Genomic DNA, 72089 nt, shown 5'->3' with positions numbered 1-72089 from the left:
TGAAAGCACATATGCCTTTGTAAAGAGGGAGCAATGCCCACTAGTTACAGCACCAAAGCAAATGTGGGGCAACCCAGGGACAGAGAAAGACCCTTTGCTTTTTCAGAAGTCACAAGTGCAAGATGCACATGTGTGACAGAAAAATGAGGACACAAGCCAGCCAAAACAATGCTTTAATGCATTTATTATCATTTGAATCATGTTTTGTCTATGATTTGTAAGTTGCCTTGAGTGCCATTTATCTTGCTGGAAAGGCAGGATACAAAACAAATAAGTCAATGCTTAGTCTCACTGAGAGCAATGGCATGGGCCTGAATTACAACCAAAAACGCTTCCATTGATTTCATTGGGTGCGTCATAAGCAACCTTTGCTGGATTGCTAGAAGGGTGGCTGTTTGCTAGTCTGCTGCAGCAAAAGCAAAAAAAATAAAAAAATAAAAATAAAACAAAATTCTGGCACCTTCAGGACCATCAAATCCATGGCACAAGTGCACCATGTCCTTGAAAGCTTAAGCCATAATTAGTCAGTCTTCAAGATGACACAGGACTCTGAGCTGTTTTTATCAGGTTCTGACCAAGCAACACACACATTTCCCACAAACATGATAGATGAGAAGGCAGCTGTATGACTAATAGGATAAACATCTAATACATAATACATATGGTGATCATGGCTGCATGCACTTCAGTGCATGTACAGATGGATTATGGTTTCCTGGTTGTGAGTACACAGCCATACATATGCAATTGCCATTGGCCCATACGGCAACCTAGGCGTGGGTTGCACACCATTCTTCTGCAAAAATGCTTCTTGAGGAGCAATTGTGTCATGGTTGCTGCATCTGAGTCCCATATTTTGGCTTGTAGTTTTACTAGCATATAATGCCCACACCTCCACCACCTGCTCTTTATGCTTAAAATGTTTCTATCTAACCACTGGGTGTGATCCAGCTTCATTAAATGATACTTGATGCTGGCTATTGATTTCAGTTTTCTCTGCGCTCATCAGTGAACAAATTCTTCTGGATCAAGAATACTGTGATCCAGTCCACCTGAGCTGGGCTACAGTGCAATACCAATGGAGCAGTCTGATTACATCACCTCTCTTTGCTTGCAGAAGATCTGGAAAGATAAAGCAGGTTATCTTCCTCAACCGCCCAAGTGGTGGGATTTAAACCATGAGAGTTAGACACACAGCTCTCTCAGATGTCATAAAACAGATCCTGTGATGTTGTGTTCCAACTCAGGGTGTGTCTCACTCAGGCACATTTTGGCACATGGGAATGTGCTTCTAACTCTTGCTGTGAATGTGTTTTTAATTCTGTAACAGTTTTAATGGAGTGGGGTGTCAAAAGAAATTTGTATACTTACCAATTCATCTTCAGCCTGGTATATTTAAAAAAATGGGTGTTTAGACACAAATAGCTGTAGGAGATCTCATCTGTAGCTGGAACAGAAAAATACTGTCTCTTCAAATAAAGTATAGTGCACTTACTTAGCATGGATAAATAATCTTGGATTATTGAAGTAATCTGCATTCAGCTTCAGAGTGTACCTGGACGCTCAAAGTTCTCTCTAGCCTAGAAGAGAGACTTTTATTCTACAACTGGTCTTATGAATTGCTCTTTTCCCTTTCTTGCTAACAATCTTTGCTTTCAGAAAGAAAAGAGCTTATTTCCCCATACCTAGGAAATCAATGAAGTCTTAAGAGAATCAGTGTCACACAAGCCACCTCACACTACAAAGTGAAAAGAAAACATTTGCTTTGTCAATTTTGCTTCAAATTGATTTCATGTGACTGCTTTCTGCCCTCCGATAGGGAAAAAAAGAGTTGGGAGAAGGATCTGTATATTACTGCAATGCAGGTAAGAACTGCGAAGAACAGAATGAACTTACTTAGGACATGGCTTACTCAGGGTTCTGCCACACCTTAATAAAACATAGACAGGAAATGGGCATTATACTATGAAAAAGCTTGGTTGGGAATTGTGCTAATGAAGAGATATATTCTTGGATTATATGGTTATTACATTTTTGGTGTATAGCAGACAGTATGATCAACATTTTTAAGGAGGGTTTTTAAACACTTGTTTCTGTGGCAGCATGTCATGCTCCTCATGCATTAGTCCCTTTATCATTTCAGCTCTAAATATATTTACTTGGAAAGAACATTATTTAGGGAAGAGATGGAGGCGGAGCACAGTGAATCCTTCAGTATTTAATACCATATCATTTCTTTTCTCAGGTAAATAGAAGCAGCTGACTATTAAGATGTGCAGAAGTTTAAGAAAATCCAGTTGTAACTCTAAGAGACTGCATTTTTGCTTTAGTGCTGAAACGTGGTACCATCATGTCTATAGTAATTGCAAACTCTTTCTCCATCCCTGTGTAGCTAAAATGGCACAATCTGCACACAAGGAGGAAAGCTGGCAAAACACCAAGTTTTGCAGAAGTGCAATGTGCATTTTTCGTTGAGGGAAAAAACCTAAGGGGAACCCCAAAACAGCTGACTGACGAGTACCACACATTGCAATACTTGTGACCATGGTCCTATTTCCATGTACTAAAAGCCTTCCTTAGTACTGAATTTTAGTGGGTCTATAGCCAAAACAGGGTTACTGAGAAACAAGAGGGGATGATGTAAAGAAAAAGCACCTAAGTTGGTGATCCACACGCAACAAAAACAGCCTGATAAGACCCACGTGCGCTCCATGGTGTGTCTGTTGCTGGGAGGGGGATCATGCACAAAAACCTGGAGGGGAAACAGAGCATGCTGGCAGTGGGCATGACTGCTCTGAGCACTGAGCAGAGCACTTTTCATTGTGAGGGTCTGTTGCAAGTCCCAGTTGGGTATGATACTTGAACTTGTGTCCTAGCCCCACCTGTTCACCTTTTGAAAACACTCTTTGGAAATATGCCTTCAGTCGTGAGTAGAAGGCTTCCACCTTGCTCTTGAGTAATCTCAATAGCCTCATTCATTCTGGAATTAGGAGAACATGCCTACGTTGTGCCTTGCACAAATATTCATCCCACTCTGACTCTTCCACAGAGTGGGATGTTGTATTATAACATTGTGATCACTTGACATACACAAGATACTCAACACTGGGAAGATGTTTTTATTGTGGCACAAAAGTAAAGTATACAAAAACAAGTTGGCACTTGGAGGTTGCATAAATATTTGCCCCCTTTGGTGCAAGCCACTGCCTCCAGAAGTCACCTGGCTGAACAGAGTCCACCTATGTGCAATTCCAGTGCAAATAATCTTGTTTCTAAGGCCCTAGAGTTTGCTGGAGAGCATAGGTAAACCACAAGATCATGAAGACTAAGGAGCTATCAAAGCATGTCTGAGATAAAGCTTTGCAGAAGCACCAATCAGGATTGAGTTTTTTAAAAAATAAGCTAGTGTGGCTTAGCTGCAACACTGCCTAAAGAAAGCAGTCTGCTAAACTCAAGTGACCAATAAAGAGGGCATTTAATACTCAGAGAAACAATTAGGAGGGTACTGGTCACTCTGAAGGAGCTGGAGAGATCTCAAGCTGGGGTGGGAGAAACCATCCATTGAGCAACTGTCATGCAGACACTCTACAAAGCTGGGCTTTTTGGAGGAGTGGTGAGAAGAAAGCTCGCTCATATGAAAGCCCGTATTTATTTTTATCTATTTATTTATTAAAACATTTTTATGCCGCCCCATTCGCCGAAGCCTCGGGGCGGCTTACAACAATAAATAAAGTTTGCAGGAGTTTGCAAAAAAAAAGCATGTGGAAAACACAGCAAAGACAGTGAAAAAGGTACTCTGGTGTGATGAGACTGAAATTAATCTTTTGGGCCTTGCTGCAAAATGCTCTGTGGGGTTCAAAGCCAGCAGTGCTCCTTGCCCTGAGAAGTGAAGCCTGGCAGTATGAGCATCAGGTTGTAGGGATGCTTTTCCTTAGCAGAGACTGGGCAGCTGGTCAGAATTGAGAAGATGTATGGAGCCAAATACAGGGCATTTCTAGTGGCAAACCGGTTTCACTTTGCAAGCAACCTGGGACTGGGGAGGAAGTTCACATCCCAGTAGGACAATAACCCCAAACAAACAGCCTCTGGAGTGCTTTTGTAAGAAGAGCCTGGATGTCTTAGCATGGTCCAGTCCAAGTCCACACCTCAATCTGTGCCATCTCCATCCAACTGGACACAGCTGCAGCAGGAAAAATGGTAAACTTGACTGAGGCTTACATAAGGCGCTTGCAGCTGCCAAAGATGCTCCTAACAGTGTTGACTCAGGGAAGCAAATCCCTATGCAATCAACAAGTGCCAGATTGTTTTAGCTTTTGTGCCACAATAAAAATATTGTGCACTTTACAGTGTTCACTATCTAGTGCAGGTCAAGTGGTAACAGTGCCAGTTCAATCCATTTCAATCCCAACTTGTAATACAATGAAATGTAGAAAGTCAAAGGGTTGGGGGTGAATACTTCTCCAAGGCAGTGTAACTTTTATGTCAGACGATGCTGGCAGACCCCTCTCCATCATATTGGAGATATGAATTGTATAAACAGGTCTGTTTTTTGAAGTTTTTAAAAAAACGTTTACCAACATCCAACATTTCCCTATTAACTGCATTGGGACTTTTGTGATCTCACTCAGCCCCCCTCACAGGCAAAGCGAACTGAGGCGAAGAAGTGATCACAAGCGACTGGATGGAATAGCTGGTAGTTACCAAAGCTGACCTCCCGAGGGAGCTCAATACCTCTTACAATTGCTAAATCTCATTCCCTTCCAGGGAGTGAGCGCTGCTTTGGAGGGCTCCCCCTCTCTTTCCTTCCCAAATTCGTTGCAACTATCCTCATCTCACAAGTCATCCCACCATCCAGATGCAGCTTCTTTAGGTCTGCAGCTTTTCCTTTAACAGCACGTCCTTGCTTTTTCTCCAGTTTGAACTTTGCCCCCCCCCAACTCTACAGCAGGGAACACCCCTTCAAACAGGCATCCTCACAAGGGATGTTAACTAAATAATGAATGATAATAATTAGTAATTCTCATTAAATTGTTTACATTTAATTATTGAATAGTCCAACAGATCTTTATTGATGATTGCACCTTCAGCATTTATTTATTCATGACTGCACTGTACATTTAGAATATAATGAATTGTTTTAATTTCCACATCCTTCTTTCAAGACCCACAGAAGAAAAAATATGGCCAGAGTCCAACAGAGTTCTTGTCTCCTTGGGTGACAGTCCCCTTTGCCTCACCTGGAAAAAGAACATGTGGTACAATGAAGCAGCTGAGTTGGGGTATCATGAAAGGGCATCAGGTTGTCATTGTGGTTTTTGCTATTGCCAGGGAGGGAAGGAAGTTTGGCTGAGTGATTTAGGTAACTTCACTGGCCTTGTATAATGGCCTCATATACTCAGGGGCTGGGGATTTATTTCTTTTCCACCTCAAGCTGCCCCATTGTGTGTTCACAAACTGTGTTTCCTGCAGACTGTTTCAGACTCTTTTTTTTTTTTTCTGAAAAGGCATATATGAAAAATGTCCAAGCAACGGTCGCAGATTCATGTCCCAGGACTGCCTTTTTTGAGTTAAAGAAATGAAATTGTATGCTACTATTTATACTTGACTTACTGAATCAAGGCAAGAAAAATGAGTTACATGTTTAGAGAAATGTAAATATACAATGTATACATACAATAGGCCACTCTTTCCCAACCCAGTGCGCTTGAGAGGTTTTGAACCAGAACTCCCAGCATTCCTGAACAAGGACTCTGCTGTCTGGGACTGAAGCCCAACGTATCTGGAGGGTATCAGGTTGGGTAAAGCTGCAAGAGGCTGCAATAGGAATCATATCTAGAAGAGGATTGTGATCTATGGCAAGTCTGCACACAGCTCCAATCCTCCTTCCTCACAGGGACCCAAAGGAGCTTGAAAAATAAATGTTAGGATGCAAACATGTCTGTGTTATAGAACTACTTTTACAACCCTTCGTATTCTCCTGATGCTTAGACTATCTTGTAAGTGCAGTTCTTCTTAAGTGACTTGGTTGACAGATCCATTTAATGCTGGAAACACTTGTAATGCTACAATGGTGGCCAACCCATGTTCAGAAGTATCTAGAAAGGAAGACTTACGAATCTGCAGGAACATGTTGATGCCACAGGTCGAACTAATAACATCCTGCACAGCCTGTAATCCCAAAATAAAAACATGGTAATGTTGGGTGGCCTGTTTGATAAAATTTGCTACCTGCAAACGCAGGAGATCATAGTATGTGGATGCCAGCACTGACATAGCCAAAACTGCGCCATCCATACACTAGAGGGGAGGTACTGCGAGCTTGGGGGAGAGGGAAAAGCCTAAAGGTAAGGGGTGGGCCTTTTTAAAAAGCCAAGTTAAGGACTGAGTGTTCTCACTGGACATAATAGGCTGAGGGTGGGGACTTAAACCAAAGGGGAATGGAATGGAGTATCCTGGAAGAGGGCATAGCTGACTGACTGGACTATTAAGTGGAGTCCATACTGCAATATTTTGCAGCAGATGCCACTTGTCTATTTCAAGATTGCAGGATAGTGGAATAGCATGTGGTATATGCTGCTGCTGCTCTTGCTGGGTGACAAAATGGCTACTCACACTAGATAAACTGTAGGCACAGTGTGTAAAATTCCTGGTCAGAAAATTAGCACAGTGGCACGGTAGGATATTTCTTTTCTGGCATTCCTTGAGGTATTTTGTTTACCCTGAATCCAACTGTTGTTGATACAAGCTTACTTTCCTAATATCTATAAAACAAATCCTATTTTGTTCCATATCAAGCAGAATTCCTGAGGGCAGGGAGAATGAAAAAAAAGAGAAATGCTCACAGACACGCCTCCCAAAAAGTGAGAAAATGGTTCCAATTTTCTTTAAAACTTTTATCCAGTACACGAACTGCTACATCAATAGCTTTTATTGGCTGTAATTCTGGCCTGTGTGCTCCAGAATAGGATGATGAAACATCTTCTAGAATGGGGTAATAAGCAACTTTATGACAGTGAAAACAATGATGCCAGGCGGAATTTTACAATGATGCATTTAAATCGCCAGGAACAGACAGAAAAATCCCATCCCAGAAGATACTCAGTCTTCATTTTCTGAGGACTGGTTTACAATATACCGTAATGAGGCACAACCAAATGTTGCATGAAGGCTTCCTAATACTTTCTAAGCAGTGAAGCCGATGATGACTAGACAAAAGAAATTAGATGGCTGTGAAATCACTAAACATTGTTGTGCAGACTGAACAGAAGAAGGGATTGCTTATTGGCAATAGATATACACATGGCCTTAATGGAATTTGTGTGTTTTCTACTTAATTGCCACTCAGTCATTTCATTCCTCAAGCTCTGCTAAGGTTCAGCTAATTTGTCCCTGCTTGTGTGCTCTCATTTCTGCAGTGATAATGTGGTAAGTGAGAGGCTTTTTGTTCCTTTTAGAAAAGAAGTGAGAAATACAAAGGCAAGTTTTTTTTCAAGCCCACTCTTGAAATTGTAAAGTTGGGATGTGGGATGTTGTTTTTCTGTTGTGTTTGATGCCTCTGCACTCAGCATACCAATTCCTTCAACTGATAGAAAATCCATGAGACACGGTGGTGTAGCTGAACTGTAGTTCACAGGGACAGAGCGCCAGCGTTTTTTAATTAGTAGGAATGCCAACATAATCTGCTCCCCTCACCCCAAGTCCCTTGTTCAATCTCAGTTCAGCTGCAACCCTTACAGTAGCCAGGGAGAAAGGTATTTTCCAAGCGGCAACAAATTGTTGCTTGCCATAACACAAAGGACTTTGGGTTGGCCTCTTGTTCAGTGGACAATGGGACTGCTTTAGGAAAGATTTGCTTCTGAAAGGTGGCAGCTGCTAGAATGGGTTTGTTGATATGGATCATCACATCTGCTTGGAATTTTGGATTTTTCTTGTTGCCTGTCTATGGGGACAATCATGATGAGTGGCTGCATTTCAAAATGTACAACTACACCACTGCCCAAATACAGTTTACATGCAGGTTGCTTTACAGCTAACATGTCAAAGGACAGCAATAGAGATTCCTTGCAGTGGAAGGGTGAGATTTCTGGCAAAGTTCCATATATTCAAGATTAAAATACCCCAAAAGACCATATATTTTATCACGGTTCCTTTTAATGTCGCAAAAGAAATGCAGCAATGTTATCAGGAAAGGTCAGTCACCACCCCCAGACACGGATATTTTGAAAAGCACAGCAATCCGTGCCTTTGGCAAGTAAGCACAGTACATGGATCCAATTAATTGTTTAAAGCAGCTGTGGGGAAACTTTGGTTTTTGTTGACGGTTCCATTCACACAGGGTAATCTGTCAAGTCGGTGGACCAGACATTCTGGCAGTGGGTGGGCTGAAGTCAGCAGTGGAAGAGATCGCTTTTCTCTTTCTCCATCTGATGCTCTCTTGTCCCTCTTCTACCTGCACAGTAGGTGCTTACAGAGGGACAGATCTTTTTATGGAGGTCCAAACTGGCAACTTGCAGAGGACTTTCAAAATTAGGCCAAGAGCCACATTCACATTCAAGTTACAGGCTGCTTGTATCTTTAAAGCTGCAGCTTGCCCACTCCTAGTTTAAAGCAATTGTCGCTTCATGTGTAGAGGCTGTGAAACAATCAACAAAAACAGTACACATGAGGAATGATCATACTGAACCATTTCAGGCTGTGGATACTGATGATGCTCTGTGATGCAGCTCAGGTTGCAAGGTTTGGCTGGAGATTCAGTTCAAGATCAAGTTTCTCAGGAAGCATACCAGAAAGAAATCCACTCCACAGAGAGCGCTAAGTGGTGTTGGGACTGAAAACCAGCCTGTAATGTTGGTATGTTGCTCCAACAAAGATCAGAGCAAGACTGATGCTTCAATAGGAAATAATTGGCTTTTAGGCTGTTTGTCTCTACCTTTGTTGTGGCTTTGGCCCTTAAAATGGTCTGGTCTCATCAGAACCTCAGGCTGTGATGATCAGGGAATAAGTAAATTGTACATATAGCCTTGAAAGCAAATATAGTTGTAAGGCTAGGGAATCCAATCCAGAGTTTAAACTTCTTAACTGGCCCTGAGAAAATTACTTCTCAACATAGTATGACAGATCCCTGATGCAATGCTTGACAGCACCTTCAAATCCAAATATGAGTTCAGCTCTGGCAGGAAGAAGACAACACTGCTTCTGGAGAGCCCACTCAGGCCAAGGACCAAGGGGCAGGCCTACGGGTAACCCTATCAAGGGGGGCTGTCAAGGGGGGCTGTCAAGCGGCCAGGGACTGCTTGCCACTCCACAAGCTGCATCAAACCCAGAACTTGTTGGTGGCCCTCGGGGTATTCAGTGAACTATTCAGCACTAGTTAGGCCGTTCTTGAGCGTTGAGTCCAGTTCTGCACACCATGCTTTAAGAAAGATGCAGGCAAACTGGAAAAAATTAGAGGAGGGCAACAAAGATGATCAGGGGACTAGAAAGAAAGTCCTACGAGGAGAGTTTGAAAGAACTGGGCATATTTACCCTGGAGAAGAAACACTGAGGGGAGATATGAGGACTTGTTTGGTGCTTTGGGCAGCAAATGCTTTGGGCACTTGTTCTCACAGACTGCTGGATCTCGCTCAGAAGATTCAGAATCGGTATGTGAAACAGATCAAAGGGGAACTGGGGAGGATGGGACATGCCTAGACACCGTGATGAAGAAGGATGTGCTTATTTCAAGGCCAGATTATTCGGCAGGACAGGCAGTTCCTAAGAATAACCCAGCTGTACAGCCAGTGGGAGGGGACTCTGGGAATGAGCAGTTCCCAGGCAGGGACCAGGCATCTGCAGGTATTGATCCCATGATGAAGCATCAGCAGAAGCAGATGGTCAATGCATGGAGAGGAGGCTTGCTCCCTTTCAGAAAGCCTCTCCCAAAGGGATGGGCCCAGGCAGGTACATAAGGAGAGTTCCTGGAGTTAAATACTAGACTGGGTTCAGAAAAACAGCTCTGTACATTCCCAGAGATTTGGAAGCAATGAAGAATATTTCACAAGGAAAATGGTCTGTGGCTTCGACTGCTCAAAGGAGGATCCTTAGTTCGTAATACCTGAAAGGCTGTCCCACGGAGGAGGGCCAGGATCAGTTCTTGGTCATCCCCAGGTGCAGGACATGGAATAATGGGCTCAAGTTTAGGAAGCCGGATTCTGGCAGGGGATCAGGAAAAATTCCCTGACTGTTAGAGCACTACGGCAATGGAACCAATGACCTGGGGAGGTGGTGGGCTCTCCAGCACTGGAGGCCTTCAAGAGGCAGTCGGCAGACATCTGCCAGAGATGCTTTTACGGAAGTCCTGCATGAACAGGATGTTCGACTCAATTCTGCTATTCAGTCATTCTGTGACTCGAAGACTATGTTTTGAAAGAGTTTCTATCTCTTGATCAGGACTTGGCTTTTTTGTTTTCAGATACTTGTTTTAAGAGTCTCTTGTGATCCTGGCTTCCCTAGTTTAACACATATGCTTGAACTTAACAGTAAAATTTAAAACTAAATATGTACAATATATTGCTGCAGGTAACTGGAGGCAGATTTTTACAAAATGAAAAAGAAAAAAAATGTGCTCCTAAATAACATTATTTATACATCATGAGAAAAATCTGTTTATTTTTAAGTGTTGTCTTATAGTAATCAGTCCCTGGAACTGATGATGTAGCACTTAAAGCTCATTGTGTATTCCAGACGTATTCTAAGCACAGCCACATGATTCCCAAAGCTACTCTTACAGCAGTTGAGAGATGTCAGTGAATCCTGTATTGTTACAAAAAAGTCTGTTTTCAATTTTGTAGTGGTCTCTTTAGACTACAGAATCCATTACAGCAGGAATACCTTCCAGGGAAAGAAGTAGTATAGATACTAGTCAGATTGATTTTCCTCTTGAATGCATCCTGTACTTTAAAACTCTTCTGGATTAAGAATGAGCCACATCCTTCTCTCCCCTACCCTCACTTAAGCAATGCTATCCTGGGGGAATGGCTCATTCATAATAGAATGGTTCTGAAGGCAATGGAAATGAACCAAATAGCTACAGAAGGGGTCAATCTTGGTGCAGGGGTGGGGTGGGGCAGGGGGAGAGGTGATTTGCCTTTTGGCAAGTGCTAACCTTCAGCAGTTAAGAATCATGGAATAGCAGAGTTGGAAGGGGGTTTTAAGGCCATCAAGTCCAATCCCTTGCTCAGTGCAGGACTCCAGGTTGTAACATCCCTGACAGATGGCTGTCCGACTGCCTCCCATGTGGAAGAACGCACAACATCCCTAGCTCATTGGTTCCGCTGCCATACTGCTCTAACCGTCAGGAAGAATGGAAGAAGAGCCCAGTACTGTTTCCACAAAGCCAGTCCCAATGTGCCATGAGTGCAGTGGCACCCAGCTCATCTTGCTGCAATGCTTTGCCAACCCAAAGGCAAAACTCTCTATTCCTTCCTACTCCTTCCCGCACAAGTTACTGCGGATCGTAGTACCCAGGGGGCCTATGAAGCACCAGGACATGGAATGGAGATCACCTATCAGCACTGATGAAAGCTGGTAGAGCATTCCTTTCTGGGGAATAGATGGTGCAATTAGTAGGACTTTAAACATTAACTGTAAACATTACATCTAACTGGTGCTGATGAGTGAAGAATTTGTTTCAGTACATTTTTGCTGAGCAAAATTCCAGAATTCCCGTGAAGTTTTTTATATGTGGAAAGAGTTAACCTGAGATTTAAAAAAAAAACTGAATGGAAGAGAAAGTTTGACTGATAGACTTGCCCATGCTTAGCAACCATAGGAACTGCTGAATAGTGTGGATTTTGGATCAAAGTATAAGAGGCTGCACTGAGGTCTGAATATCATGTCATGCATTAGTAATGTGGGTACTATGGAAAACATTAAATCTGTCTGGAACATGAGAGGCAGCATATTCATTTATTTGGCCAGAGTGTGTATGTATGGGCTTTTATATGAACGTAAATGTGTTTGTAACCATTGGTTTTCAAATTGTATTATCTGTCTTCTTATCCAAGATTTCATGGCAGCAATAGGTGATGCCAGATAGGGCCAGCCTTATGTTATGTTACACATCTTGTGTTTGCAGGAGAAAAGGGGCATAGGTTGTGCTATAACCTTGGTATATGAATGGTTATGTTTTGCATGTAGCCATAATCACTATTTAATGATCTGTGTTTTTTCTGTGCCATCAGTTATTAATTTGCTCCCTTAAAAAAAAAAACCACACACACACACACACACACACAATGAATGCAATTTCATTAGCAGAGGCTGGTTTAGTTTTATTGGCCAAGTTTCACTTCCGGAGGCTTGAGGATGTTAACTAGGTACTTGTTGAACTCGTGTGCATGAACCTTGCCCTTCGTGGCTTATTACATCGAATAGGCAGAAGATACCTAGCAGGGTCCTAGAGGTTGTAAATTCTGGCCTCTTTAAAAGAGAGGTAATTAGGGTGCTTTGAAAATACCCCGCCTGGATCTGGAAGAGAGGCCAGTTGCCAACATCCACTTCCTGGGCAGGTTGTTAAGCGTGCCTGAGGTTATCTGGACACATTTCTATCAGGATAAATGGCTGATTTCTGAATGGAAACTACCTCCGTCATCCTGCAGTAAGACCTGGCAATAAATACACATTAAACTGCTGAAACTTGCAACTGCCCCAGCCAGCATGGCCATATCTGACTCGACATGATGGCAGTCTGAAGAGTACAGGTTGAGGAAGGCTGAACGGATGCACTAAGAGGCCAGGGTGACACACAGGGCAGGAAATGTTCAGGACAGAGCCTGGTATATTCCGGTATGAGCCTGTTCAACTCTCACCTTTCCTTATTTAGCATCTGCATCATTTCTGAAAATGATTTTTTAAAACTTGCCTTGAAGGCATTCCTTCTGTGTCTGTCCTGCCAGAAAACCCTGCAGGATGTCAACTGCTCAGATGCATGTATGCATACAGAAAAGCTGCAAACAACTGCTTCGTCTTTTGACAGCACAAAGGCTCCACACTGGATCCAAATCCCAGGACAGTGCATTTTAATTACTACCGAACATTACAGTCTTTGTGGTTTGGCCCCATTTTTATCTCCAGCATCACGTGTTGTTTATGATGCCTTTCACTGCTGCTTACTCTTAGGTTTGCTTTTAATTTTGTTCTGATTGATATTTGACTGTATGCTGCCTTGCACTTGATTTTCTCATAGGAGCAAGATGTGATATAAATGGCCAAACAAACAACCACACAAAAAGAGCCATAAACCAGGCAATGAAGGTATAGAGGTGCATTAAGTCTGCCCAGTCATTTTAATAGGTGTATTGCCATGGTTTTGCCTAAGCCTGATGTGGCATCTGTTGGGAATGTGGGAATTTGGCAGAAAAGCCTTAATGCTCCTTTAATGATCATGAACATTTCTTGAACGGGCAGCACAGCACACTTTACTGGGTATATTGTGGGTGGAGCAGGATCCATTGCTCTGCAAGGAGGAGCAGCTTGTGCTGTTTTGAGGGCAACAAAGCCACACACACTAGATTAGTGTTTATCTGAGTGCAGAACCAAATTAGAAATACTCTCCACGTTTTTAGCTCTTGATATAAAATGAAATAGGCAGCCTAGGAGAACTGTGCTGGGTCAGGACTGTGACATGTGGGAGAGGGAACAGTTACACCTGTCACAGTCCTGATTCAAATGGTCTCCACAGAACTGCTAGTTGCAGTGGGAAGAATGCTCTCACTGGTAGCAATTATTTATTTTTAAAAGCAGCCACACAAAGGATAAAGGCATGGATAACACCAAGTCCACTGGCATGCAGCTTTAAAGGTGGTCTTTGGAAATTAGGAGCTGGCTATGTTGGATGCTGATAAAAGTAATCTCTTTCACTGCCCTGCCCTTCATATATTTGTACATTTATTTATATTATGTATTTAAAACATTTAAATATATTTATTTGTGCATCCAGCAAGGCAAACCAAAGCTGGTGCTGTGCTTTCTCTTGCCACTCAGGGAAGTAGAGAGCATAGAGTACTATAATCCAAGCATTTTATCTAGACTGCTTCATCCATATTGCACCCCCCCAAAAAAAAGTTGGGGGCACAGTTGGTTCCATTATTCATGAGAATCGAGTGGGAATGTGACATAAAGCTCTCAAAAGCAAGTGTCCTGATCTTTCCCTAATCAGCACCACTGGCTGGATGCAGAACTATTGATCCTAGGCTTTCATCCTGCTGGAGCACTAAGTTAATTTTCTGAGCTAATTAATCCTCCCCAGTAACATGCTTTGGGTGCAACCTTGCTTGGGTAAGCTTGGATAACCCACCTGTTTATAGAGTGAAGAATCCACCTTGCTTTAAAGGGAAATGGCCATAGTGGGAAAGAGGAAATAAAGTTAGCTTTACCGTTGCAGAGGAGGCCAGAGGCTGTTCAGCAACACATTTTGGCAGCAGCGAGAACCAATTCAATTTATTCATATATAGCTGTTTGAAGTGCAGCGTATTACTCTCTCTCTCTGGCACCAGGGAAATTGTGCCTGCACGTGTGTGGGGAAGCTCTGGATGCCTACCAATTTATCGCCAATTTAGCAAACAAAACGGGGCAGAATGAAGTCTTTTAACAGATGTTGCAGGGTATGCAGGGTTACCAGTGTCACTTGACACTCTCTGTGTATAATTGCTTCTAGTGTTTATTAACGCCATGCCCCACTGTCTCTTTCCCAACCTAGTGTCCCTCCGTGTGATGGCCTACGGATCCCATCCTTCGTGGTTGCGGACGATGACAACTGTAGTCCAATTCATCCGAAGGACACCGAGCTACGGAAAGGCTGTCCTACAGAATTCTAGTACCTCCCAAAGCATTCTCTGCCTATTCAGAAAAGCCTCCACATAAACAAGAAAGCCGCCATCTGCCGAGTCAGACCAGGTCGGGACATTTTGCACTGTCTGGTAGGGCTTCAGCCAGAAGTCTCTCCCCAGTCTTAGCTGAAGATGCCCGGGACTAAAACAGACCCAGGGAACTTCCGCGCGAATACAGCACGTGCTCGGTGTTCCAGACGAGTATTATGCACCATTCAGTTTCGTAACGTCCCAGTCTGGTGCAACAACTTCTTCACCTGCTTATTTCGAGCAATCTTCCAATATTAGGCTTGTTTTTTAACGGCTTTAAGGGGTGCGTATAAACTTACTTGGGAGGCAGCCCCATTGCAAAGTAAGTTTGGCGAACTCTCAGCAAGCGGGCAGACCCGCACTTCACCCGGCCACACACTGCAAACTCCGCGTGGAGATTCTGCCCGGGCTTGCCTTCTTCCTTCCCGGCGCGGCAGAAACTCTTTGCTCGCTCTCTGGCCGCTCGCCTGCAGTGAAGGGCGCACAGAGCCTTCTTCCCCGCAGTGGCGGCAACGGAGCCGCGGGTGGGGGGAAAAGAGGAGGAGGAGGAGGAGGGCCGAGGTTTCGCTAACCCCGCCCTTTCCCCTTAGCGGCGCGCCTCCCCGCACCCCGCCGCTGTTGCCCGGACAGGCGGCGAGCGTGTTTTCCCAGCCAAGGACTGCCTCCGGACGACTGTACGCGATTAGCTGTAGCCGCGGATACCCTTCCTTCGTCCCCTGCCAGCTCGATCGCTTTGAGCTTCAGGTATCTCCCCACTGAGCCTCTTCACCCTCTCTTTCTCCCTGCTTCCATCTGATCTCTCGCTGCTTCGATCCGTCTTGCTTCTGCAAACAAACACGGCAGGCAGGCAGGCAGGCATACAAGAAGCACGAAACTTTCAACCGACCGCTTCTCCCTCTTCCGACCCCCTTCTCTCCACGCCCCCAGACCCTTTCACGGCTTCTGCTACCTTCACGCGCTCGCGCTGTCCGAGGGAAACTTCGCCCTGGGCTCCTGCGGCTTTTTGCGCCCTTCTTTGCTGCGCCTGTTGTTCTCTTACCCGCTCAGCCCCCGGCATCACCAACTTAATCTGATGGCGGTAGGGTAGGGTCTTTCTCGCGACTGCCCACCTTTGCGTGGACCAAAGAAAGCGCAAACCCCTAAATGTGGGAGGAGATGGGAAAGAGAAGGAGCCGCTTGCTTTATTTACGAGAGCCGGGGCGGAGTCCTGAGAGCACTCTTGATTATCTGGAGATTCCGCGCTGCAATACTGGATTGCTCTGCAACTGGCTTGGATGACTCGGAGAGGGGAGGCGCATTGCACATGCTCAGAGGCAAGATCCTTGTCCTTTAGGTTGCACGCGTGTGTAAGTACTAGCTAATGCCTAATAGATGATGTGACCCCTAATATGCACAAGTCCGAACTCTGTGGCTCATAGCTCGATGGATTTCAGAAAAGGCAGACCTTCAGACCATCTGGCGAGCACCAATTACAGTGGACATTTTCCTTAAGGAAGGACGCAAGTTTAAAATGTAGGTGCTGTGGAAGAATAGTGGAATCTTTATGGGGAGAAGCGGGGACCTCGTAGAAACAGGAGTTATTTCGTTACCTTACACCGTGGCAGTTCTGCTCTCCATAAGGAATATACCTTCTAGCTTGAAAGTGCTTCAGATTGGAGAGGCCATCACACTTCTGTGTGTGCTTAGCGCGGGGTCAGAAAAACTCTTCCTCGTTGAGCTGGTCACTTCACAGTGCCTCTGGTTTCTGCTGTTGTGGGACCTGCAAGGCTTAGGGGTTGTAAGGAAAGAGATCTGTGGCTGCTTCTCCACATCCCTTTCCTTTGCAGAGGTTTATCCCTTCATTACAAAACATTTTAAATAATAGTCTAGGTTGATTGTGGTAGGTGTGTTTTGCCCTTGAGTACCTTTGATGGTAATGGTACTGCTTGTACTGGGGCCAGAGCATTCCTTCCAAATCAAGGGACTGCATCCAATGTTAGTCCTACTGAAATTAGCTTAAAGTTGACTGACATTGGATACAACCTGACATGCTTTTGTCTTCGTTTTTATTCTACATTCCTTTGAATTTTCCAAATGCATTTCAAAGAAGCAGGAGGACCTGGTTACTGATTATTCCATCAGTGATCCCACCAGCCGCCTCCTTTTAATCCAATGTTTATGGAGGCAATCTTTAAGTCATCATTGTTTTGGTCAGATTTAACAACAGTCTTGTTTAATCATTTCTCCATAGAAAGTTTCTAGCTAAGATTCTGTAGCAAAACCAAGAAGAAGCAAAAAAAAAAAAAAGACCTTCCAAAGTTTTAAATTAATTAATTATGCTATGAAAAGAGAAAACAAACAAACAACAGGACAGTAATTTCCCATTGCAGCGAAAACAGCAGAATCTGATGGCATCTTTAAGACTAGCAAATCAATTATGGCAGAACCATCTTAAAGGTATCCAATTGTGTGTCTTCTCCCTTGTGCATCCCATCCTGCATCAGTCGTTCCACACACTATATCTTTAGGTTATCCTTTATATGGTTAAAGTGTACACCTTAAATGCAGAATGTAGCAGCAGGCATCTGATGGGAAGCACACATCATAAGGGTTCCAGGCTGCTTACGAAGACGTGATTGGCTGTGGCTCTCCATTGAGTGTGCAAGCTGTGATACAGCTGGGTTTGTTGTTATGTAATGTGGGGAAAGATCCCACAAATTGGAGGGCACATGTTCAGGAATGGTTTGTCATTAGTGCCCTTTAAAGCCTCCCCCAGTACTTGTAGACAGGGAGAGGGCAGTTAAAGTGGAGTGAAAACAGAACCCCAGCCTCCTTCAGGCAAGTTTCCAGGAATGAGTCTATATATTATGCATATGAAATCTTGGTCAAATTTCCCCAGGCACCGTAATGGGGCTGGGGTGGGGTGAAGATGGGAGAGAATTCAAAGAAATTCTGTAATATGGATTTTGCCATTAATTTTCCTGGCTGAGCAGTAGTTACTGTATTGGTATTGCTGTAACCCATTAGTGTGAAATCATCTGTTTCTGCAGACTTTGGCCCACATTGCTGCGGCAGACTTGGCTGGAAGCAATACCGGCTGCCTTGTTTTGCTGAGTATACGGTCCAGTTTGTCAGCAAAAGCTTCAGAAAGTAATTAATTCCAAGAGGAAGTTCCAAGTAGAAAGGTGTATTTTCATTAGTCCCAGCTTTGGAAGGCACTAAGAGGCATGTGGGAGAAAGGCAGGTTGGCTCTTGTCTGCGTTTTGGAAGGAACTCCAGCACTCTCAGTGTTTCTGTAACAAGTTCTGTTTGTACTTCACTGCTGAAGGAGCAATCCCAGAAGCACTGAATAGTAATCAGACATCTAGGGACCAAAATGCATATTACAGTTGTAGTGTGTTTCTTTCAGTGTGACTTGTACTGGGCATGGTCTTTCTTAACAAAAAGCCCAGCTATGGTTATGGGAATGTGTTGAGCAGTTTTGAGCAAAAAGCATCTTTTTTGTCCATGGGGAGAGATATTTGTGGTTGGAAAAGAGTACACACTAAAAGGTGCAGCCCACAGAGCAGCTTTCCCCAATCTGGTGCCCTCCAGGTGTTTTGGACTTCAGCTCCCATCAGCCTCAGTCAGAATGGTTAATGGGCAGGAATCCTTCAACCACCCCCCCAAATTTCTGAAAGGGAGGAAAGCTGAATGATAGTTTTGCTCTAAGTAGTGTTTTCAGGGCTAGCATACCAGTAGGTAATCTCCCTCTTTGCTCAGATGGAATGCAGATGTACAGCTTTGCGAAAGGCCAATGAGGTTTAACTGTTTCCAGGATCAAATAAAAATGATCAGAAATCAGAGTTTGGCTCTAGTGGATGAATGCCCAAATGCTCAGGGCATGCCTAACTTGTGTGTTTTAACATTCCTTTGAGATACCGTATTTGTGGATGACATGCAGCTCAGTCCCATGCACATGTACTCAGAAGTTGTCAGTGGGAACTGCCTTAGCTTGCTAGTTACAGTAAACAACACTCTGGGGCTAGTACTTTGCCAGACTTTGATGCTCAGCTGATAAGTGTTGATGGACTGGTAAGCTTATTCATCCTCTTCTATAAACTTGTGCAACCTGCCAGTCTAAATTAAGAATAAAAAAGACTGAACTACAAAGGACAACACATGTGCACTTGGAGCATTTGAAACATTCTCTAAAAAATTGGGTTTGGATGTGCCATTCCTGTGTCTGCACATACCAAACAAGCACCTTGTTCTTGTTGTAAATAAAGTGGATAAATGACTCCCGTGGAGCTTCTTCTTAAGTCAGTGTATATAGATACAAGCTAAGGTCTCATCTTATACCTTGAACTTGGGGACAAAAACTAGCTGGGTTTAAGCAATAAAACCTTTGTGCAATGCTCTTTATTTTAAATGGGTTCTGCATGTACAAATGGCAGTATTTCCCAGGAATAAACATTGCCATTTAAATGTATACACACTGTGCAGTTGCTGGTATCATGCACTTAAATTTGGCCATTGAAATTCTTTAATGTTGTATACCCAAGTTCAAAAAGCGAATTAAGTCCTGTCCCTTCTTAGAACATGTCAGCATAGCTAATGGTCAGGAATTGTGGCACTTGTAGTCCAAAGCATCCAAAAGGCACCGGATTGGAATAGGTTGCTCTAGATAAATGCTTCCTTGGAATTGCCTTGCAAATTACAGAGTTGCATATTTTCCACTGCACATTTTGTTCACCAAGGAGCCCTGAAAAGCCTTGACCCCTTACAAGTATATTGGGGAACATGTTTTTGCCTTGCACACACACAGACACACTCACATATATTACATTTTTAGGTATAATTTAAAACATAACTTAAATATCTATTAGCAAAGCCTTAGGAGTGTAATTAGTATACCAACACTAGCTAGGTGATGACCTAGCTCAGGAATGATTTGATCTTGAAGCTGTGCTTGTCATTAAGCATGTGAAATCATGGTGGATTTATGGGCAATCCAGTCAGGCACTGGTATAATAACAATTGTGTTGCTCTAGCTTTGAAGAACCTCTAGTGCAATGCCAATGCCGTTTGCTGGTGTGAAGAGTTCTGTAGAGAACCCCATTGCCACGGCTTATGCTACTGGCTTTAAGTTAGAGACCCATTACAATGACACAGTGTAGTTGATGTTATCTATTTTCAGTAATGGCCTTGTAAGAGAGGGTGTTAGTAAGCCTCCTGCGAGCCTTTTCCTGGGTCCCAGGTTCTTAAAGCGTGGGCCCTGTCCAGACCTTTCTTCCAACCATGGAAATCAACAAGGCAGGCTGGCAGATAGAGTCATAGAATGATCTCTTCTGTCTTCTTTTTAAGCTGTACTCATTGCAGATTCTTTACCTATAAAACAACCTATGTGGGAATAAGACTGCTACTGGGCTTTTTAAACAGAAGGAGGGCTTAAAAGACAAGAATATCTGGTTAAAATTACAATAATTCTCCAGAGGGGGGAAATGTAGAGGAGAGGTCAGGATTTGTCCTGCAGTGAACCCTGCAAAGAGGCAGAATGAACCTATATCAGGAAACATTCCCACAGTGCCTGTTCCAAAGACATGTCAGAAGAATAAAAAAGCACATTTGGAGGATGCCAATAAATAATTGGCATTTATTCTAGGTAATCCCAATTATTTAATGAAATCTTTCTGAGCTACAAAGAGTCGGAATGGCCAAAACAACATCACTTATGAAATGTAATCACATTGAAGTTCCGCTGTAACTTAGGACTACAATAAGGGATTTGACACCCCCCCACACACACACACACACTTTTCTTGAGGCTTCTGTTTCCTGATTCTTTCGCAATTAAATTCACTTCTTTACCCATTTTTAGTCCCTTTGGGGGGGTCTTTCTCTGCCTTTCTATATGTTCCATTACACAACCACTAGTTGGTGCAGTGGTACAATGGAATTTCATGAATACATCAGGGCTCATGATACTATTTAAGAAAGTACAGGCTTGACTCCTTATGAGAAAAGGGGAAAAAACCACTGCAATGCTTGCAAAACACAGGAGAGGATGATGGTGTTGTCTGAACTAACATGAGCGAGGAGTCAGAGGTGGACAGTTCATGCTTTCTGTAGAAAGGATGTAGAAAGAAAGACAGGAGGATGATCGGGTACCTTTTTTCCTTGGAGCTTCTGCACTGGGCTGGGTGACTACAGTGGCTCAGCAGGACTAACAGAACCCCAGAGTGAAATCGATGCTGCCTTGGAATCCTTGCTGCCTCCGTGATGGAGCGGGCGGCCCCACTCCCTTCTTGCAGAGGGTTGCCAGCAGTTCTGCAATTCGCACTGTTTACATCCCACCACATCGGAAGTGCTGACTGAAGCTTTGTCAGCAGCATCTCACATCAACTTGTGCAGTAAGCACCAGGTAGCCAGGCCAGGAGGTGATGTTATCGGAAGGGACAAGGCTTTGCCATTGCTCTTTGACCGCAGAGTGTTGCAGTGCTCAGGCATCCCATAGGTATTCTTGTCTTAAATATAGTTTTGGCTGTATGACCTATTGTGCAGTTTCTTTCAGAGACTAAATATACCATCTGTTCCCAACTGCAGTTTTGAGAATTGTTTTCCCTACGGCTGTGGACCTGAAGCCATACAAAATACTTCCTGATGGCTAGAAATGTGTAAGCCATATCATTCGGTATCCTTTACTTGATTTTTTGGGACTTGTATGACAAATGAAACAGGAAAAGAAGTTTACTAGAAAACATTAGATAAAAAAATGGGGGGAAATGAAGTAACATTTGAACACAGAACTTCTTGCTTGGCCTTTTAGGGCATAATCCCATGCTGACTGGGGAATATTGGGGGTTGCATTTTTTCTTTTGTTTTTGTTGTTTCTATATGCCATCAGGTCATCTCTGACTTACGGCAACACAATGAAAGAATGCTCTCCAAATGTCCTGTCCTTGATGGCTCTTCCCAGCTCTTGCAAACTCATGGCTGTGACACCATTTATGGGATTGAGCCATCTCATCTTTGGTCCTTTGCTTCTTTTGCCTTGGGCTTTCAGTGGTACTCAACACGTCTAGCCAGGACTCATGCTGAGGCAGGCAACCTATGACAGCCACACTAAGAGCCATTTGGGCACATGGGCTAGACCGTCAGAGGTACTCCCCTAGAATCGCTTGGCCACCCTTTATGCCACTCTTATGGCCCCTGTACTGTTTGGAACAGCACCTAGGTTTTCTGTGTTGCCCAGGTTCAGGCAACACCAAAAGTCCAGAGGTGCTTAGAAAACCCTACTACCTGGCAAGATTTGCTGGGGTGGTTTGAAGTCACCTCATGAGTACCCAGGAAGCAAGCTGAGTTCAGACCACATGGCAGTTCACAGGGGGCTTTGAAGCCATGGTGGCTTCACATGTTGAACAAACCCTTTGCTTGCAACTTAAGCTGTGGTGGCTTGTCAGGAGCCCTGGAGTATGCTAGCTGTGATTTGGCTAATCTGTGCGATTAGCATAATGTGCTGTGATAGCCAAAGCTGGGTGGCATGGCTTGTTGGTGTTATTTGAGGATCATTTAACCTTCAGACAAGCTGTGTCGACTGAGTTTGGACAAAAACAGCAGGTCATGACCAGACAGTGATTATGCAAAATCATCCCTAGCTTCTGTGGCCTGGATTGAGGCTCTCAAAAAGCTACAATAACCTGTTTTGATTGTGTGAACCAGGTCATTGAGTAAATGCAAATGTGAGACTTGAACCCAGTACTTCCAGATGAAAGTCCAACTCTGTGATATGCATTTGATCAGAGGCATTCTAGTGCCTGCTAGATTTTAGGAATGTGACTCCCAAAATTTCTGATCCTTGGCTATCCTAGCTGGGGCTCATGGGAGTTGTGTTCCAAAACGTGAAACCGATCAGGCTGCATTTGATCATGCCATCTTTCTTCATTTTAAGGCTTCCCATATTCTTTTCTTGGCTCTCTATTGCTTCTCCATCTTTCCCACCTACATTCCCTTTTTCTCCCACGGTCCTGTGTACTGTACCAAACTTTAGTAGCTATGGGAGCAGCTTGTTCTCCTTTCCACGGAACTCCCAGCTGTTGTGGCTTTTGGGAAAGTTCAAGAGAAAGGAGGCATGCTTACCAAGGCCAAGGGAAATCTAGTCACGTTGATGCCCTTTCCCCCATTAACCCCACATGGACGTCTCAAATGCTTACTAAGTTAAGAGCTGGATGTAAGAGTGGGTTTGCTTTGTATATACATCTTTCTCGACCCAAACAGGCTTACATCAACATGTCAAAAGATTCCCATTAACGGGTTATGTCACCTATGGATCTGACAGTTTATTGCGATGCACATTTCCAGTCTATACCTGCTGTGCCATATTTTTTCTTCTTTGGGGGAAAAACCTCAAAAAGTGGGACTTTTCTCCCACTTTGCGTGCGACATCCTCGCCTGCTGCTTGCCCCATTTCCTCCTGTCATTTGAATGCCGTATGCAGCAGAAAGAAATGCTAGGGGATGCACCCTTTGTATTTTTCGGACGGGCTCTGTAAGGGCTCTTAAAGGCTGTTGGCAGACTATTTTCAGAGGTCTGCAATTTGTTTGTTTGCTTATTTGTTTTTCCCTGAGCACACAGTCTAACAGTTATGCAGCTGAGCTTTGTTGTAGAAAGGCACACCTCCGGCTGCAGCTGTAGATCAGCCCCTGCTTTTCTGCTGATGCAAACCAGCCAGAAACAGAATGTGCCACAGCAGCACGGCGTGTGCCGCATCTCAGCGTTGGCAGAGGTGAGGCAGGGTAAAGTATGAGTGAGGAATCGAAAGGTGAAATGCAGGACCCCAGAGGACTTGGGCGAAGCCTCAGAAACAGGCAGCTTGTTGTTTACTGATGTTTTCAGATTTTGGGGGATTGGTTAAATCAAGGATCTGTTGTTGTTTGCTCCCACATTGCATATTTCATATCTCTTGCATGGGAATTATGCCATAGATCCCAGTGTCAAAGATGAATTGGAGGGAGGTGAATCACGTTAGGTACAGAACCACCTCGCTAGGGCTCTGCCTGCTCATGTTTCTTAAAATGCCACATACATGGATGGCATTAGATAATAATAGTAATTGTAATATTACTCAGAAATTACATTATAATATTACAATATTATGTAGTAATCCTATTTTATTATTTTTTATCTCCCGTCTTTTCTCCAAGAAGCTTCACAGTGGGCTTCCCCAGTTTTATTCCAGTGTCAAATCTGTGAGGCTGAGAGATAGTGACTGATTCAAGGTCAACCAATAATGTTCATGACCTCGTGGGAATTTGAATCAGTGTTCCTAGTCCTTGTCCAAATCCCTAATGGACCTTGCTGTGCCACACAATAACACTCAAAGACTGAAATTTTTGTTTCTTTGTCTGTGTAGAGATAAACATGATTGTATTGGTTTCTAACATAGCAAGGGCTAAATCTGGTTAGTATCCCAGGAACTGAGTGAGGAATAAAGAAGACCTTGGTTTCTTTGCACAAGGTATTTGTTGTGTGCTCATGATCCCCATTCGTGGAAGGTTGCAGGTCCTTTACTGGTCATCTTCATGCTCTGGGTCCTCTTCTGTGTTTTCCCACTCTTTTTTCAGCTTTTTTAATTATTATTTTTAAGAGTGAAGGAAGTCAGCTATTTTTTCTATTGCTCTTGGAAGTGCTACAAAATGGCTTTATGTAATTTTCTCAGTTATACTGCAGTGCTATGTAATAGAACATAGAGGATGACAGAAAAAGAATATCCCCAGAAAAACTACATGTAAATGATGCACACTTCCTCTTACAAAGGAAAATGACAGGTTAAATGTTTTATGTAGAGATGTAGACAGAAAAAAATTCCTGTAACTTCCAACATGATGCGCCTTGTAGACATTTTTGAAATCTTAAACATCCATAGGACTGCATCTTTAGTCTATCTCAGGCATTTTTTCTTCCTCCCTTTCTTCTATATTGGCAGAAGCTCCACGGAGCTTTGAAATTGACTTCCATTTTTTCTTAATGGAACATGAAGCTTTGTTGCTATAAATGGAAATTATGTGCTTTGGGATGAAACTCACAATATTTGTGGTGATTTGTAGGTTTTTATCAACTTTATTGCATCTTGAGTGAAACTAAATAGGATTATAAATTAGGCTTGGACTGTGAAAATGGCAGCTCTGATAATTGGTTCTTCTACTGCAGCAAATATATGGCAAACAATGCATTATAGCAATTGTTTTGGGAAATTTTGCACATAAACTTAAATTCAGTTTATTGATTCTTCAGAAGCTAGTTACAGGGTGAAACCTTCAATTCTTGATTCATAGGCCACAGCAGTATAGGTTACCTGCAGTCCACAAATGACATGCTTTATTGGATGAGAGTGACAGAGATTTGACAGGGAGTGATAAAACTCCACTTCTTCCCGATAATGCGTTTAAGCTCAATTGAACTCCAAATAAACCTCTGGAGGCATTGTCTTCTGTGTGCAGGCTGAGATGAAGCTTGAAAGCCTGAGACCTGGTCCAGATCTCACCATGAAATTGCCTGAATGGCTCTTTACTACGCTTGGTGAAGCTTGATTACTTACAGCCACCATCAACGGCTCACTTAAACTAGCCTCCATCACTTAAACTAGCTGACAGCTCTCCCAGTGCCTGGAATGTAAGTGACACTTATCTGCCAAGGTGTGGTCTGAGATAGGTGCTCTGCCACAGGGAGCGTGTCAAGCCAGGAGACGATCCCTGCTAGTGCAGTCCCTTGATTCGGTCAACTCAAGGTCACAAAAGAGCAAGCAAGCTTTTGAGTTTTCCAGAACAATTCATCAGGCAAAACAGTAAACAATGGTTGATCCCCCAATTTTAAAAATATAAAATCAAGCTGCTAATTTGAGCCCTCTTATCTCTAAAAATACCCCAAGTTCCTTAGTAGGTAGCAAAGTCGAGAGAAACTAAACCATTTGTATATTAACAAAACTGGGAATGTTTCATATGGAGTACTAGTTGCTGTTTTTTTAAAGCCAATAGACGCTTTGCCTACTTGGAGGCATTGAACCTTTAGAGAATAAAGTCCCAATTTCATGTGGTACACAATCTTCTTTCATAATTGTAGGTTCCTACATTGAGCTAAACTACTCTCACCTCAGGAAGCAGGCGGATGTTCTAAGGCAGGGGTCCTCAAACTTTTTCTAAAGGGGGCAAGTTGACAGGTGTCAGCGGTGGGCACGGGCCGCCAAGTCGGTGCTGATGGCGGGGGTGGGGACAGTGCATGTGAGGCGACGCAGGGGTGCAGGGCGAGGCACCGGCTTGCTTGCAAGGAGATCATTTTCTCCGGGCAGTCCAAAATGACCTCCTAGTGAGCAAGCTGCTGCTGGGCGTGCGCACAGCAAGGGACCAGCTTGCTTGCGAGGAGATCATTTTTTCTGAGCTAGTCCAAAATGACCTCTTCGCAAGCAAGCTGCGCGTCCTCACCCAGCAAATGCAAAACCTGTGGGGCTGGCCAGTTAAATAGGCATGGCAGGCCGAATCTGGCCTGCAGGCCTTAGTTTGAGGACCCATGTTCTAAGGCAACCTTGTGCTTTCCTGAACTTTGGATTAAAACTTCCTTTGTCCCTGATCACTGACTGAGGTTGACAGACGTCGTAGTCCAAAATACATGGAGGGCACCATGTTGGGAAGGTTGTTCTAGGCAGCATTTTATTGGAAGCTCACTTAATGATTTTTTTTCTCCTGAAGATATCATCAATTGGATAAAGAAGGAGCACAGAACAGGATGCTATGAAAACTGTACTCATAGTCCATAGAGTGGTACTTTAAAAAAAAGTCAGCAGTGATTGGATAGAACATGAATGACATTCCTTGGGGCCAGAAATTGTATGAGTATTTCACTGTGAAATCATTTGTTCAATAAAAGTTACTACGTCTTTTCTCTTTGCAAGATGATACAATCAATCCAATAATGATGAGTGTTGAAGAACTGGTAGGAGTGAATGCTGCTTGAACTAGCCTGTGAGGAATCTGAGTGCAAAACTATAGTAAAAGGAGCAAAATTACTTAGCATTTCACTGAAGAACTACTTATCATCTTTATAATTTATTGTCACATACTCTTATAAATCATAATGCAGACACTTAGATGTCATGAGGGGTTATGCTGAGCGTTTTTAGCTGTGGGCAACTTGTGGCTATCTGGATGTTTTGGCCTGTAATTCCCATCAGCACCAGCCAAGAGGAATCATGGAAGTTGTAGGCTAAAATATTGAAAGGACCATAACTTGCCTAGTGCTCAGTCAGCCTAACCCATTATGACTTTTAAGTGTTGCCGTTATTATCATCCCATAAGTTGCCTTCTCCTGCTCTACACCTCTAGCACCTGGTGGACAATAAAGATAATCCATAGAACCATTCACTCGAATTGACATTAATGAGGCCTGAAAGTGTCCTTTGTAGCAGTAGCCCTTTGGCTCAAGACCGGCCCAGGTGAACACAAGCATTGAGGGCAGTGGTGATTAGCATTCCCTGCCCGGCAGTATGAGCTACGTTTTTCCAGAGAAACTTGCTTAAAAACAATTCCTGCATAAGCATTTAAAATATTTTAAGAAATGGTGCTTTTGTATGGCAGTATCCTATGACAGGAAAAGGCCTGTCAACTTCTTTCATTGTTTAAGTACTGAGAATTCATCCATTCAAAATCTGTATGACTGGAATTATGTTGTCATGTTATCGTTTACTGTTGATCAATAACTGTTGTTAAGTGAGCTGCTGGTGTCCAGTGTTTTATTACTATTTTTTTTAATTTAGGGCACAACCCTTCCTGTCTTTAGATTGAAAATGTTCTACATTTCCCAGCATCCTCTAGTCAGTTATGCTGGCGTTCAGGACAGTTTTCTGCCTCAACATGTGTAGGGTCGTGTCCTTAAGGACATCCAAGCAATATTGGTTTCAATGGGAACAATTTAAGTGGGGCTTAAGAACCCAATCCTATGAATGCTTATTAAGGGTTAATCCCACTGAGTGCAATGGGAGCTTACCTCAAAGTAAAGGTTGGACCACAAATCTCCCATTGAATTCAAGTTAATTAACACATTTAACTTTGCCTTAACCATGTGATGTTATCAGTTACTTTCTCTATATGTATGATATGATTTCTCTTTTTTCACATGTCAAATGCTGGATTTTTCAAGGAGAAAGACATAGGACTTTCTTTAAAAATGAATGTCAGCCTGTATCATGATCCATATGTCATAGTGAATTTATATGCTACACATGTGGGCGACTTTATTTTTGGGTCCTGGCTACTTCTTCCTCCTTTTGGCTGTTAATAGAATGACAGTAAGTAGTCCTCCCAGCTTTCCCACAGAAGATCCACCCTCTGAAGAAACAGTTGCCACCAGCCAGATACAGAAATGATGGCTGGCTAGTGGACAGTGGCCAAACATGGCCAAAGCTGTTCTTGCTGTTTAATTGTAGGCTGTGGCTGTGTCCAGAAAGCCATGCTCGCTGTGTCATGTGCTCACGGAATCTTTTCTGGTCTTCTTCCTGCAGACAGTCCCAAAAACACTACTCCTGCAGGCTGATGGATCCTCTGGAATGGCACATGCTATTTTATTCATGTATTTATTTGATTTATATCCTGCCTTTTTTTCTTACGAAGATGCTTACAACATTCTCTTCCTCCTCCTCCTCCTGCTCTCAACCTTATGCCCTGTGAGGTGGGTTGGGCTGAGAGTCTGTGACTGGCCCGAGGTCACCCAGTTGGCTCCATTTCTGAGCAGGCATTTGAACCCTGATCACCTGAGTCCCAGTCCTGCAGTCTTTGCCACTACAACTCACCGATTCTATACAGCACCCTTCCCCAACCTGGGGGTTTACATACATACAAGTTGCACATTCTTGACCATTGGTTTTGTTCCCTAGGGCTGATGGGAGTTGAAGTCCAGAGTATCCAAAGGGCCCCCCACATGGGGAAGGCTGATTCATGGGGAAAGGATAATTAACCCCCACCCCATCAACACACTGTTTTCCATTCTTTTATCCAGCTCTTTGAGCCTGGCCTTTATTGTTACATTCTTTGAGTTGGTTTGGATTAATTGAGAAGATTGTTTGTTCTTCTGTTCCTAATATAATCTGAACTTAGGTACACAAACACATGCATAGGATTGTAAACACATTAGACTGGAATAGGTTTAAGCCCAAATGAAGCCCTTATTCCATCATCATGAAAATATGATGTTTGAACCACTGGAACTCTTACTAACAATGCAATCCTTTAAGGAATGTATTTTGTAGCTGCCACCATATTGCCTTACCAGTGCTGAAGATGGTTGCTAGTTCCCAGTTTCTACGAGCATTGAAACAGACTTTCAACAGGGCACGACCCCAGTTCCTTAATCTTGCCTAAACATGTTGCCTGTTATTAGCCAATGCCTGGCAGTGCTGTGCTTCAGAATAATGTCCTGCAGTGGACATGATTCAGTGCCATCTCACAAAGGATGTTGTCCTAGATCTTTGGGTGGCCCAAACCTCATTCTTGGGTGCAAATCCCCAGTTCCTTGTTCTTCTTGCATCTTGATTGGCATGGCTACCTTGCCCTGGTAGTGTCTTGTGCTCAAATAAAGCATTGGGCAGGATGTGATTTAATACCAGATCATAGAGGTCACTCTTCTGGATATTTCAGTGTATGATTTGGAGGCTTATTGTGTGATGTCTGTCTTGTTTCTGCTTATGTACACTATGCTTGGCAAGGGGGCAGCATCCTGCACCCCCCGATCCTCCCCTCAGCAGCGGTCTCACTTCACCTCACGTGAGTGCTGGCCTTACCAGTGATGAGGTTGCATGATACCAGATAGCCCAATGCTTATTCAGGAGTTCTAGTATATATAAAACTTAATTAAGTTTATTGACTGAGCTCTGTTTTGATTCTTTTCTACAAGTAATCAGCTGGAAGCTAGTAGTTAAGTTGAGTGTTGTATTTTCTCAGATCCTTCTAATTAAGGATGTGACGTTTTAATCTAGTGATTATAAACTTACGGTATTGGCTTTTGCTTGGCCAAAACGACTCCCACTATTTTCTCCAGTGCTACAATGTTTTGGTTACATTGCACTTCTACTGTATTCATGGCCTAAGCAAAGTTATATTGCCTAACAAGCTATAAATACTTTTTAAAATGTGTATGTGTATTATGTCGTTGAAGAGGCACCACTTCATTAGTATATGCACTGCATGTTCCGATTTATGCTTGCTGTTAAAACCTGCAGGAATGCACTTTCCAAATTCATACACTTGAGATTTTATGGAATCAACCTTCCTTTTTTGGAGGTTGAACAAAAATGAAAGCTAATGGTCTGTACACGGATGCAGTGAACTGTCTTATAAGAGGCTACTCTCTGCTACATTTTTTTTCTCTTGTCTATTTTACTGTTCACCAGTTCTTTAACCTTCAGTTATGGGAGGGCACCTATAAACAGGGCTCTCTCTTTATCTGATAGGAGACTTCTGACAATCCTTTTTGGTAAATCATAGGAAGTTGCTTTATATTGAGACAAGTCACTGGTTCATCTAGCCCAGTATTGTTGACACTGACTGGTAGCAGCTCTCCAGGACTTCAGGCAGGAGCTTTCCAAGTTCTTCTTGGAGATGCTGGGGGTAGAACCAGGGCTGCCTTCTTGCCCCACAGTGAGACCTGACATTTTCTGTGCAGGCAGCGGATATTCAAACATCTAAGCGTGTTGGAGCTGCACACCTCCCCTCCTTCAGCATTACCACAATGAGCAGAAAAAGTTGAAGTGAGAGCAGTCAGCATGTTCAGCCTTGGAGGTACATTTTTGAATGCTGGCTTAGGGCTTGAAGTTCTCCCTTATCATATGATGAAACCTGAAATTTAGTATATTCCAGAGATCTTTCAAACATCAGAAGACTCCTGGATTTTGTTGAAAGGGTGGAGGAATTGCAAGGGAATGGTCTTTGTTTGAAAATGAAATGTAAAGAGCAAAATGAAACGGAAAGAGAACCAATTCAGTCATGTCATGATCATGTCATGACAGCAATGAATATTTTTGGACAATAAGTTAAAGGAGCTTCATACTTTTTGTAGTAAAAACCCTTGAAATCTGAGGTGACCCAGGGCAGAAGTCGCTTCATAGACAACAGACATATGGCCAGTGTGGTGTAGTGGTTGGAGTATTGGACTGGGACTTGGGAGATCCAGATTTTAGTCCCCACTTAGCCATGAAGTTCACAGGGTGACCTTGGGCTAGTCATGGGCTCTCAGCCTAACCTACCTCACAGGGTTGTTGTGAGAATAAAATGGATTAGAGGAAAACCTTTTAAGTCGCCATGGGTTTCTTGCAAGAGGAAGGAAGACAGGCTATGGATGTAAAATAGTAGCAGCAGCATATATTATTATTAATATATGTGAGGGCCAGCTTGCTCACAAGAAGATCGTTTTGGACTCGCTCCCAGCAAGACGCCGACTTGCTCGCAAGGAGATCCTTTTCTCTGAATGAGTCCAAAATGATCTCCCCCTCGCTCGGAGAAAAGGATCTCCCAGCAAGGCGCTGGCTTGCTCGGAGGGAGATCCTTCTCTCCAAGCGAATCCAAAATGATCTTGCGAGCAAGCTGGCGCTTTGCTGGGAGATCCTTCTCTCTGAGTGAATCCAAAACAATCTCCTTGTGAGCAAGCCGGCACCTCACCGTGAGCATGTGTGGCCAGCTATGGCGGGCCGGATCCAGCCCGCGGGACGTAGTTTGAGGACCCATGCTCTAGTATGTGCATAGGTATTTATTATTACAATTATTTATAATCTCTGAATTCATAATGACAAGACTTAATTAATACATGGCTAACCTAATATTGTTAGCATGTGTCAGTTACGTGTGACTATGATCAACTACATGAAGGAGTGGCTATGAAGGTAAATGAAAAATGCCAAGGTAGTTTTCTTCACTGAAAAATGCAATATAGTTAAGCTAATTTAATTTCTTGAAAGTATTGGGCCAAACACATTTATTTTAATATGACACTGTAAATTGAATCCTTTAAAGTGCCTAGCAGTCATTGTTAACATCCAGCAATATTGATTTTGTTGTTGTTAGTCCAATCAGAAGCTGAATATTGTTAAAAGTAACTGAGAATGGAAGGTGATTATCTTGAAATTAGTCTGAAGAGAATCATTTCCCTGCGTTGTTGGAACACACTGGCTCTAATCTGGCAAAATGAGGAATTCAGGTAATGTTTGTCTTCCTCAGTTATACTGCAGACTCTGGTAACTGAAATACAACTCAGAGTAATTCATGATAGGGTTTACTAACTCAGAGATGCCTGAAGGATCATGGTTGTCTCCAACTTGATGTTCAAAGGGCAAAGATTATAGGTGATCTTTAAAATATGTCTAGCAGTTTTAACCAGCCCATTTAAGACTGGCTGATAGCAATCTTTCAATTGTCCCTGAGCCATGGAATTTGCTGCATTTGAGCAGAACAGAATACAAATGAAAGGATCATCAATTTTAAGTGCAGGCCTCATTAAAATCAGCTCAGCATGTGTTATCTCCAGGAAAAAATCTTTGTGTTAAATCATAGACTTCTGATCATCATGGGAATTGCATCCATACGATTCTGCAGTGTTGTCTTGTTCTCTCAGGTGATAAAATTTATGAAAATGAAAGACAATTTGAGCACAGCTGGCCTCTTATTACACTATGTTGAGAGCTAATATACACAGTCACCAATCTGTCTCCATGCTCATCTGCCAACATCCAAAGAATGGAAATTAGTTGCCCGTAGACTCTCACATATCTATTTGCATATATCTGTTTAAGGAATTTGTGCATAACTCAACCCATTTATAGCATATGGAGTACACTCCATAATTTGATAACATTCATATTGCCCTTGAACGTTTTATATGTTGGTATAAACTGAATGCAGGCCATTGCTGATCTACCAGCAAAGGCCAAGTATTTTTGTATATTTTTGTCAGGTCACTGGTAACAGAAATTAGATTAGGAAGCCATGCAAAACTCATTTAGTAGAAAAAAGAAGGTGCCAGCTTGTTTGTGAGGAACCAGAGTCAGGTCAGCTAAGACACTAAGGCAGGGGTGCAGAAATTGTCCCCTGGCCCCTTAATGGGTTGAATGACTGCTTGAAGGATCAGGCTCCGCTCATTTTGCATATTTCTGAGCTGAAAGAAACACAGAGCAAGAGATTATCTTGCCCCTGTGCAATGGAATCCTGCTGTTCCCTCTGACCTCAGATTGGAGGTAGCAACAGGGAGTTCTTCAGAGAGTGAAGCTTGGCTTCTTGGATTCCTTTGGAGGAATCCAAGGAAGCACCATGGCCTGGATGCACAATGACATCCCTGCAGTAAGGTGTGAGTTAGGACATTCAAAGTTCAAACTCCCCCGGAGCAGTTAACTTGCTAGGTGACATCAGCCAAACTACTCTCACCTTCCCAATCTGTAATGTTGGATGCTAATAAAAGTGCTCTTTCTCAGGAGACTGTAAGGATCGCTTAGATATTTGAAGCAAATTGATCACTCTCAAGTGCTATATAGAGCGTGTGTGAATGAAGTTTCATTCATTACAGTTACAGACCAGCAAAATTAATAATAATTTAAAGTGAATATAGCAGCAGTCTACTCCTTAAAGAATTGCCTTCACTCAGGCAAATTTTACCTAATTTGCATTATAGTCTTAAAATTTTGGCAACCTTTCCAGTAACATAAAAATATACATCACTTAAACTGATACCAAGGTAGAAACATCATTACTATATATAGATATCTGTTATTAATGGATTAATTAATTTCTCTCTGGATTCCATATAAAAGTTACAATATAGAAGAACAAGTTTGTCTTATTCTGTGCCTCCAGCACTACAAAAACATATCTGTTAGAGTCTTACAAAAATCGTCCTTTAATGGTGCTGGTAAGAGCACATTAAAATGGGTCAAAAGAGATGTACTTCTGTACTTTGGAATGGTTAGTGTGCACAGATATGGGGCTGCAAAGTGCTATATAGAGGCCAAGCAGTGCGATTTGAAAATTAGAGTTAGACATTAGCTGTCTAATTTTAAAAAGCAGCGAGAGAAAGTAGCTGGGCCTATGCAGTATGTGCATTCTAACATTAGAGGTAATGTAAAAATAAAAGATCACTGGGAATGTCAGAACTGTTTGACTGTTGGATGTCAGGCTTGTTTGTTTTTCAGATTAAATCCATGGTAAACAGACATTTTCTATGGACAATATGGGCTAGAAAATTAATTTTTGTAATGACTCTAGTCAGAATTCTGAAGAAGCCACTAATCACCAGTGTTTAAGAAAATGATAATTATGGGTATAATTACACCTATGTGATGGATTTCATAGTTACTTGATAACACGTATCCTTTGAAATAATGGCATGTGCACACACATAATAGGAAGTTGTTGGAACTAACAGCAATGCGAACTTAAGCCTGTGGAAAAGATGAATCTAATCCAAGATTTTACAAATAGGTTTGGAGGAGTTTTTTCTCAATTGTCTCAATTTTCTCAATTCTCAATAAGCACTTAACATTGGCTTATAATTCTTCTGGAAGGAAGGGATTTGTTGCTTTGCCTAAACTTGTGCCCATTAACTAATTGAATGGAAGCATTAGACTAGGTAAGCCAGAACTTAATCAATACTGGGTGGTATGAATGCAGCCTCAACCGTGAATCATAGCCTAGTGTTCTGGAGGATTGCTGAGCCCTGAATTCTTCCTGTAAAGGAATTGCCTTTGGCAGGTTTGTATATGCAGATTTACTTGTTCAACTGAATGACCTACATCTCAGCCCAAATTTACCCTTTCAATCCTGTTTCCATCAAATATGAAATAGCAAGTTTGACTCTTATTATAAATCCAAATGATTCCCAGTTTGTTTTGTTATGATTGTATCCTAAACATAACAAAACAAAAGCCAGCTTGTGTCCTAATGATTTCAGAGATGCTTGCTTCAGCCCATTTGCAGACCTGCTCCCCATAGAAATGGTGGTACCTTCAAACTTGTGGAAGTTTGATATTCAACTAAATCCTACAAGATTGTGTCAATTACAAGATTGTGTTTTGAACATCGGAATTTCGGATGCTATCTTCTCATAAGTCAGCCATTGGCCCATCTAGCCCAATACTATTTTCCTGGCTTTCAGGCAGGTGTCCTACCTGGAAATGCCAGGAATTGAACTGGGGGTCTTCTGCATGCAAAGGAATGGATCTATCGCTTAGCTACAGCCCTTCTACCTTGAGAAACATAAGAGTGGCTTTACCATTTGCAGGTGGGCATTTGGTACAGCAGGCAGGAAGCTGCAAATACTGGACCTGCATAATCCTCCTAAAGACTTTGTTATCAATGTGATCTAGATTAGAAATGGGTCAACAGAGGTGGAGAGGAACACGTCCAATGTGGCAGCATATTTATCTCAAGAACATGCATCAATGCATATAGAAAATTTGGGAAGGAAATTTATGGAACTCTGCTTTCTTCTATTAAAGAGAGATGCTAAAATAACAAGATTGGGTAGACAGAGAAAGCTTGTAATGCTAATTATTGGGAAAACAAAATGCACAGCCTGATCTAAAGATACAGTCCTTTAACAGATTAGGACTAAATGCTAAAAGGGGTGCTGTGTGCAGTTCTTGGCTTGCATCTCGGCATCTGGTTTTTGCTCAGTGCTGCAAAGCTGGTCTTCTTTTCCCTTTTTCTTTTTGGTAAACTATATATTAAGAGTCTTATTCCATATAATGAATTCTAGGGCTGTGAGGTCTGGGCTGCATAGCTTTCCCCACAATACACTTTTGACTATGCCAGTTGCTTGTTTAAAGATGAGGTTCTCAATTCAGTTTCCCCTTTCTAGCCATGCTCTGTGGTACATGCAGAGATCTTAATTAAAATAGGATAGAAGAGAATGGCAGTTACAGCATTTCAGCAACACTAGTACTGTACCAATCAGATAGCATGGCCTGCTTTTAGTGTGTACTAAGGTTGTGATCACTGTGATTATTCAACAGTGTGCTGAGAAATGGTTCTTCTTAGATTGTTATTGAAGGGGTTGAAAAACGTGGCTGGGACAGTCTTTCAAGATGCCAACTGCAGTTTAGGAAGGAGTCATTGCAAGAATCTTGGATTGTTGTTCAGGGATAACCTTTGGGATATTCAAAACAGGTAATTAAGAATCATGATCTGTGGTCTGGGTCCCACTGCAGCTTCTCTTCTTTGTTACCGTCTTTCCTAGGAGCTGCCATATTTTTTAGTTTCTAACAGGAGATGAAATTAGATAAATAGGTCCACAGGAGAAAAGCTTGAAAGTGGAAGAAGATGGATGGAGGATGATAGGAGGCCAAGCATGTAAAAGCTTTTGCTTCTTTAATGTGGCCCATGAATTGCAGGACTAAGCCAGTAAATGGTGGCCAAAGAGTGACAGATTACAGGATGGTTTAGTTCTGGTCACAAAAGCCAGTTTTCAAATCATGGGGGGATGTGTTATAGAGGTTTGTGTATATTCTCGTTTGCATTGCTGTCATCTCTTCCATGCAGTGTTTCTCTTCCTTTGCAACAACCATAGTCTGTTGTAATGTCCAAATCTGGTGAATAAATAAAAGCTAATGCAAACTGGGAAAAGCCTCGAAACCTGGATTTGAAACCTTTGATTTGAAGTTTGCTGATTTGCAAACTGTCATTTGGAGACACTACAGTTTGTGTTATCTATACTTTGCTCAGTTTGATTATTATAAGAAACTATGGTTATTGCAAACAGTGGAAAAGGGATTGTATCCATATGTAAGAAAGGAGGAGAGAGAATACAAACTTGTGTTAGATTCCAAACTATTGTTAGAGTTTGGTTCAGTTTGGATAGTACAAAATGCAGTGTAGGGCAGATTTTCCTTACCTTTAACCCGTGTCCCTTTATAACGTCTCAACTCCATCTCAAAGAGCAAATTTCCACCTCTTTTTCACATTCTGTCCTCCTGGCAAACTTTCCCCAAAAGATATGCAGGTAACAAAGTGATCTTTGCTTGTTTTTATCTACAGGAATATTTCGAGTTGCCAAACTTTTTGGCAGCTGCCCTTGTCCAGAAAAGTTGCTGCAGTTTCCTTGTACAAGTAGCACCAATATGGGCATAGACAAAAACTGCTGCCACAGGAAATGTTTCTGGAACTGGCAAATGTCTTAAGAAGAGGCTTTCTATCACTTCTGGTAAGTACAAAAGTAATACACATTCCAATGTCTGTCATTGCCAGGTTATTCCTAATGATAGCTAAGAAAGGAAAAGGAAGGTAATTACATCAGTAATTTGCTTTCCCCGCAGAAGTGAAGTGTTAGGGTGCTTCCAGATGGAGGGTTTCCAGTGCAGCCAGTCAAGCAATTCTGTGCAGCTATTCTGTCTTTCCCTCCTGAATTGATTTTTTTTCCCCTAAGAAAAAGTTTGATGCAGAATAAAAACACTGGTAGTTTAAAAATGGAAATCTCGGCATACATGCACCCACAAAATTTCATGCTTGAGGGAGAAACGTTGCTCTGTAAAAGCCTGTCTGACAGCACTTCCGGCACAAAGCACTCTTCTAAACAGACACCGTATTGTTGCAAAATGGGGCTGAGTCTCTTTCAGCACAAGTGCTGAGTTCAGTTCCAGAGAAGCCCTTGGCAGCTATGTGCTACTGGTGGAGCTGAAGGCAAAAGGAGCAAGGCCAGAGGACCAAGCACATGGGCACATTTTATTTTCAAGCTCTTCTTGCCAGTAGTAGACTTTGGGAGAAACATTTCAGTCCTTTAGGATAGGGTGGAAGAACTGTGCAGAAGCCAGGAAATCACCAAAAGCTAGGTGGCTGGGGGTGAAGCAGGGCCAAGGAAGTGGGCATGGCCATTTGGGGAACCACAGAGGGCAAGACTGGGACCCTGGATGAACTAAATTTGGTTTAACAGTCCTGTTGTTAAGTTTGTTTTACGGGTGTAAACTAGATGGTTACAGTGGAAGGGAGAAAAGGATATGCAGAAGGTGACATGTTCAAATAATAAAAAAGCTTACTGATGTTCAAAATGTGAACATCAGGGTGCAATTTCTCAGGCAACGTTTTTATATATTCCAGGTGGCAGCTGAAACCTATGCATTTAAAAATACAAATATATCTCATATCAGAGATGTGTAGGGCATATCTGATTAGTATGCTAGTTTCATCAACCTTTCGAATCTAGAATAAATGTACCAAAAGGTCAAAAAGATAGTCATGAACAGCAATAGAGAACTCCATATAAGAGGCAGGTATACATTCTTGCAAGAGCAAAGAGCTTTGTGGCATGTGAATGAGCACTCTTTTGGAAACACCATTGTGCGCTTTCTGCATAAGCAAAGCTGTGAGGGCCAGGAGAATGTAGGTGTTTATTTTATTTTATTTTATTTTATTTTATTTTATTTTATGATTGATTGATTATTTAAGAATTGAGCATTAGTACATTATTGTAATAGATATGGTAAAATTCTTTTGGCTGCTAGCTTGTCACGTCACAGTTTGGACATAGCTAGTTGGAATGAGCAGGTGGGAGTGTGCATGTGTCTCAAGCTGAGCTTTTCTGACAGGTGTCCATGAGAAGCAGGTAAAACCAGCCTTCCTAATAAGCAGGAAACAGAACCAGTAAGAGTCCAGGCACACAAAATAAAGTCAGAAAGCAAGAACTAAGGTAAGTTCAAAGGAATGATCCATAAGACCAGGCCAGCGTCCATGCATGTAACAGTTCAACACATTCCCAGACCAGAGCAAGCCTATCTCCTAATACCAACTTCTGTTGCCTTTCCTAGGTTCCAACCAAACTGGAGAGGAGAAATCCTCACAGAGTACTTTTTAGCCACGAGTCTCACGCCTCCATTGTTGCTTTGTTGTTTCATGACTTTCCATCTTCCATTCTTGAATCACTGCTGAGAGGAGGCAGCATGTGTAAGACTGGGTAGATGGCACCATGGCTCAGTAAGGCTTTTGCAAAGTGAGGTTCAGGTGACCTTCTTGCAGGAGCATAGCTACTAGATCTTGGTATCTTATTGGCTCCAGTGGCTGCTTTACCATCTGAGGCTATACCCAGCTTTTTCATGGACTAAATTGTAGAGCTGCCTGAGGTCTCTAGCTCCTTCCCAAATTTGATGTCCAACTAAATGTTCGAAACCAAGACCATGACAAAATGCCCAGCCCATTTTGAAAGTGTTTTCATGGTGAGGAGCGAATGTCTATTCCTCCCCGAAATGCACCTCATTTATTATGAGATATAGGGTGCATATAGTATACATCTAGTAATTCCTCCTCCCCTCACAAGGAGGAATTGCAGGCAGTCTCTGGGTTATGAATGTGCAAGTTATAAACAACCAATACTTATAAATGAACTGCCACAAAGCCTATTAATTTAAAAATTTGAGTTAAAGGCCTACTGCAGGAAATTATAATCACCATAGAGAGAGGAGGGGAAGAGAATGAAGGCCTCCAAAACATCACCATAGAGAAAGAAGAAGTGAAAGGGTAGAGAGGGAGGCCTCTAAAGCCGGATTGCCCTGCCCATCCAGAGAGGGAAATCTCTCTAGTATTTCCTTGCTGCAAAGAGGAGGCACTGGTAAGTTTTGGTGAGTGGGGGTAGAGATATTCACAGTTTTTCTACTTTCACGGGAGTCCTGCACCCCTAACATCCTGTGAATGTGGAGGGCTGACTATACATGATTTGACTTACATAAAAATTCAACTTAAATACTAATTTCCATTTTCTTAGGAACACAACTTGTTCATAATCCAGGGACTGCCTATATACCAAAAGTCCATCAGGTGTTATAGGCAGTGTGAGGGAGGGATAGGATACTTATTTCATGTTCAGATGTGAGAAAGGGTTTAATATTCAGGTAATTAAACAGAATAATAAAGTTTCTGGAAAGTAAATTTGTAACTAGGAAAACAAATGCATTTTGAAGGCAATTCTTTTTTCTAGTGAGATTCATTAGAGTAAGCCTACCTGAGAGACCCTTTAATTTTCTGAAAGATTGAACATTAATTTAAATATGATACAACTGCAGGACAAGGTTAATCAATTTAAATCTTTTCTCCACTCCAGGATGGGTGGGAGGGTAGATAAGACTGTAAATCAGACTTAATTTTATTCAAGCTTGCGAAGTCTGATTAAACTGACCATCTAAGTAATTTAATTTTGCCGCACTGAAAATGTTTAGTGCTGTCTGTGACATTTTTAGATCTTCGCTATTTTTTTTAATGTAAGTTCTCACAGTAGAGATGAAAAGCAATTGCACCAAGAACAAAACTGGACTGAATTACTTAAGGAGAGCTTGTGTTTCTTTGTAGGTTTCCCGTGCAATATTATGTGCCTTGCAAGCGGGACCCAGAGCTTACAGCATTCAAAATGGTGTATGGCGAATTCTTTCACAGACCAGGACAAGATGAGGAGCTTGTCAATTTGAATGTAGGTGGTTTTAAGCAGTCCATTGGCCAAAGTACATTACTCCGATTTCCCCATACAAGACTTGGGAAGCTGCTAAATTGCCATTCGGAAGAGGCTATCCTGGAACTTTGTGATGACTATAGTGTTGCAGACAAGGAATATTACTTTGATCGAAACCCTTCCTTATTCAGATATGTGCTCAATTTTTATTACACGGGTAAACTCCATGTTATGGAAGAGCTTTGTGTCTTCTCCTTCTGCCAGGAAATAGAATACTGGGGGATCAATGAACTCTTCATTGATTCATGCTGCAGCAATCGGTACCAAGAAAGGAAAGAAGAAAACCCAGAGAAAGAGTGGGATCAGAAGAGCAATGATGGAAGTCTGGACTCTTCTGAAGAAGAGTCATCCATATTTGAAAAGGAGCTTGAGAAGTTTGATAAACTGTGGTTTGGGAACTTACGCAAGAAAATATGGATCCGAATGGAGAACCCTGCGTATTGTTTGTCAGCAAAGCTGATTGCTGTTTCCTCACTGGGTGTGGTCCTAGCATCCATTGTAACCATGTGCATCCACAGTATGCCAGAGTTCCAAAAATTTGATGCCAATGAAAGAGAGATTGAAGACCCTATTCTGGAAGTTGTAGAGATCATATGCATTGTCTGGTTCACTTCTGAGCTTATTATCAGGTTGGCTGTTGCTCCAAGTCAGAAGAAGTTCTGGAAGAACCCCTTGAATATTATTGATTTTGTCTCCATTATTCCATTTTATGCCACTTTGGCAGTGGATACAAAGGAGGAAGAAAGTGAAGATATTGAAAATATGGGGAAAGTCGTCCAAATTCTACGCTTGATGAGAATATTCCGTATACTAAAGTTAGCTAGGCACTCTGTTGGACTGCGGTCCCTGGGTGCAACATTGAGGCACAGCTACCATGAGGTTGGACTTTTGCTTTTGTTCTTGGCTGTTGGGATTTCTATTTTTTCTGTTCTAGTCTACTCAGTGGAAAAAGATGATGACACATCAGAGCTTCATAGTATCCCAGTCTGTTGGTGGTGGGCCACGATCAGCATGACTACTGTTGGCTATGGGGACACCTTCCCAGTCACCCTTGCAGGAAAGATCATTGGCACAACCTGCATTATCTGTGGAATCTTAGTGGTGGCTCTTCCCATTACCATCATCTTCAACAAATTTTCAAAATACTATCAGAAGCAGAAGGATATTGATGTGGACCAGGGCAACAACAATCCCAAGGAGAAAGCAAATGAGCTCCATTATTTTAATATTAGAGATATTTATGCAAAAAGGATGCAATCCTTTATTTCTAGCCTTTCTTCAGTAGGAATTGTAGCCAACGATCAAGATTCAACAGATGCCTCCAGTATCCAAGATCTGGACGATGTTTATAACGCAACATCTTTGCAGAATGGTACAGGAAAATGAGTTAAATCTCTTTCTTTACTCTTTCCCTCTAAAATTAGCACAGCTTTTATAAAGAGCACTTAATTCTCAGGGCATTTAACTCTCTGCCATATTAGGGCATTTTTTGCTCAGATGATGTTGCACATTCTTTCCTGTTTAGATGAGGCTTAAGGAAAGATAGGTTATGCGTGGTGGCTTAGTTGAGCATTTGCTCCTGAAGCCAAGTCTGATAACCTTTTAAACGATGTGGGGTATGAACTGATTGCTTCCTAAGAAATGGAAAACAAATAGCACATAAGAAATGTGCCACAATGAGGTGAAATTCTAATTCCTGAAAACACAAGTGCACATGAAACTGTATTTGCTAAGAAAGCAAGCCCTCCTAAATCAAACCAAGGAGGATGTTAGCATCTGATGTTAATATTCAGTAGACTCTGGAGACTGAGAGAAGCTCTATTCCTTACCCATAGTGCTGCTAGACTTCTTTTTCAGTGTGATGGAAATCCCAGATAGTAAATAAAAGAAGCAACAGACAGCGTGCATTTGATTTGCGATTCTTGTATAATGTGCAAAGGATCCTTTAAATGGGTTGGACTTCAGCTCTTGTCAGCCCCAGCCCAATGTAGACAATAGTCAGGAATTCTTGTAGTTCTAGGGCACTCCTATAAGTCGAGGGGGGGGGGCACCAAGTTAGGGAAGGCTGGTAGTGACTCCAGTGTGATTCCACCCTGAGTTGTGAATTGAGGGTTGGGTTCAGCACCATGGATAGCTCCTTCAGTGTTCGGACTAAAGCCCAGAATAGATGCATAGCTCTACTGAGACTGGTTGCCACCAGCTTCCAGTGGCACATCTCTGAATCCTGGACATCTTGAGAGAATCATCCTTGAACATGGATTGGTTTGTTTGTTTGTTTGTTACATCTGTCAAGTTAATTTTTTGCTTTGGAAAAGCACAGTGTGCCCTGATCCATTAGTGCCATGGACTATATTGGGCCATCTACATAGGCAAACTATATAGCCCAAGTTTTACCCTTTCCTTTGGGTTCATTTTTATATCCTTGGTATAACTTTGTTTTAGTGACAGTGACAGGATACATGACAGTGTGATGAAACTTAGTTCTGTTCCATGATGCTGTTGGAGGAATTTGTCAAGAATGACTATCTATAAATGGAATTGCAGGATTACTCTTTCTGTTCATGACCGATGGTCAATGGAAATTCTGACTTCAGGCAACCAGCCACTGGGATTCCTGGGAGTTCTTGAGGATGCTAAATGTTGACATGGAATCACTTATTTTGTATATACAGTAGGAGTTTTTTGAAGTTACCGCACAGGAGGTTTACTAGTGTGCACCATTTTTGGTCTACACAACTGAATAGCAAAGCCCAGCCTTCTATTTAAGACAGCCAAGCTGCTCAGCTGACATCAGCCAGCTTCGCAAAGGACCCTTCTCAGGCAGTTGTTCTGCATGTCAGGCTGGTAGCGGTTAAAACAGAGCATAATCACTCAGGGATATTCAGAGATTTGATGAGGGGACACTGTCCATTCTTTTCGCCAAGAGTAGATGTTAGAAACCTTCAGTGTGTCTTTATTCTTCCTGAGCAATTGTATTGCCCTGATGTTGTCAGTAAGTTCTTCATTAAAGTGTCTGCATAGGTACAGCAATAGCAATAACGTTCACTAAAAGCTCACAAACTAGTGGGAACCCAGCACTGGCCCTTCCAAGCTGCATACATAGATAAGTGACTATTTCCTTGTAGTTAAAAGCATTAGAGTTAGGTGAAAGCAAAACAATATTCTGTAAATCTAAGTACCTATCATGACTGTATTTTCCCAAACTGTCCAGGTATTCATAGCCGAGATTTTAAGGGAGGCTGTCAGGGAATCCTTACATGTGCAAAGAACGGGGTCCCCAAAATACGGAGAAAGGGCAAAGGAACCTATAAAGAAAGTTAAGATGGTAATGCTGCTAAAAATGGTGGCAATACAATATGTTACAGCATTAATGCATGAGAAGCACATGTAAAGATGCCACACGTTGTGGCCAGATATTGCTCTATAGATTCAACATATACAACCGTGAATGTGAATTTGAGGTGAAGGGTTCAATTGTTCTGGATGGGAATGCCAGATTATATCCTGTTTCAATGCTTCATCACTTGAAGAAGAAAGTGCATTTGTTGTGGAAGGCAGCTGAAAATAACCATCTGACTTGTGTAACTTGAAAAGCACAAGAGTTGATGCAGTTTAAATAACTGAAATGAGGTGTCCAGGATGTCTTAATCAGAAGAATTCTGCCTTTCTCCCAGGGGTTTAGGTTGCATTGGCAAAGTCTTCCTGTTGAAATCAAATTTAAAAAATTCTATTTATATTCTTTTGCAAGATAGTGTTTTGAAATGCAAGATTGCAAAAATGCAAGAGATGCAAGATTGCAGGGGGTTATTTTCAGCTGCCTTCCACGAGAGAGAAAACATCATGTTGGTTTTGATGAAAAACTGAAACAGTATCAAGACATCTTACAGTATTCAATAGTGCCACTAATGCCTACTGTTTCTGTTGTCAGGTGGTGGTGGTGGTATTATTATTATTATTAATTATTATACATTTCTGTACCTGAAGCTCTGGGTGATTTGCAACATTAAGTCACCCATCCAGATTTCAACCAGGCCTGACCCTGCTTAACTTTCAGGATTAGACAGGATCAGGCATCTCTGTCTAACTTACCACACAGGGTTCTTTTGAAGATAAAGTGGGGAATAGTGACATGTACACTGCTGATAACTCCTTAGAAGAAGAACAGCACAAAAAAACCCCACACACAATTATAGCAGTACATTTCTCTCTGAGCCTGACTGGAGGTTTAAGCCAAGCACCTAGAGCTGGAACATTTTCCTAGTTCAGGATCATTCTCCAATGAGAATTACACTTTTTAGCCCTTGACCACTTGATGTCCCTGTTGATTAGTTACTTCGGTTATGTGAGCCTTCTGAAGGCCAGTTGATCTCCTGCTTTATAGTTCTCTAGCTGTCTAAAGTGGTCAAATGTTAGTGAATTCCGGTAAAGCCTGACACAGCTCCTGGGTCCCTGAGCAAATTAGAATTTGTGGGAAATTCATTGCTAGATTGGGCCATGGCAGTATTGTATAGCTAGCAGAATACATACAGTGTTATTACATTAAACCTGAGTTTCTAGCGCTGAAGGTTAAGATAGCTTTAGTGCTAGTGTTTGGATTATCAGTTGAAATGGTCTTAAATGTTTTGACTAGTTACCATAATTGCTTAACTTCTTTAGAAGTTGAGAATTGAACCTATTTGAACTTCTTTGCATAGACACATCCTAGGATGGAGGTTATACCAGTGCACTAGTCAGACTTCAATTGATAGTCATTCTTTGATGTATTTGACAGTTGGTAGCTCATTTTCAACAATAACGCTGGACGTATAACTTGGAAGAGGAACAATATTGTTCTAGATTATAATTGGGTTTGATCTCTTTATCAGTGTGCATACTACCATGTTCTCTGGACTGCAGGCCACAGTGATATTAAAATAGTGTGGCTGTGCTGAAGTTGTTGCATGTCAATTGTTGATTGTTTTAAAGTGAATTAGCCTAAAGGCATGGTAAAGTGCTTGATTTCCCAAAGCTGATCAGACAAGTTTTGCACTTGGAAAAGGAAAAAGAAAATTGCAAGTTTTGCACTTAGAAAACTTTGTACAGCTGAGAATGGCATGTCTGTTTTCTGTTTAAGAAGCTTGATTGATACAAATCCTGTTCATCAGTTCAGTAGTAATTGACATAGATTTCCCAGTGCTCCCGTGCACTGTTCTAGATTTGGCTCTGTGTTTTCTTACGGAAGCTCAGATTACAAGTAAGTCTAAACTCCTGGATTTCCTGTGCTAGCTTTAACAGCTTTCCCTGTTCATGCAGGTGAAACTCAGGGTCCATTTGGCTGGCATTTGAACTGTAATAATCAGAGTCAATGAGGAGGCTGTAATGGAAGGCCTAAGGGAGCCTTCTTCACCATTCTACCACTGGGCCAAACCAGCCCAGGTCTTGGATCAAGCCCTGCAGTCTATACACTGGATTTAGCACCACCACTTACCTGAACACTAAATCAGAGTAAAAGTTTGTTAAAACGAAGAGGAACGGGAATGGGGACTAGGATACAGAAGAGAAGAGGTAAAGGGCAAAGGGAAGGCAACAACAGCACAAAAGTGCCAAGGCTGGCTGGTGTTGCAGTTCCAAGCGTCAGTACTCCTTGGTGTACCACCAAAATTAAAGAAAAAAAGCTAACCATATTCCTTATTTACCTAATACGGGACTCTTCACATCAGTGGTCTCAGAAGCAGGTCAGAGACAAAGGCCTCTGGCAGAGCTAGAGCTTGACAGGAAATGAACCTTCCAAAGCTGAGAGTTTTTAGCCCCCTTGCCCTGATAACGGGGTGATGCCAGTCCTAAGAGGCCCTTCTCCCTCCTGCTCCCCTCAGCTGCCAGCAATTTACACCTCTAAAGATCAGGGCAATAACACCAGCCAGATGTCCTTTATGATAAGCACTGGTGCATAAACTACTCACTTCTTCCTGGTGCCAGGAGTTGCCTCTGAACCAACTCATTTCATTAACCCTTACCTGCCTTCTGAGACCTTCACTGCAGAATCATTTTTTGTTTCTGAAGTTTCATTAGGAACCATAATGTTGATATTTGATGAGCCACCACTTCAAAGTTTACCAGAATGTTGAAGGAATACTTTGAACTGGGAGGGAACTGGCCCTCCTACCAGCTGTGGTGGGGTGCATTTCTTTGAAATATTCCTTCCTAAAAGAATTCCTTCCTCTCATTCTGGCATAAAGGGACAGTTTTCCCACCTCACTATTTCCATGCGACCCTCTTTTCCATCCCCTCCCCCATAGATTTCAAAGAAATGTCTTAGGTGAATAATGCTGGAAAATAAAAAATGTGTTGATAAGGCTTAAATTATTTTAATTTATTTTATTAAAAAGTAATTGTATTTATACAGGGCACATTATCTGGTAGTATTTCTGCTTCCCTACTTGTGTGTTCAGGGCATGGGGAAAGGTGATTTTCCCCAGTTTGAGCCGCAGAAAAAAAGAAAAAAAAGTCATGGAATAATAGCAGGACTATTAATTAAGTGGATATTAATCTTATTTAAAAACTGCTAGAATTATTACCATTTATGGTTATATAACATCAGTGTATTGTAACCCACCCAGAGAGCTTTGGCTATTGGGCAGTATAGAAAACAAATAAATATGCCCCTTTAAGGCGTTTCACAACCAGGCTCCAAGGAGCTTGCTGTATATATTAGTAAAGCATAGGAGATAACTGAAAAAAGGAGAAATGGGAGACATGGAGAGCTGGAACAACAAGGATAAATTGGATTGGTAGAGATTATTTTGGATTTCCCGCATCCGCAGAGAACTGGACTGAATGATTTTTGAAGTCTTTCTAGCTTGACCCTTTGTATCCTGGGTTCCATGGTTATGAAAACACATGAATGGCTGGAAGAGGGATGCTTTTTTCTGGGTGGTGGGACTTCTGAAAGTCAACAATGAACTCATCTTAGTTCAGCTGGCGTGTACACTTGAAAATATAAAGTCCCTCTCCAGCTTTTCGTATTATTATTTGTTAATATTTTGTGAGATTTGATTACAATAATTTCAGCAATGTGCCGAGTCATACTGAACCTTGCTGTACCTTCAATTTTTCCTGCAGAAAGTTTGAAAGAGACAGAGATCTGCTAGATGTCTGGATAACATTCCCTAAATGCCTGCAGATGAATTGATAACTCTTATAAACCCATTAAGGGTTTTCAGTGCACCGACTACATCGTTCTCACTTTTATATATTAAAACCACCCTCCAAATAACCATATCATGCAATTTGTATGACATGCTGCAAACTACAAATAACTCAGAAATAGTGTTCTGGTTGATGCTAAAGAATCAGATGCATATAATTTTTAGTGTTCCCAAATTTTTCAGCTATTGTGCAGTGAAAGTCTTAAGAATTGAGCAGTTCTCTGTTTTGCACCCTCCTTTCCTAAGGCTACAACATAACAGTCCACTTTCTCCCCTTCCTTAAATAGCTTTTTGTTTTGGGGTGGCAAAACATTAGATGAGCTTTTTTCTTCTATTCCTAAATCTCCATATTTCAGTCAGGGAATAAATGAGGTATCTTTGGACACATTGCCTAATGCTTTTTCTTAAGCCTGTTGTCAGGATTTGATCTCTGAGCATACTCTGGGACAGCACAGACTGAAAACAAAACAAAACAAATCCAGGGGATTTTCAAATATATCCACAGAAGTAACCAGCCCACAAACAAAAATTACTTGCCAACTCACACATTGGGTGGGTCAATTTTGGCTTTAAATAATAGCAACAACTGCAGCAACAACAATGATCTGACTTTTAATAAGATTCCTTACCTGGTCAATTTACCTGGTCAACAGTTGTTCTTACCACAAAAGAGTGTCTAATTGTGAGCCTATAATTAGCTATACACACACACACACACACACACACACACACACACATTGCATCTTTTCATGTGAAAATGACTTACACAGGAGTGGGCAGCTTGTGATCCAAGGCCCATAAGAGGGCCCTTCATGTAATTTCATCCAGTTTTGTCCTGCCACTTCCCAGCATGGACCCCCAACAAAATGTGAAGAAATGCAGCCACTGACAGAGAAAAAAAAAGGCTTCCTATGGTTGCCTAACAGTCTTCATTCTTGCCCTTCCCGTATTTATTTTGAGTCTGAAGACTGGAGCTGAATATGTAAACTACTGTCTGCTTGCTTAAAGTGCAGAGTGGGAAACATGGATTTCCTGTTACATTTTATCCGTACAACATTCTTTTGAGGTAGGCTAGGCTAAGAGAGATTGATTGACCAGAGAACATCAACTGGGTTTCATAAGTGAACAGACATTTGAAGCCAGTCCTGTGTGCTATTCCTAGGTTATTGCACTGTCCTTGTTCCACATGAAAAGAATTGGTTAATTTGAAACATGAAATGGTTTTCTTTTGATTAATGCACTTGTTAGTATGTTGGAGTTTCTCTGAGTCTGGCTACGAGCTAAGACTGCCATGTGTGATGTAATTTCGTTTGGATTTGAAAGACAGAGATACCATGCTGGATATTATCCAAGAAATACATTTGTCATCATGTTTAACCAAAGATAAGTACTTGCTATGGGAGTTTATACACTTGAGAAAGAGTTATTTATCATTTTAGCTCATGCTAAATCACATTCTGAATAGAGCTGCTTCTGGAAAAATACTTGGCATGAGTGAATTCTGGCCAGAACTAATGTCTTATCTGAAATATTTAGCTCTGCTGATGAATTTTTTGTTTTAAATTTGGTAATCTCTGCAATGAGAAATTAAGAAGATAGTTACATTTCTCTTTGAGACTGAAGCTCCAGGAGGCAAGATTGCATTCCATGGGGTAAATTTAGAAAAAATTGTAATTGATAAGTGGTATGGCAAATCGTATCCTAACTAGATATATCTGGAGTATCTAAAAAATACATAGATTCAGACAGACATGCATTCACTTAGAATTGATGGACTGAAAAACTGCATTATGAAATTATTTAAAAAACCTGAGGGTGTGCATTTTGCATAGTGGGCACAATCCTACTTCTGCTAATCCGACAAGACATGCAGAAACTGTTTAGGGTGCAAGAGCTGTCTGAATGCTAGAAATCTAGATTAGTTTTTCCTTTGATTTATATTTCCTATCATTTTTGATGCGTACATCTGCCTTTGTAGTTGTAAGGGTAGCAATATGTATGAATGATAGAAACTTGGGACATGTGTGAACTCTAGGTGAAATTCCATCCCTGACTTGCTGGATTACTATTCTTGTTGTAAGCCCCGGGTAACATAGCCAGTGCTTAGAAGCACTGGGAGTTGAGAACCAAAATATCTGGAAGCATTTTGTGCTGACCCTCTTCTGCTAGGCTAGGGACCAAATGACATTTGGGCATAGGAGGCCGCGGATGTCCTGTATTGCATCCTGTTGTGTATAGGATCATGTGGCACCCTTGGAGCCAATGCACTAAGCCACATCCTTATTTTACAGAAGATAAACCGCCGTGAAATCAGATTAATCCCCCCCCCCCAATTCTTTGTTGTGAGACTACATGACTGGAGCAGACAGGAGCTAATTCCAAGCTGTGGTGTGGCAGACACATCACAGGGCTTCTCCCAAATGGGAGGCTAGTGGTCATAAGATTTGGGAATGGATGTGTTACAGGCACATTAAGCCCAGAGGAATGTGGTAAATAAGCTCATCTGTGATTCTCAATGGATATTACTTATCATTTCTTCAGAAGATTTATCTTCCACCTGTAATAATAATGACAGGCAGGGCAGATCAAATTTTAAACTGGTAGGGAAAAGGAAGAGAGACCAGAGAAAGGGGAGTGAGGCTATTTGGGGAAATCCCAGTGGGCCAAACTTGGTCCCAAGCAAAAGTCTCTTTGCCCTGGTCTTTCCCTCCCTCTCTCCCTCACATACACAAATCCACGCAACCCAGCAGCCCTTAGTCTCCTGCTGGATGGATATCCCAGAATGTGCTTCTCTTCAGCCCCGCATTCCTGTTCTTGCAGAGTGGGTGGAAGAGCAAACTCCTCCTAAACAAGCTAATTTAATTGAGTGACCCACAAAAACAAGGTTTAAAAGTATTTATTGTAGTTGCTACAGTTTAGTTCAACTGGGCTTTGTTTTTCTTGTGATCTTTCGTTGGTGTCTCCCCAGTGAAATCAGAAAGTGTAATAATGTCAAATAGATTGCTGTATATGCTGACTGTGGTGGCTATCATAGCATTTATTTATTTATTTATTTATTTGGAGTGCTTGTGGCTGTCATAGTATATGATATTTGTTTGTTTGTTTGTTTATTTGGAGTGTTTGTATGCCGCCCCATTTGCATAAGCCTCGGAGCAGCTTCCAATCAAATAAATAACAATATACAAAAATATACAGAATTGGAAACATCCCCGAGTTAGATAAAAGCAATAAATAATTTAACAATCAATTAAAAAGCATATAATGACAGCGCTGAAAAGCATATAATGACAGCGCTGAAAAGCATATAATGACAGCGCCAGGCAGACCTCTCTGGGGAGTGCATTCCACAGATGGGGTGCCACCACAGAGAAGGCCCTCCTCCGGGTATTCACCCACCTGTTTCCTTCACGGAGGGTTCCCGGAGAAGGGCCTCTGCCGCCGATCTTAGAGGGCAGGAGGGCAAGTATGGACGGAGGCGCTCCTTCAGGTATCCAGGTCCCAAGCCGTTTAGGGCTTTATAGGTAAGCACCAGCACCTTGAATTGGGTCCGGACTTCAATGGGGAGCCAATGAAGCTGACAAAGGATGGGGGTTATATGAGAACAACACCCAGTCCCCATCAGCAACCTGGCAGCTTTATTTTGCACCAATTGAAGTATCCAGACCGTCTTCAGGAGCAGCCCCATGTAGAGCGTGTTGCAGAAGTCTAATCGGGAAGTGACCAATGCATGCATCACTGTCACCAGGCAATCGTCCTCCAGGTAGGGACGCAACTGATGGATCATCCGAAGCTGATGGAAAGCGCTTCTCGCCATGGCCGACACTTGAGCTTCCAAGGTCAGCTTCGGGTCAAGGAGCACCCCCAAGTGGATATTTCCTTAAGTAAGAAGTCACACTGCTAGCACTTGAGTTATTCTCCACTAATAAGGGTAGCAGAGAGGGTACATGCCAAGTGCCTTTTCTTTTCTGCAGCTTCTCTTTCCACTTAAGCTTCTCCCATCCCCTCAGGGCAAGATGCTTCCTCAGTCACCCTTCTGGTGGCAGTTGAGGGAGCAGGGAGACTAGTTGATGCAGTTCACCAAATTGTCCTGATGCAGAGGGGAAGCAGAACTGTATGTGTTGACTGCTGTTCCACCATCGCACTCCAGATGGGTGCGATCTGCTGACCACATACTGGGGTCTGTTCGTAGGGGAACAAGGCTCTCTGGTGTTCAGGGCTTTGGTCACAGTAAGAACTTACTGTATTGCCCCCATTTCATTAGCGTTTCACTTTATCTCTGTGGATCTTTCAACCACCGATCAGACCTTACAGTCTGTTCTCACACACAGGTTGGTCTTTCCAAAGAAAGCGTTTCTATACTTGTTCAGGTAATTTTTCTTCAGAATATGTGAAATCTCCCATATTCACTTCCATTCTGAGATACAGACAGCCTGGAAGGCTTGGCCTTGCATTATCTTTTCACCTTATCTATACCATCTGTTTTATTTCAGTCAATCAGAGTCATTCTTCTATTCTGTCCTTTTCTGTAGATAAATAGAATGGTTGGCTGCTCATGCTGCATTACCAGTGTGTTTACATGAAAGTATATTTAAATGTAGGTGTGTATTTAAGCAGTTTGCATGCATTCATGCCAGAATAGATATATGTCTGTGTGCGGCAGGGAAGATGTGACAGCGGGCATAAAGTCAATAGGCAATGTCCCACTGAACCCCTCACATAATATAGGTGTGGGTGTGTGCATGCACAGTGGAGGAAATGACTGAATTTGATTGCTCAACTATCAGACATTTCTCAATTTCCTCCTTTCCCTCAAGTTCAGATGCTTGAACTTTCACCACTAAGAGCTTGTCCAGAGATCTTGTCATGTTCCAGTGAGAGTTTGCATGGCAGCACATCCCCACAATTTTGCCATGTGGAGGATGGGCTTTGTTGAGGATGAAGGGAAAGGACAGGGCATACGGCATAATTTCTATCATAGGGGTTTTCTGCTGATGCAGAAGCTGCTGGTAGAAGTGCATTTACTGCTGAGTTTTGGTTTTGAGGGGGTTGTTTTGGAAACTACCCTTATTCTAGATCCTGCCAAAATGGCTATTAGTACTTTTTGCCTTTGATCATTTTGAAAACACATCCAGCTTTTGCCTTTCACTGAGAAGCCTCTTGCTGCTGTTTGCTTGAGCTTTCAGTCTTCTAAGTCATGTTACGATAATGCTTACCCATAGTAGATAATCAGTCAGAATGCTGTGTGGCTTCCAGCTTGGTTAGTTGTTATTAAAACAAAAGCAAAACCCATTCTTATTTCTTTCTTTACTGTAAGCATATTCAAGTCTGATAATCTCACATCAACATAAGATATTCAAAGCAAGAGCATTCATTCTTCTACATGGAGAGGACTCAAGTCTTCATATAAATATAGTTCTACTATCCCCATCCTTCCTGGTAGTGAGAAGTTCTTCTTGTGCAGTGTTTACTTGGGGTTGGTTTTCTTTGGAAGGTGGTTGCTGGAGGTTTATTGCCATAGGCTGAGTTTATTTATCTTATCTTTAAATATGCAGGCTTAGCATAGAAGGAGATACAGCTTAAACATGCCCAGCAGACTGGGAAGTTCAGTGGCCTGCATAAGAGAACCAGCCCTCTGCCACTTGTCTCTGCCTGTCTTTGCCTCAGGTTATCAATTTTGTTTTCCTTTTCACACACGGACCTAGATCACATTATTTCCTATCAGAGTGGGTGGGTATATGCCCTACCTCCTTCTCTGATCATTCCCCAACTCCATTTAGCGCTTCCCAGAGTGGTCCTGCTTCAAGAAGTAATCTTCTAATAATTAGTTCTCAAGGGAAGCATATCGCCTTAATATTCTGGTATAGAGATACTCTTTTCATTCAGCATAACTCTGCAACCCCATATTTTTATCTTAGCAGCAGCACTATGTTACATACCATTTTCATTAAAATTATTCACAAAACTGTAAGGAGAAAGCAAATATATTCCCTACCTGAAAACTGGGAGAGCCAGTTCTAGTCCCTGCTCAGCCATGAAGCTCACCGGGTGACTTTTGGCCAGTCAATAGCCTCTCAGCCCAGCCTAGCTCACAGGGTTGTTATGAGGAGGATTGACAAGGAAGAGATTTATGTAATCCTCCTTGGGTACCTTGGAAGGAAGAAAAGGCAGAATATAAATGTAATGAATCATAAATACATAAATAGTAAAAAGACTCTTCTTGGACATGTGCGGGCACACACAGATCTACTTGAAATGTTTCATTACCTAGGGATATTTCTGTAATGCATACTAAATTCACACCAATTGCCTGCAGAACTAGGGGAAAGCAAATGGCTGTTTAACCTCCTTACACTGTAAAATTTGAATTCCAGCACTGCATGCTGTATCAGCCCATAAGTGGCTACTGTGCCTGCAACTACTTTACATTTATTTATTTATTGGGTAAGGACTGTCAACATCCTTTACAAAAAGATAACCTTGGTCTTTAAAGGCCCCTTGCACCTTTAAAGCCCACTTTTTGGGAACTACCCAGACAGCTTTGGCTATTGGGTGTTACAGAAATGTTCTAAATATACAAATATTATTTACACTCTGCATTTTTCTGAAAGAAATGTGATAAACCATCAATTTGCAAGGGGCTGCTGTACCAGCACATATCATTCAGTGTCAAAAAGTAAGGACCTTGTAGCTGTTCAGCCATTGTGCCATGCAAATCAACAGGAAGCTTTTGGTTTTCCAAACTGACAGTCTGTTTTGGACCCAGGTTGAAACCGCCTGTGCCCAACATGGCCCACTTCTTAAAACACCAAAGCAAGATACAAACAATCTTGTCTTTTGCACATACTGTAGCTCAACTGGTCCTTTGTGACTATCTTCTGGGTACAAGAAGTAATCTGAAGATTTGTGACCATTACAGCTGTAGTATGTTACAATAGCTAGATTAGCCTTCCTCAACCTTCTGAGGCACTTGGACTGCAACTCCCAGAATTCCCATCCAGCAGAGCCGTTTTGGACTGCTGAATGTTCCAAATGTGTCTGGAAGGCACAAAGTTGCAGAAGGCTGATTTAGATTATCTCGTTCTATTTAAGGAATAGCTTAACAGAAAGAGAGACTAAGAAAAGAGATGGTAATTTGATATTTCTTTTTCTCAATGTGGAATTCTGGATTTGTGCAAAATCCAAGGGGAAAAACTGAAGTCCACAGTTAGTACCAACCAGAATACAAGAGACACTGGAGACTTTCAAGTTCTCAAGAACTCTTTATCAAGCTAGGTGATGTCAGAGGCAGGCATAGGAGAAGAAACAGAAAAGTTCAAAGATCAGTTTTTATTTAAATGTTTCAAGCTGATGTTCTGGGTATGTCAGAGCAGAATAAAACATTTGGAGTGAAGATGATGGTAAAATAAGGCAGTTCTTCTGTGCAAGGAAACACAGAACAAGTCATTTTTTTTTAAATTCAGATTCTCTTAAAATCAAACCAAGGGTAACACCTTTTCCTAGTGCTAAGAGGCACAGTGTAGCTTGAACTGCGACTTGAATTGAGTCCTAAATAATTTATCACTCCTTCCAAGTTGATTAATAAGTGTTATGCATTGTTAATGTGGGAATTTGATTTTTTCAAAATATGTTTTGAAACGAAGAAAATCAATAATGCAGAGAAGTGCGTTAGCTACATTCACTTCTAAATATGCCTGTTTCTTAGTTATCATGGGAAGGGAAACATAAGAGCTGTGCCTCTTTAGGTGTATATAGTTTTTCATTGCTTTATGACCATGTGTTTTATGAAGATATATAACCACTCAAGTGTAAGAAGCTACTTGACTTCCTTCACAATTCCACTGGGATGCATGAAAGGAACTTTGGACATCAACAGACACAGTGCTGGGCTCTAACAATTATACTTACAATGGAAAACAAGACTGCCATGAACTGAATGCCTTAGCAGCTCTTGCCAAAGTCCTTTGAGGCGTGTTACTAAACAAGGACAGTTATATCCAAGGGTCAGTGCTTGGTTTTCAAGCGGGGGGGGGGGGGGTCAAAGTAGGTGTGATACCATTCATGCAACTAGCAGTTGTGTGGATGGTTTTTTGCATGATAAATAGCTGGCATAGAGGTGTGAGCTGATCCAGATGGTCACTGGAACAAAGAGGTAACATTGGTTTACCCTTCACTCTGATACAGCCCCAGATTGGATTATTCCTCCTATCTGTACCTGTTCTTTGCATTGGAAGGAAAATTTCTGTTCATGTCATCTAAAGCTTTTCTCCCAATGTAGATTGTGACCAGAGTATGGGGGAAAGGGTTACTGTCCCCTGCCCCACATGGGTTCTGACCTAGATCTATCCCTCATATACTGTTTACTTTTTAAAAAGCAGTCAACAGGGGGGAAAAAGGTGGCAACAGAAGTGATACAGGATCACATAGGTGGCAGTTTATTTTGTGCCAACTTCCCCAACATTTGGAAAATGCCTCCTGCTTCAGGGGCTCCATAAAGCAAAAAATAAAGAATAATTATTTAAATACAAACTATGCTTAAAAATACTGTGGACTAATCAACTGTTGTGAACTACTCAGCCTCAGCTATTGGATGACATAGGCAAAATTTTGCACATACATTGTAGACCTTCAAAAAGGGTGGTAGAAAGGACATGGGGAATTATATACTGGTTAGCCTAAAGTCCATTGCAGGAAAAACAATGGAAAGACACATAATAGCGAGAGATCTAGTGATGCTAGATAGGGAAGGGAGGCTGACAGCCACACAACACGGCTTCCACAAAAACAGGTCCTGCCAGACAAACCTTGTGGAATTCTACAACAAGGTTTCGAGATGGCTAGATGGAGGGGATGCAGTGGATGTGGTATACCTGGATTTCAGCAAGGCCTTTGGCAAAGTGCCCCATGATATCCTGGTGGAGAAACTGAGGAGTTTTGGGATACACCAAAGCACTGTCCGATGGATTAGGGCATGGTTGACTGACTGAAAGCAGAGGGTAACCATTAGTGGGGAATCATCGAGATGGTGGCCAGTGACAAGCGGGGTCCCCCAGGGCTCTGTCCTGGGGCTGATCCTGTTTAATCTTTTCATTAATGACATGGAAGAAGGGGTGAACAGTCTGCTGATCAAATTCGCAGACGACACTAAAACTGGAGCAGTGGCCACAACTGAGGAGCAGGTACTCCAGATCCAAAAGGATCTGGACAGACTATGGAAGTGGGCAGGAGACAACAGGATGGCGTTCAGTGTGGATAAGTGCAAGGTCTTGCACTTGGGCCATAGGAATACCTGTCATAAGTACAGGTTAGGGGACAAGTGGCTGGAGAGCAGCACTTGTGAAAGGGACCTCGGGGTACTGGTTGACTGCAGGCTAAACATGAGTCAGCAGTGTGATGCGGTGGTCAAGAGGGCGAACACCACCCTTGGTTGCATAGCCAGAAGTGTGGCTTCTAGATCAAGAGAGGTATTACTACCACTCTACACGACTCTGGTGCGCCTGCAACTGGAGTATTGTGTTCAGTTTTGGGCCCCTCATTACAGAAAGGATATAGCCAGGTTGGAGTCAGAGCAGCGTAGGGCCACAAGGTTGGTGGCCGGTTTGCAGGGGATGCCGTATGAGGCAAGACTGAGGGAACTGGGTCTCTTCAGCCTGGAGAAGAGGAGACTCAGAGGGGATCTGTTGGCGACATACAGGTATGTGAGGGGATGTCACATGGAGATGGGTAGAGACCTGTTCTCCCCTGCAGAGGAAGGCAGGACACGCTCCAGTGGAGCAAAGCTCAGGGAACCCAGGTTCCATTTGGATGCCAGGAAGCACTTCCTGACAGTCAGGACCCCGAGGGTGTGGAATGGGCTTCCACGAGAGGTCGTTGAGGCCCCATCGGTGCGGGTGTTCAAGGGTAGGCTGGACGTCCACATGGTGGGCATGTCGTGAGCGGAGCCGGCTGGTGCCGGAGGTCAGACTAGATGGCCCGGGAGGTCCCTTCTGACTTGCTCTGTTTCTGTGTTTCTGTGTTTCATGCACAAGAAAATTCCCTAGCAAAATTCTTAGCTACATGTATTTAGAAATAACATGTACAAAACAACTCTTTTTTGTTTTTTTGGTTAGTAAAACAAAGAGAAAAATCATACAGTTGTTAATTACTGAATGGCATTCAGTCTAGTTTGAACTTCAGAGTTGCAAAATACTGAGATTCCTCAATGTACATAAAGATGCTCACTCTTACCTCTCAAATGGGGGAAAGGGCAGCTTTTTCGCACTCCTGTGTGGATACAGTGAAGAAAGCCTTGAGGAAAGCTGCTGGCAAGTGGTTACTTTGGCTACAGTGAAGACTTTGGTGGTCAGGGTGGATGTTCTAGGCAGGAGGAGTGACAAGCTCTTGAACAGGACCCTGAGCTCCAAGCTTTGAAGGGATTTCGGCAAAGTGGTGCCCAGATTATGTAGGAAGGCCAGGAACACTGAGCCTTGAAGCCCTGGGCTCTCCTTGAGCCCAGAGTCCTGTTATGGCCTAACAGAGGATCATGTCCCCTCAGTATACTTCACCTGTGGCTTTTCTAGCTTTTGTGCAGTTTTTCCCTCTTTCCTAAAGAGCAAAATGCCTTTCCTAAAACTTAAAGGCAGTAAGAGCTTTAAGCTAAAGTATGCTGAAATTTTGGCTCAAGCTCTTTTGACCTTGACCATACCTGCCACTAGAATGTGACCCCAAGAGCCTCCCCAAAATGGGCTGTCCAAGGTTCAGCATGCCTGTTACATAGTTTTTGCAATGCGTGCAAAAGGAGTGGGGAAATAACTCTGGGTCCAACTTAGACAAAGCAGACAGAAGAGGTGGAGAAGATAAGCTAAAGTGGACTGGAGTGTCAGTAGTGTGGTGGACACACTGTGGGCTTAATCTTTCCAAGACGATACTTTTCTGAGAGTGGAGAACCTCCACTGGACGAGACCACCATGCTTCCCACTAATTATGCAACATCTTAGAGGTAGGTGACTGGCAATAGACTCATGCGCAGTTGCTGGTTATCGTGCCTAAGGGGGCTGCTTGAATCATGCTGCTGAAGTTCTGCCCTGGCTGGGCTACCAAATGCTAATGATCACCAGGGCATGCTTCTACAGCTTCTCTTCTCAGCTGGCCCTGTGAGCTCTCCAAGCTTGTTAAACCGTGTGCCAGATTGGGCTTCTTAAAAGGACAGTACCAAGTCACACAGTGCTGGGTAGAATGCCTTCCAAGCTGTCATGGCAAGCTGCTTACTAAGCCACTGTTCCTTTCCTTAATTCAAAATGTGGTTGTAGTTAGTCATACAAATAGATCTGCAGCATGGGTTTGATGTAATGACTGCTGGTGTCAAAGACATTACAGCCCCCTAAGCTAAGGGGAAGCAGTTGTTCCCCAGAGCAGGTCTTAAGCCCTGGAATATTTGGGGTGGTTATAGTGAATGACAATATGTTTGCTTCTCTAGCTCGTGGTGGCTTTTCATGACACCAGTGCTACCAGCAATCAAGTGAGGAAAAGGGTACAGACAGATGCACAGAGGACATTACTGTGGAAGATAGAGCAGACTGAGTCTTATCCTTAGTTGGACTGAGATTACAAATGTTTTGTTGCAGAATGTTGTTTTCATTCTAATAGAGACTCACTACAATATACATTTTAAATATGTTCCCTGTATCTGCTGCTGCATCTTAGTTTCATTATATTTTTCAAAAGGCACATATAAGGTAAGAGAATAGAATTCAAGAATAGAAGAGACAGTTGCTTTTTAAAACTTCCATTTGTATGCACAAGCATGCTTTGGTTTTCTCTGAAGATGAAATTCATTTACAATAATTGTCGCTGCATCTTGCTTTATGTCTAGTAATGTTCTTCTTTTTTGTATTCCTCTAAAATGAGCAGCCAATGGAAAACCTAGTAAACCAATGGAAAACCTAGAGGGTAGATCAGGCTTCAGTAAGGCGTTGCACTGAATTCTACTGATCAGAAAGTGTAGAATGGTGCATTAATGAATAAGATTTTGGTCCTGAGACCTGTCCAATTCTAGCACCTGCTATTCATCGGCCCTCAATGGGATTTAATCAGAGTAAGTATGTGGGGTTATAGCCAAAAACAGTTATAAAAATAGAGTACCTATAGTTTGTTTGTTTTTTCAATTGGCTGGGTATGAATATATCCAAGAGCTTGGTGCAATCGCCATGCTGAGTGGAAACGATATGAGTTGCAGTCCAACAAATTTGGAGGCCATCAGCTTGGGGGAAGCTGGTGTAAATTCTATAGGGCAAACAGCAGATATTTAAGGCTTTGTTCAGCACTGGAGGGAGTTGGAGGCAGAGTGAAAGTTAAACATTAACAGTGCCATCTGGAACATGCAGAAGCCTCCCTGTGTTCTGCTGGACTTATCCCTAGCTAAGGCTACAATCCAATCCTTGCTTATGTAGGCATAAACCCCCGTAGAAGTTAGTGGGACTGAATTCTTCGGCCTAAAGATATGCAGGGTTGTGGTATTAGTGTGTTTAATAATGAATCCCAAATGTGCAATCCTGTATATGTTGATTAGGATGTATAGGATTACAGCCCAAGGCACAATGAAACTTACTTCTGAGTAAACATGCATAAAATTTTGTTGTATATGGGCCAGTTCTAGCAGATTGAGTCCTGGCTCAACAGAGGGTATATAAAAATATAGACAACAGTATAATCGGTTAGATCAGATTTAAACATACTTAAAATAGATCCATTGAATCAGTAGGACTTAAACTAGTTGTGGCTAAGATGTAGATTTACTCTAACTAAATCTATATCCAAGTAAAATGTGTTTTTAAAGCTGCTATTTTGAAAGTGGGGTAACCTGAGTCAGAGGCTGTCCCCTTTTCTTTTGTTTTTATATGAAAAGGAATATATCTGGCAAGAAAATGTGAGAATCTCTGATATATGAGAATCTGGAAACACTATTAGATTTGGGTTATAAGATACCATGGACAAACTTGGTCATAGGGTTGAGTGGTTGTCAGTAGTTGCAGGGAAGAAGCCTTTTTAATCAATTATTTTTGCAGTACTTTTAGAATTGGTATTTTGCATGTACTAGTATGATGAAGACTGATTAACTCAATTGAAAAAAAATTACTGATGGGGGCCAGAAAAAAAGAGAAGAAACAAGAAAGGGAAGTGGTTTAAATCCATCAAATATGGTTACAGGACCGAAAGTCGATGCTCACCTATAGAACTGTTTGTTTGTTTGAATGGATAGGTAGCTTCAGAAGGGTTCCCCAACCTGGAAGAGGCAGAGCACACAAGCCAAGAATTTTACTGTATTACTTTGGACCTTCCTGAGTGTTGCATGCCAAAGGAAGAGGGCAGCACTGTTTGACTAGTGGGCCCTTTGGCAATTTGAGGGCTGTGACAGATACTTGAGCTTGGCATCCTTGTGAGCCAAAACCCTGCAAAAAAAAAAAAAAAAAAAGGAAAAAAAATCTAAAATTAATTCATCTCTCTCCCTGCACCTCCTAACGCTGGCCAAGCAACTGCCAAGCTGAAATAACACTTACTGAAATTCAGATTCAAATGCATTTCAGTAAATGATGACATTTGCTATACTGCTCGAAGTCTCTCCCAGAGCAGGACTTCAAGACCACAAGTCCAGCTGGAAGGAAGTTTGACCCATGGACTATAAGTAGGGCTACATTAGAGGGCCCTTTTCTGCTTATGTATGCTTGAGAAATGTGTTTGCCAGTAGTTCTGTTCTCTTGAAAGGAAACTGACATTTATATTCATTCTTGCACCAAAGCAAATCCTAGCTGTGGGTCTGTAGAACTATTACAATATGCTATAATCATATGTAACCTTGTGTCACCTGGACACTTAGAAGTCAAGGGATGGGTCCAGCTAATGGAGAATATACCAGACTAGAATATACAGAAAAGGTTGCGCAAATTACTTGTTGGGTTACAGGAAATACAGCAGCTGAAGAAAAGGGAGGGTTTTTAAAAGCCTATAGATTTCCAGCAATATGTGCCGACCACAGTAGGTCAGACCAAGACTTTTCATTGATTCAGTAGCTACATGTTAGTGGTTAAAAACTCTAAAATCCCATACTGATGTTAATGAAAGAAATTAAAGCACATGGTGAACTCTTCAACTGAAATCAGTTGAGGTTAAACTATTTACCTTGGAGGCATTATGCTCAGGAGAGTGATAGTGATAAATTATGTGTGGACCCAGCAGAAATGGAAATCCATCAATGTACCTGTGGAATTCCTTGTGTAAACACAATGGGCATGATCCTGACCACCACTCGTGGATAGAGGATCCCAATAGGACACAGTAGGATGCCGAATTCCCTTCCTGTGCATGAAAACAGTGCACATAGGCAGTATAAGGGGCTACTGTGGAAAATGGGAAATCCAGGCATACCTCTCATATCCAAATCTAGCCATTGTCTCCACTTGATGCAAGTATTGGTCCTCTGGAGTATTGAGGACTTTGTGTCAGGCATAGAGTAAGGACTTGCTGAAGACCTAGAGGCACAAACAGACCTCCCATTTCCCCCAGTGGCCTCTCCTTCTGCTCCATGGATTAGATTGAGGAAAAGAGGGTTCTATGGGATTCTACTAGGAGTCACTGTGGACATGCACTGTGTGGACTGGATTATGCCCAGTGTTAAGAGTGCTTTTGATTTTGTTACACTGTTGTTATGATGATCATTTCCCTTAATGTTTTTGTAAGACCTACAAATCAATTAATTGTTTTTAAGAATCAAGATGGAATTACAGGAAATGCAGTGTCGATACCTAATGGCTATATTTACCATTGTTGTGTGTTGGTTTTGTCATGGTGGTGGGAGGTGAATGGGGAGTGAAGTGGGAAATGGAGGATGATGGGGAAGTGTCATGGCATCATCAGAACTGTCCTCGTTGGTTTTCTATCCTTTGCCTGTATTCAAGGGCTTCAAAACCTTCATATGGTTTGTTCACAGGGACAGAATCCACTTGCAACCTCCAAACCAAAGAAGTTTGAAAAAAAAAATGGAAAGGGACATAGAACAGAGTGTATGCCTGTCCTTTTCGGGTGCTTGTGTTCTTTTCTACTGACACAGTTAATACTAGCTTTAATTTTCAATGCGAATGACTAAAATTCCATCTGCATGTCAGCCCATCCTTCCCAAATACATCTTGGAACCATGTACAAGAAGTCTAGAGATGATTTAAAAAAATATGTTTGTTTTCCTCATATAGAACGTGCGTCTTTAGTCTCTTCGAAGACCCATCTGTGACTGGACCTGCAGTCTGCTGGTTCCCTCCGGCACTAAGCACAGCCAAATGAATCCATACACTCTCTGAAGAGAAGCTTCAGCAACCCCGCTAATCTGAATGGTTACAGGAGCTCTCTCACACAGCACTAGGGGAGGTAATCAGAAGCAGTAAGTGGCAAAAACTGACAAGATTTTGCTACGGCTTATTATGCATTTGCTGCTACAGCTTCGAACCAATCCCCATTCCACCCAAAATAAGCCATACATGCCATGGATAGCCTCATTTGATATGTTCAGCCAGCAAGAGAGTCTCTGTAAAACTGCCTGTCCCATGTCCAACTTGTCATGTCCTCCTGCCATTAATTAACAACGCATCTGTCCTTTGGGTTCCGCTTAACTCTACCCAGTGCTTTCCATCATAATTGTCACTGTTTACCTCTGCTGCTGAATGATGATGATAACAATAATGTATTGTGACATAAAGTTAATCTTGCTTGCTGCTCCTTTGCTTGTTATTGTTGAGAATTGCAATAAAAAGGAAGCTTCAGTAGGCCAACTGTGCAAATATCTCGGCTAACTACTTCACAAGAAGGCAGGCTACCTCAACACCAATAAAATTTTGACATTACCAGGGTCCTTGTATGAGTTTGTGTGTTCTTGCTACACCTTTATGAAGACCAAGTCATGAAAAAGAAAGCCAAGGTACTCTCCATTCTGAAAAAGTACAACCTGATAACCATCTCTTGATGCTTCTTTGAGGAACATTTCATGCATTTCCTCAGCAGATATTCCACTTCATGGAGGTGTCCCCGCTGCAGTCTAACGGGCACAGAAATTGAATATGGATCCTCCTCAAGGGCCACTGGTTCACATGATCCTACCTCCTTTCAAAAAGGGGTGAAAAACTACATTAACCCACTGGTGTATGTGAAGCACCAGGTTTGATATGCTACGTAGATGGTTGGCAAATGACTGGTGGCTCTCAAAGGACTTCCCTAGGTGTCTTCCTGCTAGCTTGACATTCTTTAAAGGGTGATATATCACTTCCAACCAGAAGTTTGAATACCTCCTTGGAGAAACTGTGATCCAGGGGTGGGTGCGAAATACCAAGAATACCACAGTAGCACATTTTAACTTTGAAGCATTTGCTGCCAATAGCAGAGTCAGAAGAGAAACATTTTCACTTTTTCAAATGGGGGAAAAGCTTCACAAAAGCCAGAAAGCCACTGACTGATCAGTGGTTGACCAAAAAGGGACATGGCTAACTGGAAAGTCCTAGAGTGCCAGGTGGAGACCAGGAAGTGTGAGTTTGGGCCCTTGGCCTGAGTTTCTGCACCTGTGAAGAGACTGAATCTGTTATTTTAAGTATGGAAGCATGGAAAGAAGATATTTCTAAATGAGATCTGGGACCTCCTCTAGTGGTAGGGGGGCTGTGTGCCAGCTTCATCAAGGGCAAAGTAAGTCAGGTAAGCACAAGATCGGGCCTTGAAGTTCTTGGACAAATGAACATTAAGGAAAGAACTTCACAGGATCGGCCCAAGGCATCTTGCTGCCTGAGGCGCAGCAGCAAATACTCCCTGCTGCTGCAAGGTAAAATGCATAGTATCAAAGTCTGGTCAATTTTTTCAGCACCCAAGGCAGCAAATGTCTCTTCTCCCTTGCAATATAAAATACAATAACAGTGAATTACATAACTATTTACTGCCTTCATGATGATCCAAAATCTGCTTCCTGAATAAGATGGCCTTACTCTTAAAGGTGGGACAAGCCCTGCAAACTATAATCCTATGTTACCTGTTACTCATGGTATTTGACTTCAGTGTAACACATACCCTTGGGAATGTGTGGCCATTGGGACCCAAGGAAACCACTCACTACAAAACACCTAACACTCTCCTTCCTGCACAACCATGTGCACAGATCTGTCCCGTTTCATCCAAGGTGCTAAAGGATGGTATTCTTTCTAAGGAAAACTTCTGAACTAAAAAAAGAACTACTGTCCTCAGGATAGCCATAGGCTGCATTCAAACTTCACAACAAACAACCTTGTGTGGTTGCTACAGTGAGCTTTTTTTTTGGAGGGGGGGGGGCTGGATTTGCCTGACACATGATCAAGTGGTCTCTGTGCTAGCATGGTTTCCACCCTCCTCCCACTGTTGGCACATATCCCATCAGTCACCACACGTGAAATTTAATCCTACACTGGATGACTGGAGCCGCTCCTGCAGCTGCCACTCTTTCCAGGTGACTCTGTGGTAGCTGCATACCAGAACCATAGAAAACACAATGCCAGGTTCAGACAACTGGAGAAAGCATGGAAACCATAGAACTGAACATTGATTTTTATCATGGTTTCTAAAAACCAAACATGCTGAAATACCATGACAAGGTTCAGATGGTAGAACAGACTATCCTGTGCAAAAAGCTAACGTCGTTTGTTGGGTCACACAAACCTCCTCACTATTCCATTGACACTAAGGCTGTAATTCTACTACATGCCTATCTGGGAATAAGTCTTGCTGAGCTCAGTGGACTTTATTTTTCAGTAGGCATACATGCAAGTGCACTGTGAAATGTATTTAGGTAGTTGAGCTTTTGTGACGGGGTGACAGTGGTTTCTGTGGGTTATAAGAATGTTTATGTTTTCATTCATTTCTGAAGGCCATCTGGAAATGTGGCCACTCCATCTAGTTAAGTGAGACTGGATATAATCCTGAAAGGATGTGCCAAAAGGAAAAAGCAATGAAAGAGAGCGCCTGCATGTCCACAACCTAATTCAGTCTTTCCTAACAAGGCACATGTTGGCCATACCCGTTCCTCAGCATTTACACTTTTGGCTGCCACGTATGTTCACACCAATGTATATGATCCCCTCCTTATGGCATGCATGTTGTGAGTGTATATTCATACATGCCTCATACAAACATCCAGTGAGGGACAGGAAAAGTATGACTCCATATAGTATTTTAACTGCTTGTAAGGGGGTTATCAGAGTCCCACTAAAGAACATTCACAATAAGGAAAGACTTTGGGATAGGATGTATGGATGTCAAATAGCCTTCCCCAATCTGGTGTCCTCTAGATGTTTGGACCAGCTCCTATCAGCCTCAGCCCAGCATGATCAGGGATCTTACAAATTATACTCCAAAACAGCTAGAGGACACAACGTTAGGGAAGTTGCTGTAGAACGGGGCAAGAAGATTTCTCCATTTTATGGATTGCAGTTCCCAGGAATCCCTTGTCACCATGGTAATGGTCAGGAATACTGGGTGTTCTAATCCAAAATAATTGGAGGGGGCAGGATGTGGGGGGGGGGCAGAGGCTGGTTGACACCTCAGCTGTAGATGATTTGACCAGTTATTTCAGGTGAAAACGGCAAATTTCACCCCTGAAGCCTCTTGGTCATGCTCTGTGCACCTCTCCTCTCATTTTCTGAATCAGTTATAGAGGGGAGTTATAAAGCACGAAGGATGCTTGCCAATATTTTTTCCTCCTTGTTTACACAATTGACAAAGAGGTGGCACAAAAGAAATTTCTGCTGCAACAAATAGATTTTATTCAGGCAACAGTCATCCCTCATGGCATCGGATTGCTCTAGAGGCAAATCGAACAAGGCCACTCAGTGAAGTCCTCTGTGCTCCCTAAGGCTGCACCTAAATCTTGCCAAATTCTGCCCACACTTCTGGAAAGAAGAAATCAGGTATCTTCATATTGGCAGTCTAATAAACATTCGCCTTGATAAAGGATGCCAAGGTGGTATATTCTCTATATGACTGTGATGAAGCAGGTAATAGCTTTTTCAGGGACTCTACAGTGCTATTTAGAAGTGTTCCCTGTACCCTTTGCATTACCTTCCCACCATCACCACCAGTTTGAGTTTCTTCTCTGAGGAAATCGGTTCCAATATAAAGGCAAAAGATATTCAGTATGTTAATATCTGATGCTTATACTTTACCTACAGTATGAAACTGAATTATATGGGCTATCTCAGGTAATGATTTTTGAAGTGCTTGTCCTCTGTGTATTCATTTACCCATTTTAAAAAACCCGGGCCATAGCATTAGCATTCAACACATCCAATGATAATGATCTCCACAGTGCAATCCCATTTAACCCAACTCTCCTTACCCCTGAGCTCTTTTCATAACCGCTAAATGGCATGGAAAGCGATTGATGAGTATGGCCTGCAAAGCTCAGTGCAATTCCAAGTGTGCTTGATTACTAGGTGAACAAGGCAAGCTGCTTTGACTGCAAAACAGCACAATTCACCTGACACCTAGGAACCAGGGATTCAAAATGCAGCCTGATCAAACCCGTCCAGTCAAATGGAATTGTACCAGTTTAAGTATGGTCTGGTGGCTTCTCTGGATTGTGTGCCTAGGTGTGGCTATTAAACAAAACTGTGCCTCTGCCTGCCATCCTAAGAAGGTGGAACAACGAGGAAATTCCAGGGAAATCCGTGAGAATTTTGTCTGGGGAAACAGGTTTAGGACTAGAGAGTCCTTTGGCTAAACACTAATGCATTGATGCAGCTATGGTTTGGCCATGGGCTGAGGTTCAGGGCTGTGCAACACAGTGGGCCCCAAATGACCACACCTGGGAGTGCACAGGTGATATACAGGTACATCAGCACCTGCGCCAAAATTGGCATGCTAGAGCCAACCAAGGCTGACACTGTGCACTGCAGCATCCTGCCTTATTTTTTAAAAACATTTTATAGTAAGGGGCAGCTGGCAGAACTTGTACAAGGATTATAGCTGATTATTTCTACAACAAGTTCTTACTCTTAAGAGTGAGCACTTATTCTTAAGTAAAAGTGTGTAGCTTTTTACATGTACATGCTATGGATTTTAAAGAAATATACATTAATTATAAATTATTTAATTAAATGTGTATATTAAAAGAAGCACTTGCTGGTAATTATTTTATAAGTCATACTGAGTACGATTCAGTAAAAATTAAGCCCCTTTAAAACATGGGCTGTGTCATGGCTGACATCAGATTTTGCGCCATTCCTTTTCAGATTTCACTTGCTTTACCATGTCAAGGAGAATGTACATGTTAAGTTTCTACAGAGAACAGGCCAAGTCCAGGAAATGCTCAGGCACTGAGGATTCTATCCACCTGCACCATGGAGGTACAGTGGCTAGAAGGCTGGACTTGCACCAAGAAGAAATGGCCCTCACTTCAGAAGCCATTATTGTCTATCTCAAAACCCACTGGGCTTGGGCAAGTTTCTCAGGCTAGCCAAATGCACAGGCTCATTCAAAGAGTAAAACTGTGATGCAACCCCATGGATGCTGCCTGCCATGAGATCCTTACAAGGGTGAGAGAGAAATGCCACAGGTGTTCACAGAAAAACTGTGGCAAGGCAACACGGTTTTTAATCTTCTAGGTTTAAATGTAGGCCTTTCCTGAAGGGTAACTCAGCCAATATGTTTACAATAGATCAGAGATTATTTTATTGTGCTTTTATGTTGATATGTTTTATTTATTTTGCTCCTTGAGAGCTCACTAGATATTGGTGTATAAATTTATAAAATAATTAAATTAAAAAAGGCAAAAGTCTCCATACATTCACCCTATCCTATGAACGACTTTCAAGAGACTTCCATTATTGGGTTGTATCCATTTAGGCCCTGGCACTGATGAGTAGGATCCGATCAGCTGTTCCCACTGACAGAAATAGGAAAGCTGATCTCCTGTCCCCCATGCACCCCCAGAGCAGATCTGAAAGGCATGAAGCCTGATGGAGGAAGGAAGAGAGGGAAAATCCTGTAGAGGAGAGGCAAATCCTGCCATTTCATGGAACACTGAATTTCACTCATCATAGTTCACAATAGGAGGCTCATATTCTTCTTTTTCTTGACTTCCTATTTGATTTTTATTTTCGCATTAGTCTTATAGCAACATGGATCGTAAACAGCAGGCAAACAACATTTCTATCTGATTGATTATGAAACATGGCCACAGGCAAGTGGTGCGTGACAAGTTAATAGAAAATTGCCTTCCACTTCTGAATTTGCATGATACTAGCTGATGAAAAGTAATTATGGCATCTGACTCACTTTATTTTATACCCCGCTGCCCTGCCGCCGCCCCCCCCCCCACACACACACTTAAACCAGTTCCAATTTCCATCTTAACTATTTTTATCCAACGATGCTTTAACCTTTAGTTCAACCTTCCCTAAAGTGGCACCCTCCATGTGGGCTGGACCACAACCCTCAACAAACCATGCATGCTGAGGATGCTGAGAATTGCTTTCCAACACATTTGGAGGTCACCAGGTTGTGTGCACCTGCTGTAGATCCATTGTTCCTTTAATCGTGGGGATTGAAAGGGTAAGCCTCTGGTAGCACAAAATATGATCTAACTTATCTTACTGTTTAATTTAAAACTCTTCCGCACACCAAGAACTAAGAAGGAACCCACTGGGGCCGCATTTACGGTCTTTGCCCAAAAGTGAAAGGCTTTTGTTGATTTTTCGACAAGGAAGCACTAACTATCAGTGGCAACTTTGAACTGGGATAGAATTCTCTCTGTCCTCTTTTTTGTTGTTGGTGCCACTAAGGTCCGATGGTGGTGCTTTTCACACCTTTATCATCACATCTATTGTATCTCTGTACTTTCTACAAAGGTAAATTACTTCCTGTGGCAGAGCAGACCTAGCCCTTGCTGATCAGGGAGGAAATCCTATTCAGGCATTGGCAAAGTGATTGTGACTCGTGATTCCATGTGGAGCAGAGAAGTAAGTATGGGTCTACTTTTGGAGTAGACACATCAGCACAGAAGGACAAGTGCCTAAGTCTTGTAGCAGGGACAAGATATGCATTTCCTCCCTATTTAGTCTTTTTCTTATTAAATATTTGTTTCACGCTTCATTTAAGGAAAAGCTCATTGTTTTCATCATCATTTGTATAAAATTATTTTAAATGGGATGGTCTGGCTGCTTGTTCTTTTTCACAGAAGAAACAATAATTCTGTGTCATGAACTGGAGAGGAAGGAGGCAGGCTACCAGTGTGGGCTGCCAGTTTTGTAGTCACCACCATGTCCCATCAAATGCCCCAAAATAATGTCCAGGGCATCCTGGGAAAAGAAAATGACATCTCCCAGAAGCAACCAAATTCTGCTGCTGCCTCTGCTGAAGAAAGTGGCTTGTTAGCATGCCTGGGTTCTGACAACACAATAACCTGTTTTTCAGCAACCTACGGTTTCCTTGAGTGTGGGCAATCATAGGTTATTGTGGGTTATCATGTTGTCTGCACCTAGTCAGTATATCTGTGTACACCAGCTACGGTGGAGCGCATGCTGCTCTCATGTTCTCTGTGTCGGCTTCCCACAGACATCAGGTTGGTCACTGTTTGAAGAGAATAAACTAAATAGGCTTTTGGTCTTATCCAACATGGTTCTTCTTATATTAAAGATCCATTCACATGAACAGGTATTGCTAGACGCTAATGTCTTCAAGTGATGAATGTGCACATGTGAATCAATGCATGAGACATTTCAATATCAAGAAAAATACTTTAAGGTACGTTGAACTTCATGTGATTTTATCTACTCTTATCAGTCAAATATTTTAAAATTACAAAACATCACTGTTGCTAGTTACTGTTTGCTTTTCTGATTGAAAAGTCAGAAGTCTAATTTTCTAGGTCATGTGTCTTTAACAAGGACAGCCACTTGAATGAATCAAAATGCGAAGGAGAAGCATTGTCATTTACATCTTTGTTTATACTTATGTTATACACAAATGACTTTATCCGCCTAAATGTCATTTTCTTCCCTTCCATTTTCCTCTAAAAAACAGAATACATTCTGTACCTTGTGGAGAGATTTATAATCTTCTCTACCTATCTGTATTTATGCCACTGGCTATATTTCACAGAATAGAACACCTTAGAATTCAGAGGCTTTATGCTTCTCCAGGAATAAAATTTATTTCTCTGCCTGCAGAATAAAGAGGTGTGAGCCAGAAGCCATAAGGATAAGGGGATGTAGGCTCTTCAGAGAATCTGGTTTTGAGAATCCTTCAAGTAGAATTGGGAAACCCATCTTTGAGGTAGCATCATGCGCATTAACATATCCTGAAGGAAAACCACTAGGAAGACTTAAGTTGCTCATGCTACCATAGTTGAAATAAAATGGCGTGTGTCTGCCAGTGCAAAGGATTTTCCTTTCCCTCAATAGTCCCTATGCCCTCCCTCCAAATATGCTCCAGAGGATTGAGGATCCTCCAGACAAGATTTTGGGAGGCATGCAAGGAACTTCAAGGGGAAGAACAGTTCTCTTGCACAATGTTACTGTGTTTTGCATGGAAGGATTGCAGGGTTCAGTCCCTAAGGTTTAAAGCAGGGCTAAGACCTTGGAGAAATGCTGCCAATCAGTATAGTCCCTATTGTGCAGAATGGACGAATGGCTTGGCTCAGTATAAGGCATTTCCCTAGATCCCTTAGATCACACAATTCTTCTGCAAACTTTGTCCCACTTCTTCGTTTGTGAATTTGTTCCCAGTCAGGATGGGGTAACGCTCAAACAAAGGATTATAAGAGTTCACCAGTTTACATCTTTTGATTACATATGCTGACAATACACAAAGGTTTTCCAGTACATACTTCAATTAAATCACACTGCATGGGTGCACTGGAATGGTGTCTTGATCTGAAAAGCATCAGAGGAAGTCGCATTCAGCATATCTGAACTATGGAAATGAACTGTCTAATATTGGCAACTGCAGTAGAAACACTGGTACTGCTTTTATTAAATAATATTAAAGGTAGAAAAATACGTATTTACATAAACCAGAAGGGCAATGATTGATAGTTAATGTGCTAAGTAAAGAGGAATAAATAATATGCAGAGCTCCAACAACTCCCAAACTCCCAGAGTCTTGGGCAGAAAAATTGCAGAAACAGATTGCTATATTTGACTTTCCAGGCTCAGCCCCAACAACATATGGGCTTGCTTTAATATTCCTTTAATTTTCTTTGGCTTCTTTTCCCACAAGAACTTACCCCTTGTTAGCTAACCTGAAAGGTCACTGTCTCAATTGATCAGTTCCTATAATGAGGTCCAGTAGCTGGAAATTGATTCCATTAATTTCAGTGATTCACATTTTGGTTGGGTTCTCCATTATGCAGCTTCTGTAAATAAAAGCTGAAATTACTTTTAAGTATATGCTTTCATGAGTCAATAATTGGCTAACCTTCAGGGTCCTGTCATTGGTCAGAGATCATGCCACACATATAAATGCATTCTTATATCTCTGTATTATGTGTGCTAATAGTGAGTTCAGTATCTGAAGG

At 42.1% G+C, this 72089-nt stretch overlaps 1 protein-coding gene and 1 long non-coding RNA gene across 2 annotated transcripts; both read left to right on the top strand.

Annotated features, from left to right (window-relative positions):
• Positions 1–15574: 15574 nt before the first annotated feature.
• Positions 15575–63408, top strand: LOC123030878. Its single transcript, XR_006416189.1, has 3 exons — positions 15575–15641; positions 36911–37076; positions 62764–63408. It is a non-coding gene; the product is annotated as an uncharacterized LOC123030878 (long non-coding RNA).
• KCNS3 (potassium voltage-gated channel modifier subfamily S member 3) lies at positions 40249–42102 on the top strand. Its single transcript, XM_044445174.1, has one exon. It carries the CDS (start codon positions 40263–40265, stop codon positions 41745–41747), a length of 1485 nt encoding a protein of 494 aa, XP_044301109.1. The 5' UTR covers positions 40249–40262; the 3' UTR covers positions 41748–42102.
• Positions 63409–72089: the final 8681 nt, after the last annotated feature.

Source organism: Varanus komodoensis, unplaced genomic scaffold, assembly GCF_004798865.1.
Source record: "Varanus komodoensis strain SLA01 unplaced genomic scaffold, ASM479886v1 scaffold47, whole genome shotgun sequence".
Lineage (NCBI taxonomy): Eukaryota > Metazoa > Chordata > Lepidosauria > Squamata > Varanidae > Varanus > Varanus komodoensis.
This window is presented reverse-complemented; position numbering and strand designations above follow the sequence as displayed.

Coding starts and splice junctions, on each gene's coding strand:
- KCNS3 (XM_044445174.1), top strand. CDS start 40,263: ATGGTGTATGGCGAATTCTTTCACAGACCAGGACAAGATGAGGAGCTT.